Source organism: Schistocerca cancellata, chromosome 4 (assembly GCF_023864275.1).
Source record: "Schistocerca cancellata isolate TAMUIC-IGC-003103 chromosome 4, iqSchCanc2.1, whole genome shotgun sequence".
Lineage (NCBI taxonomy): Eukaryota > Metazoa > Arthropoda > Insecta > Orthoptera > Acrididae > Schistocerca > Schistocerca cancellata.
In genome coordinates, this window is record NC_064629.1 from 921,542,093 (window position 1) to 921,614,181 (window position 72,089).

At 35.0% G+C, this 72,089-nt stretch overlaps 1 protein-coding gene across 1 annotated transcript; it reads right to left on the bottom strand.

Annotated features, from left to right (window-relative positions):
• Nucleotides 1–8,250: 8,250 nt before the first annotated feature.
• On the bottom strand, nucleotides 8,251–15,347 carry LOC126184506 (uncharacterized). The gene is made up of 2 exons (XM_049926898.1): nucleotides 15,337–15,347; nucleotides 8,251–8,545 (listed from the first exon to the last, which is right to left on the bottom strand). The coding sequence occupies exons 1-2, from the start codon at nucleotides 15,345–15,347 to the stop codon at nucleotides 8,251–8,253; spliced, it is 306 nt and encodes a 101-aa protein (XP_049782855.1).
• Nucleotides 15,348–72,089: the final 56,742 nt, after the last annotated feature.

Sequence of the window (72,089 nt, forward strand, 5' to 3'; positions counted from 1 at the left end):
AGATAAAGATCTTAATCTTATAATATTTTAATTGTGTGTAGAAGAAGATAGTTATAATATTGTTGATCGTGAAAACAATATTTTCAGTAGTGCCATCTGTAGGCCAGCAACCAGATTATAAGAATAAAGCAGTTAAATCTCTGAATGATTTTGGTTACTTAGTTATCCAGATGGATGCAACAATATTTACTCAAGTGAATGTTGGTTTATTTCAATTGACACACAATCTTGAGATAATTGGTGAGTTAAGTGAAGAAACTAAATTTTATGACAGAACTAGCTGATTCCAAAAAGATTTTTTTCAGTAGTTTTAAAACTAGTATGTATAAATGGCATATGAAAAATGTAAAATGTAATTATAAAGGAGTAAACAAAAAATGTTATAAGTAACAGAGGCAGCATTTCGTTTATGGGAAAATATATTAACAATCAGTTTGCTCATGATATTAATAATCCTGATTTTTTATTATAAATAAAAGTACATATAAAATATCTGGTCAGTGGTATGCAAAGGAAGTAGATGGAAAAGGAAATGTGTTAGGTCACGCATTTTTTCCAAACAAGAATAATGAACCCTTTAGAAACACATATGGAGAACTATGAGAATTGGTATATGGAAACAGATAAAAATACACCAAAATATCAAACAAATTTATTTGAGGTCTTAGTTTATGAAATTCGACACTCATTAGGTTTATATCATTCAGATGTTTATGAATCAATGATGTATCCATTATATAATTGTTCACATTTAGAATTATTTCAAGATGATATTGATGGTATTCGAAGTTTACATGATAAAATAATATCAACACAACCAACTGTACCAAAATCTGCACCAGTTGTACCAACAGTTAATTTAAATGAATTAGTTAAAGCACTATGTGAAACTCATGATTTGGTCACTTTTTAATTATGAATGAAGTTCTGTATAATTTTTATCAGAAGTGGGTATGGATAGGTGGTGATATGAATCCACAGATAATAACTAATTGGTTACAATTTTTACCTCAAGATTTACAAGAAATAGATGGAATATATTATAGACCAAGTGGTTAAGTCTTATTATTTGTGGACAATACAATATAGAATGTATAGTCATAAACATTACAATTAATTCTAGGATATCCGAAGTCAATATCTAGTTCACGAGTACGCAAAAACATTTTATTAAATGGTGTTGTCAACCCTGATTCAGGTAGAACATTTTCATTCTTTAATAAACGTTTCTGTGTGGAATTAGATGAATGTAATTTGATATATAAATCATGAGAATCTGTAACTAGAGAATTTCCAGGGTTACCTACCAGAATGAATTCTGCATTCAGATACATTAATGGATTGTTGTATTTCTTCAAGGAAGTTACTTTTTATGAATATAATGAATTTACAAAAAAGTAGTTGGAGCTAATAGAGTTGATTTATCTTTAATTGGTATTAAATGTACATTAGTATTGCATAATGTAGTATATCTAGTAAAACGTACAATAGAAATTTTTTCTATATAAATAGAGCAGGTTCAGCAACCAGTCAAATCCAGATACTGTAAATGCTGTAATACTGAGAAGTCAATTGACAATTTTAGTTCACAGAAATTACAAAAGATGTATACAGAATGATGTGTAGACAATTTGTAAATGAATATCATGTAAAAAATTACAACAATAATCGAATTCCTTGTGTATGTGGAAAAAAATATTTCTAAATATTAATATGAAAATCATTTACAACGAATTCCGACTGAAGAACATCTGAAAATATTATTACCAATGGAAAATGCAGAAAAACAAGAAACGAATACAGTGGTAAAGAAATGCAAAGCTTGTCAAAAGATGAAAAATTTACATTGTTTCTATGTTAATACATCACATATACATACCCATAACACTAAATGTAAGAAATGTGTTTTAGAATATGCAAAAAATAAGAAAGGACAATCATCTCATACTTTATTTTAAATCTCTATTAAACAAGAATTATCACTGATTGAATTTTGAAAAATTAATTTTTAATAGTTGAATGAATTTTATTTCTCTACAAATAGTAAGGCCAAATGGAGCAATTCAAAGTTGTTCAACTACAAGACAATTGTAAAAGAAATAATTTTAAAGGCTATAATAAATATACAAAGGTGATCTAATTAGACTTATTAAAAGACATCAAGTCACAAATTTAAATCTACAAGGAGGAAGCCATTGGAAAAATTTCTTTATGGTAAAATAAAAAGATGATGATGTTTTCAAAACTAAAGAAGATAAAGGATTGAAAAAATATTTCCATTTCCTGATGACACCTTTGAGAAACAAAAAGCTAGGACTAATAATGAAGATAAACTGTTGAAAAAATATTTCCGTTTTCTACAGATGTGTTTGCATAACAAATAACAAGAACTTAAAAAGAAATATTATTTCCTTTTTATACTAACTTATTTCAGAAACCAAGGTACAGAAGAACAGTTAGAGATTATCTGGTTGATACTACATTTGAAAACTACAAACTATAAATTTTGAAAATAATATCAACTCAACTGCACCTAATCATGTCACAACTCTGGTAAAAAAGGAAATTATGAAAATTGTGAAAGATAATCTAAAAATACAACATGGATTGAAAATAGCTTTAAGACTTTTAGTGAGTACCAAATGCAGCAAGCAGAAATAATATGGAACATCAGATCCAGACAGAAAACTGTAGGATCAAAAATGAAAGAGAGATAATTCAAACGTTTATGATTGGTAAACAAAACAGTTTTTCAAGAATGGGTGATTTTCAAGAACATGGATCAGGATGGACATTAAACAGAGTTATTGGTTTAATATTAGGGATTAGCAGATATCGTCCATTGAGAAGAGCATCTTAGATCGAATTGTCAGATAAAATAAAAAAGAAAAAAGCATGTATTAATGTGAAAAATAAAGATCAAAAGTGTTTTCTGTGTGCTATAAGATCTGCTTTATATCCTGTAGATAAGAGATTAGAAAGAGTTACGAAATATGAAAATGTTGGTCTAGATCTTTATCAGAAAAAAATATTTTGAATTTCCTATAGTGGTTAATCATATTCCAGAAATTGAAAACAATAAAATGTATCTACCAACATTATTCATTTCATGAAAACTTGTCAGATAAAATAAAAAAGAAAAAAAGCACGTATTAATGTGAAAAATAAAGATCAAAAGTGTTTTCTGTGTGCTATAAGATCTGCTTTATATCCTGTAGATAAGAGATTAGAAAGAGTTACGAAATATGATAATGTTGGTCTAGATCTTTATCAGAAAAAAATATTTTGAATTTCCTATAGTGGTTAATCATATTCCAGAAATTGAAAACAATAAAATGTATCTACCAACATTATTCATTTGATGAAAACTATCCTTGGTATTCATTAAAAATTACGAAAAGTAAGAAAGAGAAATATGCAAATCTCCTTATTTCAATAATGGGAATAATGCACACTATTGCTGTATAAAAAAATTTATCAAATTAATAAACATGGAGAATTAAAATCTATTTGTGAAATTTTACCAGTGATTCATTCACCAGTAAAGAAAAATTAGGTAATCACACATCAAACTGTTTAGTTAACAAACCATTAAAAGTGGAAATACCAGAGAAAGGTTCCTATGTAAGTTTTAAAAATTTCCATTTGTTATTTATGCTGATTTTGAAAGTTTCCTATTGAAGATGAATAACTCTCAACCAAACCCAGAAAATTCATATAAAATGAAATATCAAAAACATAAACCAAGTGGATTCTGTTATATTAAATATGTAAATGGACACTACAAAGATCCTATTGTTTATAGAGGGCCAAATTGTCATAAAAATTTATTCAATGTATAAAAAAAGAGATTGAAGGAATTGGAAGAATGTATTCTTAAGTTAAAGAAGTAAAACCATTCACTCCTGAAGAACAATCAAGATATGAAGATCTACAAAATGTTCATTGTGTAACTGTCATTATTCACCAAAAATTAGAAGGTTCATCATCATGATCATTTGATTGGAAAATATATACATTCTCAATGTAATAAATGTAATTTACAGTTAAAACATCTGAGTTCTGTACAAATTTATTTACATAATTCTATCAGGATATCTCTCACATCTGTTTGTGGAAAAACTTGGTTATATTAAGAAGGAAATAGAGTTAATACTAAACAACAAAGACAGATACATTAATTTTGGTAAGAAGACAGTGAGTTTGAAAATGAGATTTATTGACATTTTAAAATTTATGGCTTCTCCACCTGATAAACTATCAGAAAATTTGAAGAGAGATCAAGTAAGAAAATCAGAATTTTTTTTCCAGAACAGTTATTCGACTTAGTGATCAGAAAAGGTGTTTATCCACATGATTAGGTGCGTTCTTGGAAAAAATTTGAATAGACACAATTACCAGTAAAACAAGATATCTATAATAAACTGAATGGCTGTGAAGTAAGTGATGAAAATTATAAACATGCAAAAATAGTTTGGAAAAATTTAATATTAAAGTTCTAGGTAAATCCATGACCCTTACTGTAAAATTCATATATTTTTACTGTCTCATATATTTGAAAATTTTAGAAAAACTTGTATAAAAGCATATGGCTTAGACCCAGCTTGGTATTCTACTGCACTAGGAGTATCTTGGTATGCAACGTTGAAAATGACTTAACAACCACTTGATTTATTTTAATGGTTGAAAAAGGAATAACAGAAGGAATATCACAGTGTTGTAAAAATGTTTTAAAGCAAACAATAAATATATGAACGATTTTGATAGTAAAAAGATATCAAATTGCCTAGCATATTTAAAGCCAAATAATTTATATGGATATGCTATGAGTCAGTATTTAGTAGATGGTGAATTTGAATAGGATACTCCAGATTCTTTTAATAGTACAAAAATTAGTGAAATTTCAGATACTGATAAAACTGAATATATTTTTGAAATAGATATAGAGTATCCAAAAGAATTACATGATTTACATAAAGATTTATCATTGCCTCCTGAAAATAAAATTTTTCCAGAAGTAAAGAAAGGAAGTTGTTGACTACTCTGAATGATAAAAATAAATACATAGTTCAGTATATAAATCATAAACAGTTTTTATCATTAGGATTTATCATTAGTATTCCAATTTAAACAATCAAATCGGTTGAGGAAGTATATAGATTTAAATACAGAAATGAGAACTAAAAAATGTTTTTGAAAAATATTTCTATAAACTTATGAATAATTCGGTCTTTGACAATACAATGGAAAATGTTAGAAATAGAGTGGATTTAAAATTAGGGTCAGATGGAGCAAATGTGATAAATTAATAGCAAAGTAAAACTTTAAAGCAAGAACTATTTTAAGAAAAATCTTTCTGCTACATTAAAAGCTTTTAATGATTCATAGTTGTCCACAGATTATAAATGTGTGCATGTTCACATTATAGAAGCTGAGTTTGACTTTAGGAAGTACACTATTAATGTCTAGTTTTTAAGTTTTTTACCAAATCTGCGTTATAATAGTTTAGAAAGAAGACTAATAACCATGCTGTTGACAACCAAACTACAAATAATTATCTAATATTCCATATGGCTAACCTGATCGAAAACGAAACGGTAAAATTGATCGTGTTTCCTAATGACTAGAGCTATTAGATCCTTCGCCTATGCATTTTGTTAATTTTGTTATTCAAGATGCTTATCATATATAAATGACTGATTCCGTTGGAATGCTTTGTATATGTACAGACGTTTTTCACGATTTGTGCAACAGTATTTCAAAAATTTCAGAAAAAGTGAAAAGAAAAATTCCATAAACGAGTGTTCTGATCCTTGTTGAGAGTTGTTCCTCGAATTATGCATACCGTTTATAAGACTAGCCTGCAAGTCGGCGCCAAATATAACGCTCTCCTCCACACTAGTGTTACCCTCTGGGAGGAATTTTGATGTTTTGACCATGCGTTTTCCTAATGAATAGAGGCTGTCGGACAGTAATTTCGTATCATTGGCAATTAATAGAATTAATAGAAAACTTAACAGGCTTTACTTTGGGGTTAATGAACATGAGTAGCTAAAGTAACTTCCATTAACACTCCCTTTGAAAAGTGGATATACATGAATACAGGACGAGCTAAGTTGTGGGTAGCAATAGTAACTATTAATGCACCAGCTAGTAATCATAGAAAGCAAGATATTGCCTCAGTCCTCATAATAATAGTTGTAATCGCAATCATTACATAACACAGTATTAAGATGAAACTGCATGGGACACCGAACTAAATTTGGGCATGGAGAGAGTTCTGGCTTAACTCGCCCAGAAATATTACAAATAAAACTAAATAATACCACATATACACTTTTTATATTCTCATTAATATGAGAATATCTGATTTCTTTAGTAAAGATAATATTCCAAATATCTTTTTGGTATGAGAAGAATATGATGTGGGATCCATATACTAATACTGTCTCATTCGGCAAACTCTATGATAATTTCAGCAGTTAAGTTCAATTCTATCATAATTAAATATTAGTTCTACTTGGAATAGTTTAAATTTCATCTTTCAAAGCAAATTACTAAACACTATACTCGATTAAGCTCAACAAAATCATTCATGATAGCAATCAAGGCTAAATTACTTTTCAAATAAGTTTCATTTTGTGTGCCTTTTCATCACCTGCGAAGCAGGTATTTTAGACAGTAACTTTTATACACTTTTCTGGTACCACGCACCGCAGAATTTGAATCCGCGCCAGACATCATGGACGTCGAAGACCCATAGAGGTCTCTACAAAATCGCGCCGTATGGGCCCTGCCGCACTGGGATGCCACAGTATCTCTGCTGGCAGAGTCGCCCGATACAAAACATTGGGCTCAATGGGGCCTCCCGCATCTGGCATCCACCTGATGCTGGCAGCGCTGCCAGCAGACCCGCCGCTTCAAGCCTCTGCTGGCAGCGCTGCCAGGCTGGCGGCGCTGCCAATGAAACACAAGGCGGCTTATGGGAGCTCCCGCACCTGGACGCCAGCAGACCTGCCACACGCTACCTGCCGCTCACCTGTGCTCAGTTTTGTTGCAGTTTTGCACGTGTTCCACCATGGATAGTTTCGATATGGAAGCTTTTATATGCGAAATTCAGGCGAGACCAGCAATTTGGGACACATCATCCGTGGATTATTCGAACCGCGAACTCAAGAAAATGTGTTGGGAACAAGTTGCTGATATTTTCGGAGAAAAAGAATCGTCTTTGGAAGTGAAGAAGAACTCGGTAAGTGCTTCAAAAACATTTTATTATTCATTACTAAAGTTTACTGAACGTAAGTACTTTGCCACTTGAGGGGATCATGATTAACAAAATACTCTGAGAATTTGTCTCTCACTGCAAGTGCAGATCGGCTGCTTCTGCCTGAATGGCCTTCACATTCATTGTTCTCAAAACCAATTACTTCAAGTGAGTCTTCGTAGACGAATCGATCTGTCGCACGTACAAAATCATGCAAAGCACAACAAGCTTTAACTATATCTTGCGCAAAATCAATGCCCACATTTAGTGGACGATGAAAGATTCTCCACTTGTTGGAGAGGATACCAAAGGCACATTGCACATAACACCTAGCCCTGGATAATCTGTAATTAAAGATCTTCTTCTCGTAACTAAGATTATTTGCACCGTATGGGCGCATCAAATTTTCACTCGTGCCAAAAGCCTCATCTCCTACCAACACATAAGGAAAAACAGCCGAATGTTTTTCTGTCAGTGGTGAAGCTTTAGGTATCTTCAGGGAATTGTTCATTAGTTTCTTGTAAAATGAACTGTCTTTGAAAATTGCCGAATCATTACTTTTTCCATAAGCTCCAACGTCTACGTAAGTAAAGTTATAGTTAGCATCGCACACAGCCAGCAAAACAATGGAAAAGTATGTGCCCGACCGAGACTCGAACTCGGGACATTTGCCTTTCATGGGCAAGTGCTCTACCAACTGAGCTACCAAAGCACGACTCACGCCCGGTACTCACAGCTTTACTTCTGCTAGTATCTCGTCTCCTACCTTCCAAACTTTACAGAAGTTCTCCTGCGAAGGTAGGAGACGAGATACTGGCAGAAGTAAAGCTGTGAGTACCAGGCGTGAGTTGTGCTTCGGTAGCTGAGTTGGTAGAGCACTTGCCCGTGAAAGGCAAAAGTCCCGAGTTCGAGTCTCGGTTGGGCACACAGTTTTAATCTGCCAGGAAGTTTCATATCAGCGCACACTCCACTGCAGAGTGAAAATCTCATTCTGGAATGGAAAAGTAATTTTTGTAGTTGTAGTGCAAGGAACCTGAGTGAGCAGGCTTAATCATTCGTACATGTTTGCCATCAATTGCTCCAATGCAGTGAGGAAAGTTGGCCTTCTTTTCGAAGGTATTTGCTATTTTTAACCATTCTTCTGTTGTCAGCATAGCTTTACTTGCATACACTTTCTGCCATAACAGGATATACACTTCTCGAACAATTTCTGTGATTGTTGTGTGCCCGAGACGGTATCCATAATGCAGTTCCATGAAAGAACAGCCAGTCGCCAGATACCTGTAATAAATTAGGCAACAATGAGTATGACAAGCGATTCATATGACTAGTTTTCTTTTTATATAAGGTAAAATGCCACATGAAAGTAAACGACTTTTCTGTGAAATATTAAAAGCTGTGCTACAATGGACTCAAAAACCAACAATACAAAGCCTCTTGCAAAAGTTAATTTTTCTGTATTCATCACTTTTCGATGTTTACTCGCGTCTACATTATCAAGTTTGCATGTTGTAACGGAACCTATTAAAGGCTTTACTTTCCTGAAGTATGCGATACCCTCCAAATTCAACCAGTTTAATGAGTTTTATGATTATAGAAAAGTTATTGTGTATGTTAACAATGATTGCATAACATGTCTCCATAAACAGTCAACCCATTAAATTATACTCAGTAACTGACCACACAAAAGTTAATATCACTTGATCACTGATACAGCAAATGTCATCATGTAAAAACACTAAGTTCATCTTAAATAATTAATATGAGGTACAAAAAATAGTGACCAACTTACGTATTTTAGATCTCCTTAAATAAAAATCACCCAGTGAAACCTATTTGTTCACTAGGACCGATTTCACTCAGTATTCACGTAAACTCTCCTATTTTAGACGAAAACCAATGTAATTCTTAATCATTCATGTTATTTACTTATTTATGCAAATTAGAGAAGTCAATTGACAAACTTCTAAAAAACGGCCTTTTTGTAACAAAGAATTATTCTGTCATGTCAACAAATCTTACTGTCATTTTAATAATCTGCTAAATTATGTCACTTGATATAAATTAATAACTTTTCTGCACAAATTACGATAACAGATGTACATGTGACTTATGAGATATATCTCTTTTTTAGTAGTTCTTTGACAAGGTTATAAATACAAGCAGCAAGAAGGATCAGGAGCGCACCTGGAATGTTACTTTGGTAAAGTGTGTTTGTGTGTTATTGTTCGAGGTGGATAAACAATGCAAAGAACATGTAAAAGAAGTACTACTTCGTGTTGTGTCATTGTCTTTGGTGGACAGTAGAATTAAGATGGCCACCAGAGTAATAAATATTTGAAGTTTATATATTTGTTTGTTTCACTCGTTATTTATCATCAAAAGCACATCAAAAACACAGGACCCCCATCTTTTTACCCCTAGACAAGCAGATTTAGAGCCAGCATCAGCATCGAGACACAGCAGCGATCCAGCAAGCAGCAGCGACTACCACAATGAATTTTAATGGCGCCAACCTAACATCAAGTGCTAATAAGCTCCGTAAATGGGAGTGAAATAGTGCGATTATAGCAATATCTACGACTAGGCGACCATTACAAAAGTGGGGGCTCAGCTGGGATCTTTAAGTGCATCGATGATAATAGTGCAGCGATAAATTTCGTAAGTGCTTAGCACTACAAAAAAGTTTATTTGTGCAGTGTGGCAACAGTGAAAATATTTCATAGTGAAAAAACGTGTGTATGTGCAACTACGAAATATTATTATCACACCACTCAGAAGATTAACATCTGGATTATGTCAATGGAATTCATCAATCAAGACTTCAGCTTCGATAAAACTGATTAAAAGTGAAGAAAGCCAAGAAGGAACACCGACCACGACATCATAGCATACCTACAGAAAAAAAGCAAGGTATTTCGTTGTTGTTGTCGTTTAAAAAATTAGTAGTTAACATGTCTCTACCCGAGAGTGATGAGATTGTAGGAAATGTAAAAATTGAACCAGGGGATGGTGAACAATTAAACTTAACAGAGAGGCTAACAGAGTTTGCATCTCAAATAAGCTCACAACATAAACAATCGAGTGAACAAGTAAGTTTGAAACTTAAAGAAAACACAGATAGACTGGATAAGTTAAGTTTGAATTTGGATCTGTTAAGTACTCATCTCAATGAGAAGTGTGAGGAAATTAAAACTACCCTCAGTAAGGACACTAGAGAACAATTGATAAACTCCAGAAAAGAATTTCAAGTTAAAGTTGAAAGTTTAAATGAAAACATACAAGCTAAAACAGGCAGCATTGCTGTCATCAGCAACAAAGTAGATACTGAAGTAGAAAGATTAGATCAGAGAATAGACAAAACATCAGAAAACCTTAAACAAGAATACAACCTGTATACCACTAATGTAGATACAGAAGTAGAAAATATACACACTAAATATACACAATTGGAAGATGCATTGATGTCAAAATAAATGTTTTACAATCAAAATACAATGTATGGGCACATCCAAGTGAAATGCTTTCCTGGTGAAAATCTGCACCCTATTGACTTTATTCACCAATCTAAGGATATGTTTGTTGAGGAATGTCAGATAACATAAAAATTAAGTTAGTAAAAAGGTTTCTAGAGGGGGAAGCCCTATCCTGGGCAAACAAGAATAATGATTCTTGGAATGCTTTTGAAGAATTTGAATCCAAATTTGTTTGTAAATTTTGGACACAATCCATACAAGCCAGATTAAAGTCAGAATTTCTAAATGGATCAGTGTATAGAGGGAAAGTAGGGGGAATGCAAAAATTTTGCAGAGATCAATTGAAAAAACTTGCTCACTTGAATAACTCTTTTGATATTATGACACAAATTGATGTTTAAAAAGAAGGTTACCAGAGAGACTGCAGTGGGAATTGGTCCATGGACCAGACAATTCAATGGAAGAGTTCCTGACATTTGTAGATAGATTAGATAGGGCCTTGGAAAGAGAAAATAACCAAAGTTTTGGTTCTGGCAACAACCAGAAAGGGGGGGGGGGTGGAACAGGAATGTAAATAGAGATTATTATGGGAGGAGAGACTTTGAAAATTCTGTAAATAATGCTCCAAATAAGGGAGATGGGAGATATGAAAATGATTTCAGAAACTATACACAGGAGGGAGGATGGAGGAGAGATAACAGGACTGATAGAAATAGGTATTGGGGAAAAGAACAAGATAGAAGGGGGTTTGTTGAAACTAGGGAACAAAACGACAAGTACAAACGGACAGACCGAGGGAACCAGCCGGGAAACGGTCAGCCCCACGGAATGTCCGTAGTTTTGGGGCTAGACAATATTATGACAGGACAACATATAACCGAAACTGGAAAAGGAGAGGATACAAGGTAAAGAGTAAGTACCATGAAAATATTGATGTTGTTAGAATGAATAAATTAGAATGTAATAAAAGGTTTTGGGATACTTTGAGTAAAGGTGATACAGTTAATAAAAACAGTGTTCAAGCACAGGTAGTTAGTGAAAGTGCAGAAGTTGAAGGTATTGCAGAGTTCCAAAGTTGAGCTGAAAAAGATACTGGTGTTAATAACAAGTCAGACACACCACAAATAGAATCTAATTGGGTGGGTTTATTTGATAAGAAGGGGGATGATGATGTGTCTAATGGAGCCAAAGACTCAATTGCTGAGATTCAGATACATATGGGGGGAAACTGAAGATGGGGTTGTTGTGGAGAAGGAGGAAGAAGTAATAGAGGGACATTTAAATAATGATCCTAAATCAAGTGATGTTATTGATCAGAGTGTGGAGGAAGAAATAAAAGTATTTGTAGAATTGAAAAGTGATGATGAGGTAAAGGTAAGTGATGTGACAAATATGGGTAATAATGGGGTTAATTTAAGTGAAATGTAGGCTAGGGAATGTGTATCTGATGACAAGCTGTTGTCCATTAGGAACTATGAAACACTAATCTATGAGAATGGCAATAATAATAATATTAATAAAAAAATAAAGGGACGGAATGTAAATGTGTGTTTTCAAGAAAAAGGGGAAAAGTTTTTTGAAGTTTTGTGGAACAACTATGGAAACTGTATAAACAAAGATGCCTTTTGCAAAGAATTAGCAAAGGTAAGTGCAACCTTGTATCCTACATGGTGGATAAGAATCCACAGTGGACTTCATAAAAAATGGGGTGAAAACAGTAGTTTGTTAAGTGGCAACACAGTGTTAAGAGGAACAGATGAAAACGAAGGTTTATATTTAAATGTCAATGCTTTGCAAACAGAGAGGGATGTGTCTAAGTTTAGGAACTGAAGAAATTGAAAATGATCTGTTGTTTGAAAATACTGAAATAGAGAAAGATGTTGAGCTAGGTTGTCCATATGTTAAAGTAAATATTGACAAGTGAGAAGGAAGAGTGTTAGTAGACACAGGAAGTCCTGTTTCTGCCATCACTTCTAGACTTAGATATAAGCTCAGAAATTCTCAACATTTTTCTGAGATGCCAGTTGTTGGATTAAAAGCGAAAGGAAAAGCTACACAGTTCAAACCAGGGGACCTTGTACTCGTCAAGACACAAGAGAAATCAAAATTATTGTCAGCTGAATGTAAAAAGTTTTTTGATATTTAAATTGGTCCATTTGAAATAAAAGAAAGCCCACATCCTAATGCGTATAGACTTATCTTTCCCAGATCAAGAAGTTTACTTGGATTAAGAAACATCACTGAATGGAAACCATATAAACATGATTAAGCACATTTCCCTTTTTGAATACAGTTACTTACCCATTTCCGTAAAGCATTTTACCAGTAAATATTTTTACTGGATGTGTCAAATAGCAACTACTGCTCATCCTATACACCCTGGAAAAGTTCTAGATCTCTGAGAGAATGTTTTTTATATTTCTTTCGTCACTATTGAATATTAAATTTTCAGACGTCTTCTTTACTTGCAATGGTCAAGTTTAACCATGCACCCATAGAGGTGACAAACATTTATTACTTTCTTTTTGTATCATTGAATATGGGACATACTTGCACCAAATATAAAAGACAATGTAAAAATTGTTGTGCAAGACCCATCATTTTGTTACTATTCTTTTCTTAGGCAAAAGATTTGTGTAGAACTTTCTACAGCTAATCAGATGTTCACCAAGTTTGATGTTTGTGTTATGATGTGACGAATATAAGTGTGCTATTTTGGTATTAATATGTTCTTGTACTATCTTGGCTATGTGTCTCAATGGGAGACAATATTTAAAAAAAACTTTTTTTTTCCAAATGCATATTATATTCACACATATGACTTGTCTAGTGTTTGTGTGTATATATCATGTCCATACTTATAATTATGTTCTTTGTTTTCATTTCTATTATGTGGCTCAAAAAGAGCAGACAGTTGAATATTTTCTTATGGAGATATGACCTGTCCACCTATGTAATATATTTAGGTTCGCTCTATTATCTTGAAGATTCTGTGACTCAATGAGAGCTGACTTTGAAATAATTTACATATATTTTTTTTATATCTTAACATCGCATGTGATATATTTCTGTCTGTTTTTGATCATTTTCATGTGGCTCACTGGGAGCAAAGATTATACAATTTTTTTTACTTTCATACATTACTAAATATTTTTATTATGCTGTCATACTGAGAGTCATAACACAAAGTACATTTGAATCAACACAACTAAAACCCTTGCAGAAAAAAGTCATTTTGGAATGGTGTAATGGTCGTTGTATACATACACATTATGCCTAGTAAAACAAAAAATTTATTAAAGTAGAACTTTTCCAAATTTTAGCCATTTCACACATTTGTCCTAGTTGGCTAATATCATTAACATTCTGTAAATGATATTACCCTAGGGGGGTATTGTAACGGAACCTAATAAAGGCTTTACTTTCCTGAAGTATCCGATACCCTCCAAATTCAACCAGTTTAATGAGTTTTATGGTTATAGAAAAGTTATTGTGTATGTTAACAATGATTGCATAACATGTCTCCATAAACAGTCAACCCATTAAATTATACTCAGTAACTGACCACACAAAAGTTAATATCACTTGATCACTGATACAGCAAATGTCATCATGTAAAAACACTAAGTTCATCTTAAATAATTAATATGAGGTACAAAAAATAGTGACCAACTTACGTATTTTAGATCTCCTTAAATAAAAATCACCCAGTGAAACCTATTTGTTCACTAGGACCGATTTCACTCAGTATTCACGTAAACTCTCCTATTTTAGACGAAAACCAATGTAATTCTTAATCATTCATGTTATTTACTTATTTATGCAAATTAGAGAAGTCAATTGACAAACTTCTAAAAAACGGCCTTTTTGTAACAAAGAATTATTCTGTCAAGTCAACAAATCTTACTGTCATTTTAATAACCTGTTAAATTATGTCACTTGATATAAATTAAAAACTTTACTGCACAAATTACGATAACAGATGTACATGTGACTTATAAACTATATCTCTTTTTAGTAGTTCTTTGACAATGTTATAAATACGAGCAGCAAGAATATTTGAAGTTTAAATACTTGTTGGTTTCGCTCATTATTTATCATCCAACGCACATAAAAAACACGGGACCTCATCTTTTTACCCCTAGACAACCAGATTTAGAGCCAACATCAGCATCGAGACACAGCAGCGATCCAGCAAGCAGCAGCGACTACCACGATGCATTTCAATTGCGCCAACCTAACATCAAGTGCTAACAAGGTCCGTAAATGGGAGTGAAATAGTGCGATTATAGCAATATCTACGTCTAGGCGAACATTACAATGTGAACATCAAAATTGAATAGGTATTCATCTTAGTGTCGCTTATCATAGAAAAGTACATACTGTACATCGTACTTATCGACTAACTCAAGACCAGTTTCTCCCCTTTTTTTAATTAATTATTAGTAATGTTTATCTTTAAGCGATAACACCAGTCTCTTGCGCTTTCGTGTATTTAAGAACTAACGCGACACGGCGCCACGATTGCCAACTGTCTAATCAAAGAATAATCAAAAACATGGGACAGGGATCGCACGAATTTGAGACGGGTAGTACCAGCGCGACATGTCCGTTACAATTCGGATAATCATGAATACGTATCACTGAGGTCCGTATAATGCATTCTCCACCGTATATTCAAATTTTTATAAAAATTATGGCACTATTTATGACAAATAACACGGATCGTGACAAGACGTGCATATATTTTGTTGCAGGCTTGGCGTTGCAGAAGAGGTGGAATAATCTCAGAGGCTCTTTTGCGCGTGAGCTATAACGCAGGAAATCTTTAAAGTCAGGATCGGGTGCCACAAGGAAGAGCCAATACATTTACTTTAACCAACTGTCGTTCCTTCACACCGTTGTCAGCATAAGGGAATCCGAACAAGCTGAGGACCCGCACGAAAATGAAGAAGAAGCTGCATCTCGTGCAGGTGCGGTTCCGTTAAGAAGAAATATAAAAAGGAGGAAAGAAGATGACGAAGACCAACTGATTAAGCTACTTAATGCGAGTATTCATCAAAGAGAATTACGGGAGTGGCAAGCAGAAGAGGGTGAAGACAGAATGTTTTTCTTGTCTCTGTTAAACCCCCTTCGTGGTATTCCCAAGGAAAGGAAAATGAAGACGAAAATTAAAATAATGAGTGTGATAAACGAAGCTCAGTACGGACCACGCTATTTACAGAGTAATGTTTATTCAGGACACTGGCCAATAGGAAATTATCGTCCTACAGTTTCCTGTCGCCCTGTACCTGATGCTCCACTGCAGTCGCAAACTACTAACACAGTAAATTACTATCCATAACATGCACCTCCAGAACAAAATTACACAGTTACGTCTCCAGCTGCAGCAAGTGATGTTAATGGGTCAGAGTCGTCAGACGTTGTTGATTTGTTTTAAGATTTTTTTTGTAATATTGTTTTGTCTCATTTGTAGTATTGCTTTAAGTTTAATTGTAATATTGTTTCAAGTTTCTTTTGTAATATTGAATATTATTTTGTAATAAAGTACTTTGTGGATTAAAACTGATAAAACGCTTCTATGTATATATTACAGTTACAACTCAAATTGCAAGTATCACTGCATAAAACAAATAATTAGACTGGTAGTTAGTTACCTTAATGTCACGAAAATCATTTCTTGCCGGTCTGTGTGGCCGAGCGTTTCTAGGCGCTTCAGTCTGGAACCGCGCGACCGCTACGGTCGCAGGTTCGAATCCTGCCTCGGGCATGGATGTGTGTGCTGTCCTTAGGTTAGTTAGGTTTAAGTAGTTCTAAGTTCTAGGGGACTGATGACCTCAGATGTTAAGTCCCATAGTGCTCAGAGCCATTTGAACCATTTTTTGAATCTTTTCTTCTGGTGAGATGGCTTTCCCTAAAACAGTGTCCTTTTTCTTCAGTTCATCTCTGCAGACCTCCACTAATTCGTCGAATGAATGTACTGACATTCTCACGTAATTAAAAAATTTATCACTGTAATTTCTTAAATCATTGTATAGCGTATGAAATAATCCGTTTACATCACGATCAGCAATGAAGGGGTGTACCCAGAAATTCTTCTATCTCTGCATTCTCTTTCTCTGTCGATGACGCACACAAAGCACAGCTACTAGCTCCTCTAAGTCCATTTCGACACTGAGCGCAGACTGAAGGAGTCCCCCATGTGGCGTCCCCGCTGGCAGCCGCACCGGCAGACCGCGTGCTGCCAGCAGAGATGCCGTGGCATCCCAGTGCGGCATGGCCCTTAGTGTGAGGGTGCCACAGTGGAACACGTGGTTCCAGCGGCCCATAGCGGCTCTCCCGATAGCGTACTTAAGCGCCTGCCTCTCGCTCAGCCAGTTATTTTACCTGTCTGCTTCGTATTTATTTTATTAGCATCATCACTCATTTGTTCTGTTTTAAGTGCCACGATTTTTTTGCCATGTTACTATTTAAGTCTCCGATTATATCGCCTGTTTTTATTATTTATTCTTTTCATCTTATTAAAACAAAGTCTGTAGGCTGAAGAGCGGCATACTAAGCTGCTGCCAGCCCGCCCCCTTTGGGGGGAATCGAAATTCAACAAAGGAAAAAAAAAAAGCACAATGCAACTCCCACTCCCTGTCGTGTATGCCCAGCACCCCCCACTCCTCTTATGGGTCCTCATCCTCCATCGGCTCCTTTCACCCCTCCCCCCTCCCCCCTTCGTTTTTCCTCTCCTTCCACCCTTTTTTCATTTTCCCATCATCTATCCAGTCTCCCCCCCCCCCCCCCCCCCCACCTTTTCTCGGCTGTGGCATGTCACATTTGCCAGCAAAATGGTTCAAATGGCTCTGAGCACTATGGGACTTAACTTCTGAGGTCATCAGTCCCCTAGAACTTAGAACTACTTAAACCTAACTAACCTAAGGACATCACACACATCCATGCCCGAGGCAGGATTCGAACCTGCGACCGTAGCGGTCACGCGGTTCCAAACTGAAGTGCTTAGAACCGCACGGCCACATCGGCCGGCCATTTGCCAGCTTTTTAGTGCAGTGTTCGGATGAATGTTCAGTGTTGTTCGTCTTTCTAGTGTTGCGAACAGAAACCATGCTGATGCTGGGTGTGAATTTTATGTCTTTTGTGAACAGAAACCAGACTGTCGCCGTGTTTTTTTAATTGTCTGTCTATTATTTTACCTGTCTGCTTTGTATGTATTTTATTAGCATCATCATCCGTTTGTTCTATATTTTAAGTTCCACTATTTTTTCGCCATGTTACTATTTAAGTCTCCGATTTTATCACTTGTTTTTATTATTTATTCTCTTCATCTTTTTAAAACAAGGTCTGTAGGCTGAAGAGCGGCATACTAAGCTGCTGCCAGCCCGCCCGTGTCCGTCCTCTCCCGTTGTGGTGTTGTTCGCGGGCCTCTGCGCCGGTCCCGCCGCGCTTTCCGTCATTGCTACCCCGCGACCGTCCTGGTCGCAGTTACAACAACTTTGGCACGGAATTATTGCACATTTAACACACAGAAACAAATCATCCTTTTGTTAGACACAGGATACTCGGTTTTCTGCACACTTAGGAAAGGATCCTGCATCGGTTCATGACCTGGATAAAGTTAGGGTTCAAAACACGAGTTTATAGAACTTCGATTATTATTGCGAACACTCACACTAATATACTGGTCCATGCTATAATACACATATGTGTTCCTGAAGTTGGCGGAGTAATGGCGCAAAAGTGGTTGTAAGCAATGTGGCGGGTAATTGGTCCCACGCACTTGAAGTTGAATGCTCTATACAAATTCTTCTACTGCATACTGCAGGAAATAAAAATCAGAGATTATGGCAAATATGGGAGAATATAAACGCTTTTTCAGCGTAATATCTTAGGATACATTTCGAAAATCGACAAGTGATGCTAGTAGCAGGCATTAACCGTCGTAAATTGTGCAGTGACTTTCACGGTATTGATGTAGATATGGCAACGACTCAGCAGATTTATAAACATGTGGGATATTCACAGTTGGTGATAACTGTTAAAATGTTTAGGAACGTTGATAAAAGAAGACAATCTGTTGGTTAAAGAAACAGAAGAGCAAATTCAAGTGTCGGACGTCAAAGACAAGAATTTATAATAGAATGTTTAGACCAGTGTTAACATACTGGGCAGGAACAGGGTAAGTAGTAACAAGGGAGGTAAAACGGCTGCACAGATGTATGAAGAAAATATTACTGAAACACAATGGACCAGTATATGAAAACGAAGAATGGGCATGTAGAAGGTATGAACGATTGAAACATCTTATGGAGAACTAGGAATACTACTAGAGTATAAAAAAGTGCATTTAAAGTGGGCAGGGTACGTCCAAACAAGAGAGAGAAGTAAGAGTAGCATAGAAAGTAATCCAGAGAAAACCAGTAAGAAGAAGCTCAAGAGAAAGGTCTAATAAATGATGGGTGGAAAATTTAAAATGACTAGAGATCTGTAAATGGGGCCGGATAGATGAGAATAGAGAATACTAGAAGAATGTTGTATTGGATACCAGAGTGTTTCGTTGGCTGTCTCGCCCAGGCGCCTGTAAGGAGTGAAAAATGGGGCAGACACGGGAATAACTACTACTCGGTCCAACACATGATACTTAAGGCAAGGATTATTTACACAAATGTCGCCATAATTTCCTGATGAAGCGAGAGATGAAGAGACAGTACTACAATACGAGTAGACTCACAAGAGGCTGTAGTGTTCCGCTCACATACACATGAAACCTATTTTGAACAGTGTTTTTGCTTCTGTGGCATTAACGTTCTACTCCCTGCTCATTTGTAAGATCTGCCGTCTGTTGTGCTGCACTGCTTCAATGGAGCTAGGGTACGAAGCAGATAGATTTTCAGACACGGTTGTCAAAATGTACCGTGGGAATGGACAAGTTTAACGTGACGCCCACTTAACGGTCATTAATGACGGTACAGTACCTCAGTTAGACAAAATGAGGGTGGTAAATCTTCCTTAATTCTGTTCTATATAACACAATGTTATTCGCCTGAACCAATTTAGGAAAACCTAATTCTGAAAGAAGGAGACCCGAATACGTGTTTGGTGTTAATGACCACACAGTCGTAAACCATGTCTCAAAACAAAACCGCTATCAAAGAAAAGTGCAGTATGATGCTCACTGCACAATAACGCTCAGCATCTGCTAGTTGTCATAAAACAGTGAATTAAAAAAAAATTAGAAAAGCCCCGAGTAGCAATGTCACTGCGAGAATTCGAAAAATTGAACTCACACTACACATGATTCTTATCCAATTCAGGATATTGCGTCCTTTTTTTCTCCTTCTAAGAATCCTTCTCTTAGAGCTACAGGAAGAATTAGGCGAAAAGTTGAACAGCTAACAAAGTTTTTCCCAGCTCTACTGATAACAACGAACCCAGATAAGCCACTGTTCGTAAACATTGTTTTAGATATCAATAGCATCTCCGTTTAGCACTCAGTTTGAGGTCGCTAAGTGTACACACTCTTCTCTAGTTATCTACTTTTACGTACCAGCTGCTATGAATAATACGTATCTGTATTCTGCGTTTCTGTTCGGGAGTTGGATGTCGCCAGGGAAAACAGAGAAAACGTAGGAGACAGTGATACTGAACAGAATAAATAAAAAGCATCCACTGGTTTTTAAGACTCAGGTGAATGGAAAACAACTGAAATTTCCTAGCCAGTTTTGATCGCAGGTTAAAGCGTACCGGTAACTGACAGTTGCCGTCACTGTCTTTTCCCATATGAAAAGCTACAGGTCAAGTTGCTTGAAAGTTGAAGATGCGGAAAATATTCTGAGACTGTTTAACGTAGTCCTATAACGTCATGAGTGTTAGATATCTGGCATTGATTATAGGAAAACCGATAAAGAGAATAAGGGAGGAACTAGAGAGGCAAAGAGAGTAACGTTAAATAGAACGAACAGGGAATGTGTCTGACACTATTGAAAAAATTCCTATTTCCAATCGGCTGCATAAAAAGAGAATCAGAAATCGTGGTTAACTACGTTACAACGATATTTTTCCCAAACTGCTGATGATATGATTTGCTGGTCACGTTGGGAATCTATTCATTTCTAGTGTTTCGTCAGATCTTATTTTATAAGTCTACATCTACAGCTTTAGTCCGCAAATCACTGTACGGCCTGTGACAGAGTATTTGCTGTGCCAGCTTCAGTTTCGCACCTTTCTACTCCATTCTCGGATGGTAGACAGCTGGAATCTGTCTATATGAGCCCAAAATTCTCTGCTTTTAGCATCAAATTTATTATGTATGTTGAATCGTTTTGGAACTGTATTGTCTGGGAACAGTCTAAAGGGGTTACTCACGTACTGCATATTCCAAAACACTAGAAAAAATCTACTCAGTGAGATAGCTCTACAATGTTGTGCATCGGTCTTCCGACTCTTACTACAGACCGGAACGACCTGCGTATTTTGCAGTCACGTGGCACGCCAGATGTTCCACGTGTTTAATATAGTATTCAAGGAGAGCATTGGCGGGTCCGGTGGCATTCACTCTATCGAGCAAATTAAAGTGTTTTACAATTCCGAATTCATTTGTTTCGATGTATTTCATCTGTGCAAGCAGGGGTCGAAAGTAGCAGCTGTTCTATGACCTTCGTTGAAGCAATTTCGGGAAGCCAGATTCAGTATTTCGGCATTTATTTTATCGTCAGTTTCGCGCCACAATGATCAACGGCCATTTGGAAAAACTACATTTCTTTCAATGATTTTATGTGGTACCAAAACTACTGTTCTTTTTTATTATTTTAGTAAAGAATATCTCACATCGCTGTCATTACGCTGGTTTTGACGTCGTTTGGCCTTTGTCAGCAAGCGTTCGATCTCTCTCTCCTTTCATGTAGTTCCCTAATGTCGTCATCGAACCATGGTAGATCCTTTGCGTTCCATAATATCTCTCAGAGCATTAATGTGTGTTGAACTGACTGCTGAGATACCTTCCAATCATTTTTCTGTCTCAGATGTTAGGCGGAAAGATCTCTCTGTCTTTCTAAACTGTTAGATAACGCTAGTGATGATAGAACCCTGACAATCGCTGATTTCTAGCTCCATCCAGACTGTCTCAACAACTGTTCTCGTTCGGAAAATAGTGCAGCGTCACAAGATGCGTTGTCCCGGAATTCCTTCCTATACGTGTTCTCATCATAGTCCCTAGAGTGAAGACAGAAATTTGCTCCTATCATCGTTGTAGGAACGGGAAAATTTGGTGTGAAACATTCTAAGCGTTCGCAGAAATGTTATACCACTTCAATACTTGATGTGGGTAGACGACAGAAAAACTTCATTAGTACTGTAGACAAGTCTTTAGCTCTTACATTCACCCAGAATTTATCGCATTCTAAATCTGTATTTATGTCATTTATCGATAGGAGTTCTTTATGGCAATAAGCACACTGCGTCATTTGTGTCCGACCTGTCCTTTCGGTATGTATTTTCTATTCTGAGTTTAATATTTAACGGTTTTTTAACGGTTTCAACCAATTACACGTCTTAAACGACATCTATAGTCAGCAAACAACTGAAGCGCTCGGGAGAGAGTACTTCCAACTGGACCACTCTCACGGCTTCTTCCCGTCCCACTCGCTCTTAGAGCGCGGAAAGAGTGATTGTTTAACTGCTTCTGTGGCGCTGTAATTAGCTTAACCTTGTCTTCGCGGCCCCTCCGGAAGCAATGCATCCGGATATCCGAGAGTCCTCACTTAATTCTATTCCCTGAAAATTTTAAGTAGGCTTTTGCGGGATAGTTGGTGTCTGCCTTCAAGCTCATGTCGGTTCATACTACTCAGCATCTCCGTGACGCTCTATCATGAATCAAACAAACCTGTGACCAAGCGTGCTACCCTTCTTTGTACACTGCTCTCCAAAACGTAAGGACGAGTTAGATAGAGTAACATAACACATTAACTACTCGATGAAAATGAATGAAAGTACAGCATCATGATGCCAGAGGTATCCCAGTCGTGCAAAGAACTTTACGTGGTGTGAGGTCAGACTATAGCGCCAAATGGGGCTGGCAGTTGAAATACGAGAAAAGAAAGTTGCTTCGTGGAGAGCGATCTTTCATTGGTGAATAAGAAACTCTTCTACATCTACATCTACACCCATACTCCGCAAGCCACCTGACGGTGTGTGGCGGAGGGTACTTTGATTACCTCTATCGGTTCTTCCTTCTATTCCAGTCTCGTATTGTTTCGTGGAAAGAAAGATTGTCGGTATGCCTCCGTGTGGGCTCTAATCTCTCTGATTCTTTCCTCATGGCCTCTTCGCGAGATATACGTAGGAGGGAGCAATATACTGCTTGACTCCTCGGTGAAGGTATGTTCTCGAAACTTCAACAAAAGCCCGTACCGAGCTACTGAGCGTCTCTCCTGCAGAGTCTTCCACTGGAGTTTATCTGTCATCTCCGTAACGCTTTCGCGATACCTACATGATCCTGTAACGTAGGGCGCTGCTCTCCGGTGGATCTTCTCTATCTCTTCTATCTATCTGGTACGGATCCCACACTGCTGAGCAGTATTCAAGCAGTGGGTGAACAAGCGTACTGTAACCTACTTCATTCGTTTTCGGATTGCATTTCCTTGGGATTCTTCCAATGAATCTGTCTGGCATCTGCTTTACCGACGTCAACTTTACATGATCATTCCATTTTAAACCACTCCTAATGCCTACTCCCAGATAATTTATGGAATTAACTGCTTCCAGTTACTGACCTGCTATATTGTAGCTAAATGATAAAGGGTCTTTCTTTCTATGTATTCGCAGCACATTACACTTGTCTACATTGAGATTCAATTGCCATTCCCTGCACCATGCGTCAATTCGTTGCAGATCCTCGTGCATTTCAGTACAATCTTTCATTGTTACAACCTCTCGATATACTACAGTATCATCCGCAAAAAGCCTCAGTGAACTTCCGATATTATCCACAAGGTCATTTATGTATATTGTGAATAGCAACGGTCCTACTACACTCCCCTGCGGCAAACCTGAAATCACTCTTACTTCGGAAGACTTCTCTCCATTGAGAATGACATGCTGCGTTCTGTTATCTAGGAACTCTTCAATCCAGTCACACAATTGGTCTGATAGTCCATATGCTCTTACTTTGTTAATTAGACGAGTGTGCGGAACTGTATCGAATGTCTAGAGGTTGGAGAAGAACATGGAAACCTAGCGAGAAATGCATGCTTGAACATAAATGCAGGCGCTTGTCAAGCCTGCAGATGGCGCAGTTGCATATGACGACGAATGGCACCTCTGCAATGTTCACAACGCGTTGCAAGTGTCAGTCGCGGTCAGAAGAGTGTTCATTGAAGTTGTGAGTGCACCATGTCGGAGCTATGTGAATTCGAAAGTGGAAAAGTTGCTGGTGCTCGTATGTTGCGTGCTTTCGTAAGCGAAGGAGCAAAAGTGTTCGGTGTTTCAAAAGGCACCGGACTGGAGATATTTACTGCATACAGGGAGCCAGGAGTGATGGCCAGGGTTGCCATTTCACTTCGTAACAGGAGCTCTTTGGTTGTCATCCACAACAACCTTAAGGAACAGCGGTGCGTCGACGATATTCTATGCCCCGTTTTGTTGCCCTTCATGGCTTGCCATCGTGGGCTTACATTTCGGCAAGATAACGCCAACCCGCACACGGCAGTTTTCTACTGCTTGTCTTCGTGCTTGCCAGACCCTGCCCTGGACAGCAACGTCGCGGAATCTCTCCCCAACTGAGAACGTTTGGAGCATTATGGGCCGTACTTTGCAGTCATTACCTACTAACTGATGACTCTGTGATATTCACGCCAGTCGGCACCTGCCTTCTTTTTGAATAGAACTTACCATCTTGCTGTTGAAGCCTTAGAATGCTTCCCCTGTCATATATCTTGTGTACAAGGTGGAATAGTTTTATGCTGCCTGGCTTTCCGAAGATTCTCAGTAACACTTAGCGAATGTCTTCTACATAAGTGACCTCGTTTCAACTTTGGCTTTTCAGTACTGTGTCAAATTCTTCTCCCATTGTCGTATTTCCTGTCGCATCTTCATCTACTTACTCTTTTCATTGTATAACTTGTCTTAAAGTACGTTACTGCTATGTTCGCACTCTATACACCTTTCCCTTTCCAATCCTCCCTTCTTTGTTTAGTACGGACTTGCCATCTAAGCTCTTAATCTTCATACAACTACATCTCTTTTCTCCAGACGTCTCTAACTTTTTTATAGATAGCGTTTATCTCACCCTCTAGTCATACATGTTTCTACAGTTTTACAGTGCTTGTCCAATAATTTAGTACACTCTGCCAAACCCATTTGTTAAACGTCTATATCTCCTTTTTGTCTACTTCACTCCCCTATCTGTTCCCTATCAACTCTTGTTTCTTCTTCTATCTCGTCATCAGATAAGACCTCCACTTCAGAGAAACTCACAATGAACTCTTTCCAACTATCCGCTCTCTCGTCTGCATTTAACAGTGGAATTCCTGATGTACTAGTAATATTACCTGTCTTGCTTTCACCACAGTATAGCCGCCACCGCACTCAGAACACGACAGTCTTTACTTTTCTATATGCTCAGTAGGTCTTCCGACAGTCATTTCTTTTTCCATTTCTTCCCATTTTTCATGTAGCCATTTTAACTTAGGTTCCTTGCACTTAAAGAGCTAGAAATCATCTAGGTCTGGTTCAGTCCAAGTGGTCTAAGATCTGCCCTCTGCTGTAAATACTGCCGTGTTGTGAGCGCGGCGGCGGCCATACTGCAGTAAAAGCACTCATGTGCGGTACCCAGTGAGGCCTCGTTTTTTAACAGACACCGCTTCGGCTCGTCTTGTTACAGCGAGGCAGTTTTCCCTTTCTCGTATTTGTGGGACATTCGCTGCCCACATTTCCATTTTTTATTTTCTTCAACATGTCACGGAGGGTGATTTGGGGGTTGGCGGGTGGGGGAAGGCGTGTCGGAACGCGACGGCTGGGACGCAATCACGTGACAAAAGTTCAGCGCGTTGTCCTTCGCCGTCAGAACTTGCTGCGGCACGAAATGAAACTGTCAGAAAGTAAACTGCTCCATTATACAAGAATCGGAACGAGCGATGCTCTGTGGATCTGTTGCCGTGATACAAAAATTCTGCGACCAAGATCGGTTAGCGTAACGTTGCCTGAGGTCTCTCAGTCGTATATAGAACTTTACATTATGTGAAATCAGCGTGACTATAGCGCTAAAGGTGCTGGCCCCATAACACGAGGCAATTGAAGATACGGGAAAATAAAGCTGCACATATTGGTTGGGAGCGATCTGTCATTGGTGAATAGGAAAGTCTTGTATAGCCAAGATCGGTTGGTATTTTAATTTCATTTCACAATGACTGGTCTCGACAGAATCTTGCTGTCATCATTGGATCTACAATGTATCAAATGTGAAACAATTACAGAAAGATTTGATCACTGTTTAAGAAGCCATGTATCAGTGATAATAAGTACATGAACATTAGTTTACATACTTTCGGAAAATCCTTAATATCATGCATACAAGCCACCAGTACAAGGAGAACACTTTCCGCTCATAGGGCACATCAAGTTGACTTGTCAAACACAGGAAAAAGAACATACAAAATATCCATTCCACAAACTGCGTGCGTGGAAGTGGAGGTAAACAAACAAACTGTGTAGCTGTAGCCCAAGCACATCACAGGACCAACTGAAAGGGCTAGAATCCTACAGCAGTGCGAGCCCTTACATGAATAGTAATCAGGTGGTGTATCTGTGCACATATCGGTACTTGACATTCTTGCAGAAATTCACTGGAGAATCGTTAAACCACATTCTTACAAAAATAATGCTGGAGAATCATTGCATCATGCTACCCAAAATGTACTATGTGATACACCGAGTATTTGACACCGACATGGATACTAACTTTAGGCAAATACAGCGAGGTCTGGTGTGAACAGGTGGAAAACGCACCATTTGCTAGTACAGTATACCATGAGTCGCACACCATGGCGTAGACAACATAAACTAAGTATGACATCACGCATCAGAAATCCATGTATGCAGCAAGATCCTTCCTTACAGCCGAAACAACCAAATCACCAGAGAATAGTCTGGCTCATAACAACCAGCGTGCTGCTTACACAAGTACATGCCCACACACATCTCATTCATTAAAATTTACAATTACAAAAACATTTTTAGTACAATAACGAAAATTTTTTCAGCTTTTACAAACTTTTTTGTAAAAAAAAATATTTCAGATATTTTCCATAAACTTTTGAAAATTCCAAAAATTTAAAACCCATCTTATTTGCATATCAGGTCATGCAGATGTACAAAGAAACTTCTTGTAAATATAGTGTAACAAACCTTAAAGTGACAGGCCGAATCTTTACTATACATCATCAAATCAGACACCCAAGAGTATCAAGTATTAGAACATGACACCTTGATGCTGTCACACAAGTTTACAGGCTGTAATAACCAGTAACCAATGAGAATGAAATGACAGACAAGAACTACTGCATTTATAAATATATCAGTAAGCAACAGCAGATATTAACCAACAATAAGCGGTCTAAGGCGCTGGGCCAGTACAGCGGGTCCCGGCAGAGTTTCGAGTCCTCCCTAGGGCATGGGTGTGTGTGTTTGTCCTTAGGATAATTTAGGTTAAGTAGTGTGTAAGCTTAGGGACTGATGACACACATTTGAACATTTTTAACCAACTACAACTTGGTACATTAACAGGCGAGGATATTTGGACCCTTGCACCCAATAGTAGACAAACATGGAGACACAAAGTTATATGGTAATCAAATACATGATCAGAGACAGGGAAACTTCGAATCCACAGGAACAAAAGTAAGCTACAACAAGCCTTCTTGGTGATCCATAAATTAACCTGAGTACCTAGAGCACAAATACTTGTACCACAATTAGGCTGAAAACCAGTATTACTGACCTACGTTTATCAAGGAAAAACGTAAACAATTGAAACAACATGACACCAGGTATATAAAAGGAAAGCAGTTACACCGTTCTGAGTCAGTAGAGACTGCAGTATATAAAACGAACCAAACTCAGGCGTGTTCCACATCCTTATGATGCTATAATATGGATAGAACGCGTATAATAATAAATCTTTGCACCTTGAGATAAAATCATGGAATTTCTTGTGACTAGACATTACTTGTGATTAGACATTACTTTGATTAGACATATGCCATAAGAGTAAAGGGCACCAAAGTGGAAATAATATCAGAAAATACTGACATATACAGGGTGAAGAAAAAACGCCACACTTGGCAGTCAGCATGTGATTCCTCATCCCAAATCGAGACAAAAGTGTGTTTAACAAAACCCAGTCCCACTAATAAGTTCAATAGAAATACGATTAAAAGAAACAATGCTTTGGCAACACTATAACTGCAGACAACAAGGCCAACAACAGATAACATGAACTCTGCCCTGTGCCAGGACTCTCCCATTAGCTGATGCCGGCACAATAGCTCAGCGTGTTCGGTCAGAGGGTAGGCTGCCCTCTGTAATAAAAAACCTGAGTTAATGGACCAACGATGCACTTGAACAAGCGTCATGGAACGTCCGCCCCGAACAAATACAACGAACATTAAGGGACATAATGAGATCAACAAAAAACAAAACAAAAAACGTGAGACGAGGCAGGGGCGTGAGGAATACATACACAGACTCGTCAAGGTTCGAGTCACGTTTCCGCTAAACTTTTAGTATTATTGTTAAGGAAAAGCTTCAAATTGATTAAAATTTATACCTCCACAGTTCAGTATCTTGTGTATTCCATTCTGTTATTGTTAGCGTTATTTAAACATTGAGACATAATACGAACTTTTTACAGATGTAAGCGACCACTTTGCATGACACGAACAAAGCCAATAGAAAACGGTAGTGGATATTGTAACATCGTCTACATCCAATGAGGTACAAAAAACCCAATACGTAGGCTACACTAGATTGCACATTATGCTACGCACAATAATTCTATTCTATACGTTTGACATCAAAGCTTACATTCACACAGCTGGTACAAACTCGTACAAGCAACTTTCACTTTAGAGAAGATGTTCAAAGCGACTACTGTGTAATTGCAAACACTTCGCCACTCGTTGGATCATATTTTGCTGGACACTATGCAACACACCGCCATCCACCATCGCCAAAGTGGCATGCATGTGGGCTATTAGGTCTCGTACATCCATATGTAAAGTACTATAAACTTGTTTCTTTAAGTGTCTGTATATATAAAAATCTAGTGTCTTAAGGTCGGGGAACGTGAAGGCTAGATTACTGGACTTCGTCGACCAATAAATTTTCCTGGAAACGCTTCTGTTAACGGATATGAGCATTCATTCCAATGTGTGGTGGTGCACCATTATGTTGAAACCATAGCTCTTGCCGAAACCAACTGGAGCGTTTTCTAATTCGTCAGGGAAAGTAATACAAATAAACCTATGATACAGGGGTGCATGCAACTTATCCAGCAATGGTAAGGGCCCAAAAGCACTCCTCCCACCATTCCAGCCCACACATCTACGCAAAAACATGCCTGAAAGCTGTGTTCCAAGGTGTTGAGTTAATGTGTAATGATCCGGATACAGTTCTTCATTGTGCAACACTTCAACAGCAATCAGTCTTTGAGATATCTGGAACTGCCTTGAAATATCATAGCTACTTCGCCGAGGTGAGTGGTGAATGGTTTAAATAATGGCGTCTTCTTTTTCTAACTATGTCTAGTCTTTGGACGACCTCTGTCCATCACTTGTGTACGAAGATCGCCGGTTTGCCAATGGAGTTCCCCCAAGTGAGGAAAAACATTCTTAATGGGATGGCGCCATTGAGGATACCTTGCAGCATATGCATGAGAAGCAGCAGCAGCTTGTCTATCTGACACACTCAGCATAAAATGCATATCAACATATTCGTCATTTGTGTACTCCATCGGCAAACTGCCCTACATGAACTTCACATGACCAGTTATGATTGTGCACTGCAATGTTAGTAGGCACATTCATGCAATTTAATGGGTCCCACTATCATGTGATTGGCTATTGTCATATGACAAAATGATATCCTGGTTATATACGACGAGAACTATGGAATCGAAATCCAAAAATGTTAAAGAAAAAGCCTGGCAAAGATTCGAACGATTGCTCCACAGTGCATGTGGGTTTGACAGCCCAGCAATCGAAAAACTCAGCTACAACAGTGGGTGCACTAAAATGGGCTGATACACAGTTCTATATACATTACGATGCACTGCATGTTGTGTGTGTGTGGTGTTTGATCCTCGTTTACATACAAGTGTTTTCAAAATATACCCAATTTGATTTTGCTAGATAAATGTTTGTCTAGAGTCTTGATGAGGAACCGCATGCCGACCTCCAAGTGAGGCATTATTTTGTTTCCCTGTATGTAGACTATGTGAGTCTAGGTTACAAAACAACAAATTAAAAATGAGACTTTCTAGCTACGCTATCTAAAAACATTTTTGTGTCTATTACCTCAATGACGCTAACATGTGACTTTTACCCATGATTTAAGCACAGCATGTGCTGTGGAGATCATTACCAGTCAGCTGATGTAGTGGACTAGTATAATCTATGCATACCGGAAACACATTGATCTGAGCATAGCACATGCTGAGGAGATCATTGACAATTGGGTAATGCAGTAAAAAGAGAAATCTATGCAAAGTGGAAGGCCATTGCCACAGGTAACATGCATATAAAACCAGAGAGAACACAGCCAATTACTATGATGACAAAAATATCTGCCCTCACCTGAAGAAGGACGAAGTGTGACAAGCCCATGAATTTGTTATTGTTCACAGCATTCTTTACGTGCATGGGTAGCGTTCCAAGCCACTGCTGCCTGAAGGAGACAAGGTGGTCGACCATAGTCAACAACATCAGCAGATAACGACTACATTGTGCAACACACAAGAAGCGACTCAGGTCAAACAATGGGTGCAATCACAGTCACATTGAGAGGCACCCGCATGCCTTGCTCATACTGTGGCATCAAGCAGTCAGGCCTGCAAGATGAGTGGTCTGCCAAGCGAGTGGATTCATTTTTTATTTATCAAGTAACATGAACTCTAGTACTCACAATTAAGTTAAAAGTTATTCTCCTGCTTGGATATTACGCAACGGAAACGCACATCTGACTATTAGTAATTTACACAACTCTGACTGTTCACTATGCACTGGCAATACCACACTTCCGTTCTTACTCAACAGCTTCGATCAACACTTGGCCATCGCACTGCGTATGAATAGCGCACACATTATAAATTCTGGGTATCATGGCAACACAGTATTCGAAGGAAAAGGCCACCAATCTTTTTCTTTTCACTATCTTATTTATTCCGATAAATTCTATAACCTAAACACACAAATTCTATAACCTACAACAATAACACATGAGAAATTCTGCCCAGTGGGCATGGCTTTACATTGGTGATTCTCTATCTTATGGTCTCATAATTATTTAACGCTACAGTGCACTTTCTGGATAGCATGGTGGATCTTTTGCTATATCTCACACTTCGACTCTCACAACCATCATCACGAAACTTTCCTCCAGACCGGGTGGTACAAAAGGAACATGCATAACCCACTACCTCTGAAACTACCTTGCTACTCTCCCATGCAAACCACACATATTTAAATTACGTGACATACACCACACTGCAACATGGAATACAACACAAGGAATAGTCACACCATTATCACTTTCAGCTTTCCCACTTCAATTAGTATTTATCCCAGTTTCACACGACACTGCCCCACTTCATAATTTTTCTTTCCTACTATGAACTCTGGAGGATATATGCACGTCTTCCTGTGCAATGCAAGCCAAGTGGCGTTGCTGGATAGACAGCTGACTCACATTGCTTCTCTCTCAGCAAGCGTCACACGTCTCTCAGCAAGCGTCACACGGAAACATAACACGCAAAGTAATATTAAGAACATATTCATCACACACGCGAGTCCTCAACTGATACCGTGGATGAGTACTTCTCTTTAGCCTTTGTCTCATACACAGATTGAGACTCACACGGTACTCGCCACGTGGAAGTACTCGTCTCTAATTTCAAGTCCTGCACACGCCATTTCTTAAATATTTCCAACTTATAGTAGACACGCTAGTAATTCACCTTAACTTAAGCACTCGGAAGTATTTCAACTTATTGCTACACGTGGTTTCATTGTGACCGTTGGTCACTTCCGAAGATTACTATGATCCCCTTAATATTACCTGCCTGACATTTAATTCTCCCCACAAAAGTTCCTGAAATAGAGAAATTATTATTCCAAACTACTCTTAAGTTTTTCACATGCATACCATTTCTCCACTCTTTTGTCTTTACGGAGCACACCTAAGACAGGTCTTACCATCACTAGAGCCAGCGGCAGAGTGCTGAAACATGGTTGTTCTTCAGGTCCTCTCACACCTCTGCCGAAGTGGGGGAGCACCTTGCTACCGTATTGGTCAGCCACATTTCAGGCGCTCAAAGCTCCGGTAAATTTCATCTCTTTGGTTCCACCAAAGGTGGCCAAAGGATCGTCTCAAAGATGATCATATATTCACATTCACTATCTGCAGTTAGCAGACGACCATACATGCATTCATTTCACAGATCTCACCAAACTGGATGTAGGGATTTATTTTGTGGGAGTGCACATGTGATCAATTAAATAAATAAATTGTCATTCTTTCCCACACTGGTATCTGGCTTCGCTGTATTAATTGAAATTGAGTTATTATTAGAAAAAAATATGTTGTACTGACAAGAATAACGAAGAATGTTGTGCCTATTTTCAATGTTGGGCGGTACTGTACCCTTTCACCATTTAAGATGACTGCTAGGCATGCAAATTCATGCTCCAGAGTGGCACGGTGACTGCATTGGGGTGGCCCTTTGCCCAACGACCAATTAAGTGTGTTCTGTTGACACCCACATGCACTTTGCCGACACTGTGCCAAGAGCATAGATACTGGAGCAACAAGGTGTGATGTCACATGCTCTTCTCCGATGAGAACAGATTCAATCGGAGTAGTGATTCTGGATGTACCCTTACTTGGCGGACTTGGGAACATGTAATTGACCATGGAAAATTATCAGACATCATTGTTTTAAGGGACCGAGTGTTATGGTGTGGCGAGGCATAATGTTGCATGTACATACTGATCACGGTACACTTACCGGTCAAGGTTATTTTGACAATGTACTCCTCTCCCACGTGCGTCGTTTCAGGGGTGCATTCAGCAATGACAACATTTTCGTGGGTGACAGTGTGCGACCGCATCGAACAACAAAGCTTGTGGACTCTTTCCAAGGAGAGGACAGTCGGTCAATAGACTTGCAGGCTGTTCCACTGACTTAAAACTCATCGAGAACTTGAAGGATACGTCAAGCAGCTGTCAACCACGCTGCAGGAGGAATTGTGGGCCCTACCACAAGAACGTCTTACCATTATTGTGGCCAGCATTCTAGCACACTCTGCAAAGAATCTAATGCTGTCCGTGGTGATCCCAAACCCTATCACAAACCATGTCTCACCTTTTGTAATGACCAGTGGACCATCACAAATTGCGGTGACTTCAGCATAATTATTGTGACAAAATAAAATTGTAATATCTGTTCATTTCACTGCATTTTCCTTTCAATTACCTTCTGTCCTGTGCTGTATTGTACTGTAATGTATAGTACTAAGTTATACTAATTCTTTCTATGTATATTTCCAGTTTCATTGAGCTATGTTACTTGGCAGTGACACAGCATGTGAAAGTTATATTACGCCACTGTATAAACCTGGTGAGGTAGAGCAGTGGAAAGCACGCTGGCCTTGCATTATGGAGGATGATGGTTCAAATCCGCATGTGGCCTCCTCATTTAGGTTTTCCATATTTTCCGTAAACTGCCTAGTGTAAATGCCGTGATGGTTTCTTAGAAAAGGCACAGCTAATTTCCTTCCCCATCCTTCCTCAATCCGAGCTTGTGATCGATTCCTAATGATATCATTGTCGATAGGACGTCAAACACTAATCTTCCTTCCTTTATTCTTGTTTTTGTAAGTTCAACATCTGCTTCTAGACACTTGAGCAACAGTAGAATGCGTCCTAACTGCCTCAGTTTCTACACACTTAAGCAATATTCCAGGGTGGCTCACATGAGTGTTTTCTGACTTATCTCCTTTGCAGACTGGCTATATTTTCCTGGCCTCCTATTAGTGCACTGAAGCCTGTCATCTGGTTTACCTGCGACTGAGCCTATGCAACCATTCCATTTTGTATCCCTACAAATTGTTACAGACTGACAAATTGTTACATTTCTGAACATTTAAAGCGAGTTTCAAAGCTTATATTTGTGCAGTTATTCTCTGGCAGCATTTCGGATAGGGCCCTTCTCTGTTGCTAAATGGACAGTGTGTCTGGCTGCTATGCAAAGTATCTGGGTTATTTTCCCTGTGCTGTCAGGCATTGTTCCTTGGTAGGTTAAGGAATGGGGTAGTCTCAGCCTAGTGATGCAAACTGAGGAGCTACTTTAATGAGAGGTAGTGGCTCCCAGTTCAAGAAGGCTGACAATGGATGGGATTGCGACATACTGACTCCACACCACTCTTACCAATCTAAGATTAGTTTGAGCCAAGTGACGTATTATCTTGCAGAAGGATCAGTATAATCATAAGAGTGAGGTGCTTATGACTAAGAGGTAGATGTACTAGCAAATGTGTATGTCTGGTTACTTGATGGAAACAACACACAAGAAACAGATTCCTTGTCCATTTACAAGCTACTGTGAATGTTAGTGGGGAAGCTGAAACACATAGTGATTGTACAACGATTGGTACTGGTTGTACACAAGAGAGTCCACAAAATTCTAATTTCTCACATATGTAAATGTGTGAGAACAAAAAATAATCCTTGGTAATTATCAGGCTAGAGTGGTTCCTAGACTCCTTTAGCAAACTAAGCGGGGAAATGCATAAACAAAGCCAAGATTTAAGTGGTAAAATAGAAAAACAAAGGCAAGAATTAGATTGACAAATTGAGAAGTTAAACCAAACAAATACATGAAGAAACCAAATATGAAGATGGAAATACGAAATGACATTAGTGCATTTGCTAGAAAGAGGCAGTACAGTGGGTAACAAAGTTATTAATAAAACTGAAGAGATCTGCAAGTATATATAAAAGCAAGTTATGCACACATTTTTGTGTGGACCGATTTTCTGTCTACAATTAACTGATTTCTGAATAAATTTCAATCAAATCATTTTTATTTTGACAAAAATTAAATTGAAAAGGAAATAAATAAACAACAATAAAAATAAAAATATTAGCTAACTATAAAAAGTAGAAAATTAGAAAATGAAAAATTAGAAAAAGTATTAAATTAATGAAAATGTATTAATCACGAATTTTTAAATAAATTAAAAACCGCGCATATGAAAAAATTTAATTAATTTGTGAATAATTTTAAAAATTCAGCACAATTGTCAGTTTATTTCTTCCGATAATTTTTTTGTATAAATGTAGGATTTAGCAAAATAAAAGTATTAAAGTACAGAGCAAAAGATTTAAAAATAAAAGGATGTTCTAAAGTTAATAAATACAATCATATTCAAAAAATCGTTAATCATTATAATTTCATTTTATTCAATTTTAATAACGACCTTATACATTAAAATATATATAAAAATTTAGAATTTCAGCATTTAAATAATTCTTATGTAAAACATTAAATATTTCTTATTTCTATTGTTGATTATATTCTAAAAAAATTTGCATTAGAATGAACTACTATTTGTTTGGCCTATAAAATATCTGAAAACTCTATAAAAGTACTGAAAGATCAAGTAAATTGAATTTATATTTCACAATATCAAACACTGTCAAGATTTTATTAAAGAATTTAATGATAACGTATATTGGCTTATTATTTCTTTGACTCAACAATTATCAGAAAATTGCATTAATGAATTGAAAACTATGTATATTGGCATCATGTCTCAAAATATAAAAAATTATCAGAATATTATGTGAGAACTATTATGATACGATTATGGAGATTGGAGAATGATATATACATACATATAAATCAAAATTTAACCAGAAATTTTAAAAAAGGAATTTGAGGACTGAATTTTTATAGAACACAGATGTTCATTATTTTGTAAATATGAAGAATTTGAAAATTGAATTCATACAGAACATAGATTTCTATTATGTTCTGAAAATGAAGAGACTGATTCTGATTGAAACATACAAAAATTAAAAGTTTTCAATTGGTGTTCTATTTTGAGTATCATAGGTTAAACTGTTTTTTTTCATAAAAATTGCATGCGCTAAAGAATCATAGTGAATTTCGTCAGTAAATGAGCACACAATTTCATAATCGTTTTTTGTGTCAATCAATATTTTTTCTACAAGTCGTATTCATAATAAAAAGAGAATAATTGTAAATAAATTTATGGATTTATATCAGTATCTCCTTTTAATTGTGTTACCCATTTAAAAGCACAAAATGAGTCAAAGGTTTTCAAATAATTATTTGGTGGTTCTAAACTCCACATTTCTTGGGAAAAATTCTATTCTTGCATTTTCTTAAATAAAAATTCTGTAATTCAACATTATCAAATAATGAAGAATCCACTAGTTGTTTACCTTTTAAAAAACAACAAAAATAATACAAGGCCTATCAATTTCTCCTGGATAGCAATAATTTGTTATTTAAGTTGCAAAATTACTTATATCACTCAATCGAACGACTTCTATATTTTGAAATTCAAACAAAAATATTGGCATTTTAGGATTTAATTTAATCTGTCATTCAGATTCAGAAGGATGTAGGTTGTAGTAGGTACTGGGAGATGAAGAAGCTTGCACAGGATAGAGTAGCATGGAGAGCTGCATCAAACCAGTCTCAGGACTGAAGACCACAACAACAACAACTGTCATTCTGTAATTGAAGTTCACAATTGCTATCATATTTAACAATAGGTACTCTAATTTCCATATTTCCAATAACAATTTTTCCTTTGCTGGTAATGTATCTTTTATTTAGACTCCAACATCATTTTTATCTCACCATTTAAAAATAGTATCATTTCAACTTGAACTAGAAGTGAAAATAACAGTTATACCTCCTTACCACATTCCTTATTTGTAATGTTTAAAAAGCTATTTAATATTTGTAACAGATAAAGTACTAAAGTATCTTTCCTTATTATTTTATCATTGTAAAGTTTGTTTCTTTCATACAAATTTCATCAGAAAGGGACTAAGGGAAAGTTAATAAACATAGGATCTTCCATTGTTGACAAAATATTATTTCCGTCTTTGATGTTACAAAATTACATAATTTTGCATTTTGATGATCAATAAATTGTTTATTAAATCTTCTGTAACATTTAGGATAATTTTAACCATCAGTTGAATAGTTTTAAAATCATATATAGATGAGCATGATTATGATAAACAAAACCGTCACCAATTTTATTGATGATTTCTATACTTCTGTCTGTAACTGGAGAAGAATAAAATTTATAACCTTTAATTTTGTTCATTTATAAAAATTAAAATTTATTAAAAATTATATTACAATATTTTTGATGAGGAACTAATATGAGGATTATCAAAGAAGCTCTCAAGAAAAACTTCACCGTCTCTCATTTTATGACATTTTCGACAATATGGAAATCTAGATAATTTGTTTTTTGTAGCTCTTGATCATAAACATTCCCTTGTACTTCTTCTCCATCCAAGGTTTTGAATTAATAAATCATCGAGCTGAAATAAACAATTTTTTTCAATTTCAAAAATTTCTGCTGAACAGTTGTGCAGCACTTTTAAAAATTTCTTTTAATTTAGATATGCTTACCTATTTTACATATGTTTACCTATTTAGACTTAGTATCATAAATTTCTTTTGCATAGATACTTTGCAATAAAGTTTCTTAATTTTCTGTGGTTAGACCTTTTGGCTTCATTTTTAATGTTGATGTTTTCTATTATGATATTCATCAATTAAATTAGAAACTAAATCAATCCATTTATAAGTCCCAGTAAGTTAAATTTTCACACACTTTTACTTTTGATGTTCTATTAAGCCTTTCAACAACAGATTCTTTTAATTCAGTAAAAGTTGCATAATGGTTCTCTATATTTTTTGGTAAGATCTTGAAGATCTTTGCTATAGAATCCATTACCATTATGTAAGTTTTTTACATTTTTCCATTAAAATTTTTTATCTACTTTTATCTTAATTGGAAAAGCCCGGACATGTTCTGAAAAACACCAACTGTTATATTCTTCACTAATATTTGAAATTCCTTTTAAGCTACCAGAATTCGTTTTGGCTAAAACTGCTTGCCATAAATCATCAATACCAAAAGGAATAACATTTCTTCTTATAGAATTGTTTCCAATCAGTTTATGTAAGTCATTAACTATTTCCTCACGAATATTATAACCACCAATTTTTTAAGAAATTTACTCTCATTAGATTTACGGATTTAACAAATTCTTTCCATTGTCTGTCTTCTATTTTTTGTTGTTGTTCTGCTGATGCATGCCAACAAATCTTTTACATTTCAGACAACAATTAAGTTTGTCTGACAGGTGGCTAAAGTTATTCATTTCTATAAGAGAAAATTTAACAAACAAAATTATTTTCAAACCTACTGGTACAGTTTTAAAATTATATTTTATTTTACACATAGAATATTTGAATTCTATATTGTATTAAGAAAATTAGTAAGATTGAATTAATTTTTTACATCATACTACTATCTGCCAATATTTAAATGCTAGATATAATAAAATATTTGTTTAGAGCTATTAACGAATTAAAAATTATTTTGCCAAAAAGATGTAATAAACAAATTTATGAATCCATGTTTCAGTTTCTCAAAGGTGTGAGTGTTAAACTACAATTGAAACGAATTAAACATAATAAGAATTTCGATCTTGGTTTCACAAATATCACAAATGCAACTGAATCTCGTAACTTCCTTAAAAGGAACAAAACTGTAAATGAGATTTGTGATTTTCATAAATTAAGAAATTTGAAGCTATATTATCAATTACATAAACATAATTTAATTATATTTAGAATTAGACATTTAATAAGACTGGAAACTCAGCAAACCATTATCTTATATAATATTGAAAAAAAACGATGAAATTTTTCAAACAAACTGTCTACAGTGACAGTTAATTACTATGTAGATGAAAAAGTATTAAAATAAAGATTTCAAACAATCAACTGAGCCTAATCACTTCTTACGTGCAGTGACACTTAAAGTAATGAATTTGGTTAGGGGAAATTTTATAATTATTTGAAGGTTTAAAAATGAATTTTTTATTTATCTTATGAATACAAAAAAATTGGGGTGTACATGATTATGTACATCACAGTCAAAATTTTAAGATTTATACAGAGAAAGATATAAATAAAAGATGTTATGACTGTGAAGCAAAAAATTTTCACAAAAATAACTTTTTCTCATGGTCATCGTTCTGGTTAGACATTAAACACTAATAATTGAATACAATCAACAATAAGCAGTTTTGTTCCATTAAGAGGTACATCCTACAACGAAAAACCAGAAAAAATGAAAGAAAAGTGTATTGTCGTTAAAAATAATGATCAAAATTATTTTCTGTGGGATCGGAGTGTGCACTATACCCCATACATAAAAATCCACATTTATTAAGTATAAAAACCTTAGACTCAATACTGTCCGAAAACTTAAAGATTTTTAATTATCAATTAAGATTGATGATATTTCGTATGTAAGACCAAAATTTATCTGGCTATAAATGCTTTTTCTTTTGATAAAAATGTCTATTATATCCATAATATACAAGAAAATTTAAAGAAGGCAGAAATCAAATTGCTTTATTATTTTTCATACAAGTAAAGAATTTGCACTACTGTTGGATAAAAGAATTATTTAGACTTGTTTCCCTTTTAACCTTAAAATGTAAGAATGGAAATTTGTTTGTCATATATAATCATTACACTTTTATAATAAAGAAAAATCACACATATAATATGTTAGTTAATAAGCCAGTAAAAGTAGAAGTACCTGAAAAAGGTGAATAAATAGTATTTAAAAATTATACATTTAGTCAAAAATTTCCATTTGTTATTAATGCTGATTGTGAGTGTTATTCAACTGAAATTAGAAAATAGCTGATTCTTCAACATTACGAAAGATATGTCTTAGGACAGCAAAGAGATACATTACTATATGACCATTATGCAATTTCTAATTCATTGTATTTTTTATATTTTAATTTTTTAAAATTCACATCCAGTATCTTTATATTTTTCATTATAAAACTAAATCAGTTATATGTTCTTTGATTCCAAAGATGTTTCCCCTACCTTCATAATCTTCTTTGAAACTCACAACATCAATAAAATTAAAGAAATATTTTGTATCATAACTCTCAATGTTACAGAGATTACAGAGTACGCGAAGGAACTTGCCCCCCTTCTTGCAGCGGTGTACCGTAGGTCTCTAGAAGAGCGTAGCGTTCCAAAGGATTGGAAAAGGGCACAGGTCATCCCCGTTTTCAAGAAGGGACGTCGAACAGATGTGCAGAACTATAGACCTATATCTCTAACGTCGATCAGTTGTAGAATTTTGGAACACGTATTGTGTTCGAGTATAATGACTTTTCTGGAGACTAGAAATCTACTCTGTAGGAATCAGCATGGGTTTCGAAAAAGACGGTCATGTGAAACCCAGCTCGCGCTATTCGTCCACGAGACTCAGAGGGCCATAGACACGGGTTCACAGGTAGATGCCGTGTTTCTTGACTTCCGCAAGGCGTTCGATACAGTTCCCCACAGTCGTTTATTGAACAAAGTAAGAGCATATGGATTATCAGACCAATTGTGTGATTGGATTGAGGAGTTCCTAGATAACAGGACGCAGCATGTTATTCTCAATGGAGAGAAGTCTTCCGAAGTAAGAGTAATTTCAGGTGTGCCGCAGGGGAGTGTCATAGGACCGTTGCTGTTCACAATATACATAAATGACCTGGTGGATGACATCGGAAGTTCACTGAGGCTTTTTGCAGATGATGCTGTGGTGTATCGAGAGGTTGTAACAATGGAAAATTGTACTGAAATGCAGGAGGATCTGCAGCGAATTGACGCATGGTGCAGGGAATGGCAACTGAATCTCAATGTAGACAAGTGTAATGTGCTGCGGATACACAGAAAGATAGATCCTTTATCATTTAGCTACAAAATAGCAGGTCAGCAACTGGAAGCAGTTAATACCATAAATTATCTGGGAGTACGCATTAGGAGTGATTTAAAATGGAATGATCATATAATGTTGATTGTCGGTAAAGCAGATGCCAGACTGAGATTCATTGGAAGAATCCTAAGGAAATGCAATCCGAAAACAAAGGAAGTAGGTTACAGTACGCTTGTTCGCCCACTGCTTGAATACTGCTCAGCAGTGTGGGATCCGTACCAGATAGGGTTGATACAAGACATAGAGAAGATCCAACGGAGAGCAGCGCGCTTCATTACAGGATCATTTAGTAATCGCGAAAGCGTTACGGAGATGATAGATAAACTCCAGTGGAAGACTCTGCAGGAGAGACGCTCAGTAGCTCGGTACGGGCTTTTGTCAAAGTTTCGAGAACATACCTTCACCGAAGAGTCAAGCAGTATATTGCTCCCTCCTACGTATATCTCGCGAAGAGACCATGAGGATAAAATCAGAGAGATTAGAGCCCACACAGAGGCATACCGACAGTCCTTCTTTCCACGAACAATACGAGACTGGAATAGAAGGGAGAACCGATAGAGGTACTGAAGGTACCCTCCGCCACACACCGTCAGGTGGCTTGCGGAGTATGGATGTAGATGTAGATGTAGATGTAGAATGTAAAATGTATATGTGAGAATTAACATTTTCGTAGGTTTATCAAAAACACTTATGATGTTTCTTTCAAAATATATTGAAAATTACAGTTTTGTAATTCTCCTAAAGCATTAAAAACAACCAGTTGTGTAGAAGCAAGTTTCTTGTTTATGTCGTATCCTAGGATAGATTTTTCACATTTATTTGTCTAACTGTTAACAGTTGTTGGAGTCTTATAAAAACTATTAAAATCTTTAATTTCATAACAATTTATACGTTTTTAAATTTATGTCAGCTAAATAGGACTCAACATATTTAATTTATCCCACTGATAATAATATTTATGAATGTTCTTCACTTCGAATTCATCTTAAACGTTCTGTATAATGATATTTAGAAACATGTTTTCCACTTACACAAAAAGCCTTACTTTTATTACATATTTTTATGATATTTGTTTGAACATGTTCTTACTTTGTTCAATAAGTGCATTTTGTATTATTCTGTGCTATAAATTAACCAAATGATTTCTCAGTCTTATAATTTTAACATATCTTACATTTGTCAGCTTTCATTTCTTTAGAAAAAATTGTATAGGAAAACTGAAAAAAGTGAAAACCATGTTTAAATTTAATGTGAACAGTTTAAATTTTTTTCTTGTGTGTGGTTTTTTTAACACAGTTAAAAATTTTTGATATACTGATATCGATACATCAATAATTATCAGGTTTTTAAAATTTCTTTCTCTATTCAGCTCAAATTTTGATTTTTTATGAGTTTTATTGTCAGTTGCTCATGAAATTTAGTTTCCTATTTTATCTTTGTCGAAATAAACAAGGTGTGCTTGAAACTGGTTTGGAACTCAATTGGTTATATATAGAAAATCGTCCACAAATAAATGTAAAAAGAGAAAAGAAACAAATGATAAATGTTAAAATGAAAAAGTAAATATGAAAAACCTGTATGTATTATTTTCCATGTTGGGGTTGTTCATTCACTTGCAGTTTATGTTTAACTGAGTTTTGATCATTTTCATATTCAGTTGAACTTACTGATTTTTAATATTTTTTAATTTTTTTATATTTGGTTAATATTAATATTTTTTGACCTATTTTGTGTATGAAAATTAGATTTTTATCTTGTGCGTATCAAAATAAAAATGAGACTGACATAATTCAGTTAACTGTGCACAGAAAGGGGCACACATAAAATGTGTGCTGGTATGAACTATTTTCTATCTACTTCTGTAATGATCTGGATGAGTGGTTCCAAATTCTTGGCTTTCAGTAGCCAAACTGAACAAGACGCAAAATTTACAAGGATCAAGAAAAGCATTGAACCATAGATGTAGAACAGATTACATTGTGAGGAAAGGATAAAGTGCATGTGCAGACAGTGCAGCAAGATATTGGAGCAGTAGTAGTGCAATATACACTCCTGGAAATTGAAATAAGAACACTGTGAATTCATTGTCCCAGGAAGGGGAAACTTTATTGACACATTCCTGGGGTCAGATACATCACATGATCACACTGACAGAACCACAGGCACATAGACACAGGCAACAGAGCATGCACAGTGTCGGCACTAGTACAGTGTATATCCACCTTTCGCAGCAATGCAGGCTGCTATTCTCCCATGGAGACGATCGTAGAGATGCTGGATGTAGTCCTGTGAAACGGCTTGCCATGCCATTTCCACCTGGCGCCTCAGTTGGACCAGCGTTCGTGCTGGACGTGCAGACCGTGTGAGACGACGCTTCATCCAGTCCCAAACATGCTCAATGGGGGACAGATCCGGAGATCTTGCTGGCCAGGGTAGTTGACTTACACCTTCTAGAGCACGTTGGGTGGCACGGGATACATGCGGACGTGCATTGTCCTGCTGGAACAGCAAGTTCCCTTGCCGGTCTAGGAATGGTAGAACGATGGGTTCGATGACGGTTTGGATGTACCGTGCACTATTCAGTGTCCCCTCGACGATCACCAGTGGTGTACGGCCAGTGTAGGAGATCGCTCCCCACACCATGATGCCGGGTGTTGGCCCTGTGTGCCTCGGTCGTATGCAGTCCTGATTGTGGCGCTCACCTGCACGGCGCCAAACACGCATACGACCATCATTGGCACCAAGGCAGAAGCGACTCTCATCGCTGAAGACGACACGTCTCCATTCGTCCCTCCATTCACGCCTGTCGCGACACCACTGGAGGCGGGCTGCACGATGTTGGGGCGTGAGCGGAAGACGGCCTAACGGTGTGCGGGACCGTAGCCCAGCTTCATGGAGACGGTTGCGAATGGTCCTCGCCGATACCCCAGGAACAACAGTGTCCCTAATTTGCTGGGAAGTGGCGGTGCGGTCCCCTACGGCACTGCGTAGGATCCTATGGTCTTGGCGTGCATCTGTGCGTCGCTGCGGTCCGGTCCCAGGTCGATGGGCACGTGCACCTTCCGCCGACCACTGGCGACAACATCGATGTACTGTGGAGACCTCACGCCCCACATGTTGAGCAAATCGGCGGTACGTCCACCCGGCTTCCCGCATGCCCACTATACGCCCTCGCTCAAAGTCCGTCAACTGCACATATGGTTCACGTCCACGCTGTCGCGGCATGCTACCAGTGTTAAAGACTGCGATGGAGCTCCGTATGCCACGGCAAACTGGCTGACACTGACGGCGGCGGTGCACAAATGCTGCGCAGCTAGCGCCATTCGACGGCCAACACCGCGGTTCCTGGTGTGTCCGCTGTGCCGTGCGTGTGATCATTGCTTGTACAGCCCTCTCGCAGTGTCCGGAGCAAGTATGGTGGGTCTGACACACCGGTGTCAATGTGTTCTTTTTTCCATTTCCAGGAGTTTATAACAGATAAGGCACAAATTACAGTCCACAGTACTTCCAAAAAGGATGTGGTAAATAAATTAGAATACTTCACATTTAGAACCAGTGCGAACAATTTAACTCTAAAAGTGGAGGTAGATAAGTTAGCCGAGAGTGTGAAGGCAGGAAAGTAATGGCACATTTGGCAGTATCCAATACTACTGAGGTACACTCCTTGTTACATTTTAAAGAAGAGTAACACGAAATTAATTGGTGGCCACTCTGGATGACAAGTGAAATTCTTGATCATGTGACAGAAGTGGAAATAAGATTAGACACAGCCAAGCAAGCTACTACTGCAGGCAAATGAAAGTGTCATTAGGTAGATACAGTGACAAGGAATAGACAACCATGATTAAAAGCATTTCTAGGCGATATGGAAGTTCAATGTTTTCCATAATTCCTCAGATGTTATCCTTCCCAGAGCATAGTCAGAGCAATTCCATTATTCGCTGCCTCCCATCTGGCCTATTCTGTACAGAACCATATCTGTATGCAGTAATTTGAAGCAAGAACTGGCACATCGAATGGGACCAATTGTGTGGATATGTAGTACACACCGCACTAAACATGACATCATCACGTTACTGAATTACCACCAGTCAAGATTCTCGAGTCCAGCAAGATTCTTTGAGCACATGGTTCAGAAGAATCAGTTTCCTCACAATCCATACAGTCCCACTGAGCTAATCAGGATTTGCATCACCAAACTACATGTATGTCTCAGGTATATTATTTTAAATAGGAGACGTAAAGATGATGTTGAACCATTCCAGGAACTAGATTACGACACAGGAGGAAACATAGTGTGAAAAGACCAACATGGTCTGAACTGTTATAGCGAAGTGCTGCTATGTATTGAAGGATACAGTTGGACACCATGCAACAGGCTCAAAGGACACGTAGATATGATGGACTTGATAGGTGACCCCAATCCTGTTGTTCGAATGTGTGAAGTCCACATAGTGATAAGATTGTAGGATGTATCAGTGCTATAATCGACTGTATAAAAATTACCTGGACATCACAGATTGTGAGGTGTCTACTTTCTTCAATGATGTGCTTTGATTTATATATCAGATTAATCGAGGTCAAGGTGAACATGTCATATATAAGTACAGAACCATGTATCCAATCCATGGTACAATACGACTAGTTTCACATTGTAGTCTGTATAGAATACGTGACTCCATACCTATGCAAGATGTGTTCCGCTTAACCTCGGTCAATCTGATGTATAAATCGAAACACATCATTAAAGAGAGCAGTCATCACACAACCTGTGACATCCCACGCATTTTTTCAGCGTCGATTATGGCAGAGGTACGAGCTTCAAATTACATGAAAATGGGTTCATACCTTGGCAAAACAAACGCTGTATCATTGTGAGAGATACAGAGGTAAGCAAGTGTGTTGGGTCTTAACCCAGTTCACGTCTACTAGCGCCATGTCATCGTAATGCGACTGTTAGTAGCACACAAAGTATTGCACCATAACCTAAGAATGAAATTAACTATTCAAAGCTTTGTCAGGGTATGCTTCAGTATATTACTGTTAAAGTTGTTAAATCTTAGAATGATATCATGAATAAGTTTTAGTAAATATATTACTTTAAGAAAAAATAAGTGGGGCTAAATAACTAAGCTAGAAAGGCAATAATTGTTCAGAATGTGCAAATGTGTGTCACAATTAAAAGTTACAAGTCTCAACTTGGACAGCTCATTATTTTCGTCAAAGTCGGCGTCAAAAATGGTTCAAATGGCTCTGAGTACTACAGGACTTAACATCTGTGGTCATCAGTCCCCTAGAACTGAGAACTTCTTAAACCTAACTAACCTAGGGAAATCACACACATCCATGCCCGAGGCGGGATTCGAACCTGCGACCGTAGCGGTCACGCGGTTCCAGACTGAAGCGCCTAGAACTGCACGGCCACACAGGAGGGCAAAGTCGGCGTCATTACATAAACTTGAAGGTACTGAAAATTAAACTCGGAAAGATTAAAATTTTTATGTAGCCTCAGTTTGATACAGAAACATTAAATGCATGACCCCACTAAGGTAACTATTTTATTGTTGTGGTCTTCAGTCCAGAAATTGGTTTGATGCAGCTCTCGATGCAACATCCTGTGGAAGCTTCTTTATCTCCGAGTAATTACTGCAATCTACATCCTTCTGAATCTGTTTAGTGTATTCATGTCTTGGTCTCCCTCTAGGAATTTTAGACCCCGCACTTCCCTCCAATGCTAAACTGGTGATCTCTTGATGCCTCAGAACGTATCCCAGCAACTGATCCGTTTTTCTTTGTGCCATAAATTTCTCTTCTCCACAATTCTATTCAGTAGCACCTCATTAGTTAGTGCTCTACCCATCTAATATTCAGAATTCTTCTGTAGTATCATATTTCAAAAGCTTCTATTCTCTTCCTGTCTAAACTAGTTATCATCCATGTTTCACTTCCACACATGGCTACACTCCAGAAGTCTACAAATGCTAGGAACTTAGGTTTGCCTTTCGTTACCCTATCTTCTAAGATAAATCGAAGAGTCAGTAATTCCTCGCGTGTTGCAACATGTCTATGTTAACGGACTCCTAACTGATCTTCCCTGAGATCAGTTACTACAGTTTTTCCATTCGTCTGTAAAGAATTCCTATTAGTATCTTGCAACCACGACTTACTAAACCGATAGTTCGGTATCTTTCACATCTGTCGGCACCTGCTTTCTTTGGGATTGGAATTATTGTATTCTTCTTGAAGTCTGTCTGTCTCATACATGTTGCTCACCAGATAGAAGAGTTTTGTCATAGCTGGCTCTCCCAAGGCTACCAGTAGTTCTATTGGAATTTTGTCTACTCACAGGGCTTGTTTAGATTTAGGTATTTCAGTGATCTATCAAATTTTCCTCGAAGTATCATACCGCCCATTTCATCTTCATCTACATCTCCTTCCATTTCCATAATATTGCCGTCAAGTACATCGCCCTTGTATGGACCCTCTGCATACTCCTTCCACCTTTCTGCTTTCCTGTCTTTGCTTAGACATGGTTTTCCATCTGATCTCTTGATATTCATACAAGTAGTTCTCTTTTCCCCAAAGGTCTCTTTAATTTTCCTGTAGGCAGTATCTATTTTACCCCTAGTGATATGTGCCTATACATCCTTACATTTGTCCTCTAGCCATTGCTTAGCCACATTGCACTTCCTGTCGATCTAGTTTTTGAGATGTTTGTATTCCTTTTTGCCTGTTTCATTTACTGCGTTTTGATATTTTCTCCTTTAATCAATTAAATACAATATTTCTTCTGTTACCCAAGGATTTCTACTAGCCCTCGTATTTTTATCTGCTTGATCTGGTGCTATCTACACTATTTCAACTATGAAAGCTACCCATTCTTCTTCTACTGTATTTCTTTCCCCCGTTTTTGTCAATTGTTCAATAATGCTCCCTCTGAAACTCTCTACAACCTCTTGTTCTCTCAGTTTGTTCAAATCCCATCTCCTTAAATTCCCACCTTTTTGCTGTTTCTTCAGTTCTAATCTACAGTTCATAAACAATTGATTGTGTTCAGAGTCCACATCTGCCCCTGGAAATGTCTTACAATTTAAAACCTGGTTCCTATATCTCTGTCTGACCATTATATAATCTATCTGAAACCTTCCATGTATACAACCTTCTTTCATGATTCTTAAACCAAGTGTTAGCTACGTTTAAGTTATTCTCTGTGCAGAATTCTACCAGCTGGCTTCCTCTTTCATTCCAAACCCCTATTCCATACTCACCTACTACTTTTCCTTCTCTTCCTTTGACTATTATCGAATTCCACTTCCCCATGACTATTAAATTTTTATCTCCCTTCACTGGCTGAATAATTTCTTTTATCTCATGATACATTTCTTGAATCTCTTCGTCATCTGCGGAGATAGTTGACATATAAACATATACTACTGTGGTAGACATGGGCTTCTTGTCAATCTTGGCTACAATAATTCGTTCACTGTGCTGTTCGTCGTTGCTTGGCAGCACTCCTATATTTTTAATTCGCTATTAAACCTACTCCTACATTACCACAGTTTGATTTTGTATTTATAACCTTGTATTCACCTGACCAGAAGCCTTGTTCTTCCTGCCACCAAACTTCACTAATTCCCACTATATCTAACTTCAGCCCATCCATTTACCTTTTTAAATTTTCTAAACTACCTGCCCAATTAAAGGACCTGACATTCCACACTCCGATCTAAAGAACGCCACTTTTCTTTTTCGTGCTAACGACGTCCTTCTGCGTAATCCCCACCCAGAGACCCGAATGAGGGACTATTTTATTTCCAGAATATTTTACCCAAGAGGACGTCATCATCATTTAACCAAACAGTAAAGCTGCATATCCTCAGGAAAAATTACCACTGTAGTATCCCCTTGCTTTCAGCCATTCGCAATACCAGCACAGCTGGGCCGTTTTGGTTAATGTTACAAAGCAGATCAGTCAATCGTCCAGATTTTGCCTCTGCCTCTTCAGGAACCACACGCTTGCCTGGCCTCTCAACAGACACCCCTCCGTTGTGGTTGCAATTACGGTACTGCTATGTGTATCGCTAAGGCATGCATGCCTCCTCACCAATGGTAAGGTCCATGGTTCATGGGAGTAGGAAGCTACCTCTAATAGTTTTTAAGTTTCTTACGAAAACCTTAAGCTGGAACGAAATCGTTCCTATTCATAATAGAGTAAGTATATTTGTATCTGCTATAAAAAGTTCTAATTACAGCTCTCTATTAAACTGATGAAATAACATAGGTGTACGAAGTTTCAAGAATTTAGTGTAAATAACAATCATTACAAGGAAGCTTAAAGAGGCAGTTCAGAGGTAATATTCTACTGTTGATACCGCTCTAAAAATTCTAGCCGCGTGGGATTAGCCGAGCGGTCTGAGTTGCTGCAGTCATGCGCTGTGCGTCTGGTCCCGGTGGAGGTTCGAGTCCTCCCTTGGTCATGGGTGTGTGTGTTTGTCCTTAGGATAATTTAAGTTAAAGTAGTGTGTAAGCTTAGGGACTGATGACCTTAGCAGTTAAGTCCCATAAGATTTCACACACATTTGAACATTTTAAAAAATTCTATGTGGCTTAGTTTAAATGCAGTAAAGCTAAGACTTTTTCAGTAACTAAAGCCAACTTCACTCCATTCCAATAAAAGTGAAGAAGATTGTAAACTGGTATACAACAGAGATATTAATTAATCCAGAAAGTAAGTTCCGATCGGTCGCGAAATGGAAACCACTGGGAAAATCCGGTAAAGTTTTACTCAGATGTGTTGGGCAGTGTCTCTAGTATCACGCCGCGTCGTCGTTGTTTTCAGTTTTGAGTGAACAGTGAGCATATAAAGATGCGTAGGGAAGAGCGTCTCCCACCAAGTACGAGGGCCTGGTTAGAGATTTCGCCTCTGTGATGCAGCTCACATAATACAACTGTCGAACAGTTCCTCCTTCATGCCAATTCTCGGCCGCAATGAAGACGCTCCTGCAGTCTTTCCGATGAGAAGTGTTTGATCACCCACAATACAGTCCGTAATTTGCTCCCCCTGAGCCTCATCTCTGCTCAAAAAACCGCTGGCTACGAAGACAAAATTTTTCCACAGACAACGAGCTGCAGACCAGTGTAGATAACTGGCCGAAAGCACAGGTGGCTGCTTTCTATGACGAGGATACTGGATAGTTGATAGAACACTACGACTAAACTCGAAGCTGGAGCGGCGACTATGTAGAGAAGTAGGTCAAAGGTGTACCTAATTGTTGCAAATAAAACATTTCTGGTTTTCACTATTGTTTCCATTTCGCGACTGATCAGAATTTACTTTCTGGACAACCCTCGTATTATGTGTGACAAAGAGGCCATTTACATGCTGCTATCTGTGGCAAGAGCGGTTGATAGCAAATGTTCCATTCAGCGGTATGCTGGGCCCATATATAGAGGGTGACAATTATTAAACGATGTGAAATAAAGTCGTCGTAACTTCTGATCGGTTTGTGCTAGGATGTTCAAACTGAGCGTTTGGCCACGGGGCACGATGGGTTTTAGTATGGTTTGGTTTAGCGATGAATCCCACTTTCATTTGTATGCGATCGTGAATAAACAACATTGGCTCATTTGGCCGACAGAGAATCCGCATTTCGCGATCGAGAAGTATCTTCGTCCTCGATAGGTGACTGAGTGGTGTGCAATAGCCAGTCACGGAATAATCGGTGCGATATTCCTTGATGGCACGGTGACTACCGAACGGTACATGAAGGTTTTGAAAGATGATTTCATCCCCATTACCCAAAGTGATCCTGCTTTCTACAAAATGTGGTTCATGCAAGACGGAGCTCGACCCCATCGAAGCAGGAGAGCACTTTGGGGTCTGCATTCTGGCTCTGGGCTACCCAGAGGCCACTGGCATGGACCTCGACTGGCCGCCATGTTCTCCTGATATAAACGCATGCGATTCGTTTTCGTGGGGCTATATTAAAGACAAGGTCTACAGCAGTAACACCAAAATTATTGCTGAGCTGAAAACACCCATTCAGGAGGTCATCGACAGCATCGATATTTCGATACTTCAGCGGGTTAATCAGAATTTCGCTCTTCGTCTGCGCCACATCATCGCCAATGATGGCGAGCATAGCCAACACATCATGTCCTAACTTAAATCCGAATATCCCTAGTGACGTTTACATGTTGAATAAAGTGTGTGCACGCTGCAGTTTTAACTAATTTACGTTTTTTTTTCATATAGTTCAATAATTCCCACTCTGTAAACACAGCCAGTGAGGCAGTAAGAGGGGATTCTTTGCACCCAGCTACCGATCTGTGCACCTCAGTCAAACGTCGGCATACACCGTGCCTCGGATGACGTCAGAGCTATGCATTTACCTAAAGCGTTTCCGAAGAAAGTAGGAAGTGAACTCGCGAGTACTGTACACCATCCTGGATCGCTTAGATTTTGCGGAAGTAACTGTTTATGTGCCGCCCGTAATGTTGACAAAATCGCGTGGCAAGTGGCGAGATTATTTTCCACTTTTAAGGCGAGCAATTAACTTTGGTGCTAGATCATTTTACTTGAAACTTATCGTATAGGTCGCCTCTGAACTGCTAATAGTGCTGTTTCCGGTAGGGACATTATTATTATTATCATGAATATAATTATGTTTGTGGATGTGGACTTTTACTGAATATATCTAACCATTAGAACTTAAATTTTTACTTGTGGTTGCCCATCGCTTTCTGGCTGACCACAAAAACAGTATTCAGGCTCTTGTACGACGGGGAAGGCTTATAGATGCCTGTTAACCCGCCGCCCCACATACGGTTTTAATCGGCAGGGAAACTGAACTGTGAAAGTGATCGGTACAAAACAGGGAACTAGGTAGGCACTAACAGGACACCGAAGTGAAATATGCCGAAACCAGCGCGAGGACAGTGTTTCTCGCGAGTGTGGAATCTAAATTCGGAATGTTAGCCACAGTAACTCTCAACGTGACAGAACGAGGTAAGAAGATGGCACTACACAAAATGTGTGGTTGTAGCCCTGTTTTCTATCTACTTCTGCAATGATCTGGATGAGTGGTTCCAAATTCTTATCCTTCCTGAAGAAGATGCAAAATTTACAAGGATCAAGGAAAGCGTTAAAACCCATAGAAGTGGAACAGATTACATTTTGAGGAAAGGTTAAAGAGCATGAGGAGACATTGCAGCAAGATATTGGAGCACTAGGAGTGCAATATATAAAAGATAAGGCACAGATTACAGTCTGTAGTACTTCCAAATAGGGTGTGGTAAATAAATTAGAATTCTTAACATTAAGAACCAATGGGAACAATATAACTCTAAAAGATGAGGTAGATAAGTTAGCCGAGAGTGTGAAGGCGTTAGTAGTTGACGAAAAAAGGTGGTGTGGTATGGCACATTTTGCGGTGGCCGATAGTACTGAAGTAGACTCCTTGTTACCTTTCAAAGATCAGCAACGCGAAGTTAATTGGTGGCTACTCTGGCTGACAAGTGAAATTCGTGATCATGTGACAGAGGCAGAAATAAGATTAGACCACAGCCATGGAAGCTACTAATGCAGGGAAATCGATAGTGGTTTGGGGTAGATCCAATGATTCCAGACAAGAAAACAAATGGGAGCGTGGACCAGAAATGTACACACTCATAAAGAGCACAAAAAGCAGCAGCAATATGCAAGGAATTTCGCAGCGACAAGAAATAGACAACTTCGATTATAAGCATCGCTCGGCGATATGGAAGTTCAAAGTTTTCCATAATTCCTCAGATGTTATCCTTTCCAGAGCATAGTCAGAGCAATTCCATTATTCGTTGCCTCCAATCTGGCATATTCCGTACAGAACCGAATCTGTATGCAGTTAATTAAAACAAGAACTGGCATATCAAATGGTACCAATTGTGTGGACATGCAGTATGTACCGCACTAAACACGACATCATCACGTTACTGAATTACCAACCGTCAAGATTCTCGAGTCCAGCAAGATTCTTTGAACATATTGTTCAGAAGAATCAGTTTCTGTACAGCCCATACAGCCCCACTGAGCTAATCAGGGTTTGTATCAATGTACTACATGTACGTCTAAGGTATATTATTTTAAATAGGAGATGGAAAGATGATGCGAAATGGTGCAAAATGACCAACATGGTCTGAACCGTTATTACAAACTGATGCTATGTAGTGAAGGATACAGTAGGAGCCCATACAATAGGCTCAAAGGACATGCAGATATGATAGATTTGATGGGTGACACCAACGCTATTATTTGGGTGTGTGAATTCGACATAATGACGACCTTGCAAGGTTGTATCTGTGCAATAATCGACAGCATAAAAATTACATGGACATCACAGGTTGTGAGGTGCCTACTTTCTTTAATGATGTGTCTTGATCTGTCCATCGGATTAATGCAGGTTAAGGTTAACATGTGTAATGTAAGTACAGAACAATGTATCCAATCCGTGATACAATGCAACTAGTTTCTCATTGTCTTCTGTATAAGATACATGACCCCATACCTAGGTATGATGTGTTCACCTTAACCTTGGTTAAGGGGGGTAGGACATCAAACAGGCCGACTTGGAGCAGGAGAGGCACCATAGGACATTTTAAATTCCACTGTCTATACTTTTGCAAGTAAATTAATAAAACTTTCTCAGCATGACCAGGAAGGATTCAGGATTCACACTCGTTGCAGCGGAGGTTCAAAAACATAACAAAATAATTTTTTACATGCGAAATTTCATCATTTTTTCACTTACTATTGGCTGCATTTGTTGCTATAGCTACACTTTTCTTCATAAGTAAGAGAGACTGTTCGATGAATTTTAACAGCATACAAATCATACTTACAGGTGTCTGAAACTCTAGAATCTATTTAATTTATGAAAAAATGAATGAGCTGTTACGTTTCAAACTTTATGTTTAGAAAATAATCCAATTTTGTAGGTAATTATCTCAATTTTTACCACAGTTTTTAATAGATTTGGAAAATTCTAGAGTTTCATACACCTGTAAGTATGGTTTGTACGCTGTGCAAAATTCATCAAAGAATCTCTCTTACTTGTGAAGAAAAATGTACCTATAGCAACAAATGCAGGCAACAGTAAGTGAAAACATGATGAGATTTCATATCTAAAAAAATTTATTTTGTTACGTTTTTGCACCTATGAGTGTGAATCCTGAATCCTTCCTGGTCATGCTGAAAAAGTTTTATGAATTTATTTGTAAAAGTATAGACAGAAGAAAATAAAATGTCCTGTGGTGCCTCTCCTGCTCCAAGTCGGCTCGTTTGACATCCTACCCCCCTTAATCTGATGTATAAATCTAAACACGTCATTAAAGAAAGTAATCATCACACAACCTGTGACATCCCATGCATTTTTTCGGCGTTGGTTATGGCACAGATACGAGTTACAAATTACATGAAAATGGGTTTGTACTATGGCGAAACAAGTGCTGTATCATTGTGAGAGATACAGAGACAAGCAAGTGGCTGAGTCTTAACCCAGTTCACTGTTACTAGCGCCACGTCATCGTAACTCGTCTGTGAATAGCACACAAAGTATTGCACAATAATCTAAGAATGAAACTAAAAATTAAATAAACTTTTCCAAACTTTGTCACGGTATGCTTCAGTATATTACACGAGACTCTTGTTAAATTGGCCATTCCTCGCACTATGGGTGTCAGATTAGCGGAAGTGCTATATAGTTGAGAGTGTCTAAAATTTAGTGTTAACACTTTATCAAATCAAAAGATTCATTCATTTTTACAGAAAATTTAGTTCTTGAGTCTGTACATTCATATTAGTATCACTCGACGTTCTCTATGAAACATGTCCCAATGTTTTAGTTGTCACCATGACGATACATAGTATGCTTTATCACACAACAGCTTTACAAGTGTTTCATAGGTCCTGCCATGATTCTGATTGTTGCATAATGTACTCCAGGAAGACGTCTCCAGCTTCAGTACCAGAAGTTTGGGATATACTTAAGTTCTCTCCTCCTACGTTCTCTTCATCAGTTTCATCGTAACTTTCCTGTGAGCTTATGATTACCTCTTTTCTGCTAAAGTTTGGTCATAAATAGATGCTTGTCCGACGCTGTTGCCAGTAAGAACCTCAGATCAGTTTATATCTAATTTCGAGTTTCTGCTTGAGGTCTAGCATAGCGTGTTTCCCTTTAGCAACCATGATAATGATCCGCAAGGAAAATCACAATTTCAAAGTGTACAGGAATGCTGAACATTATAATTAAGTAACAACATTGTTGCAAGCGAAATTTCATTATTGTATGCATCATTTCAGGTTGAACGACCAGATGCTGGAAGTGTGCCGGATTACTTAGGGGCCAGACTACTGAGGGGCATATTAGCGAGAGTTTAGTGTAATGCCAAAATTGTTAAATCTTAGAATGGTCACATGAATAAGTTTCACTATATATATTACTATAAGAAAAAATAAGTGGAGCTAAATGATTAAGTTAGAAAGCCAAATTTGTACAGAATGGAAAAATGTATGTCACAATTAAAAGTTAGAAGTCTCAACTTCGACGGTGCATTATTTTGGTCAAAATCGGCGTCTTTACAAAAACGTGAAGGTACTAAAAATGAAACTCAAAAAGATGAAAATCTGTATATAGCCGCAGTTTGATACTGAAACATGAACTACGTGACTCCACTAAGCTAACTCATTTGTTGTGGTCCTCAGTCCAGAGACTGGTTTGATGCAGCTCTCCATGCTACAGTATTCTGTGCAAGCTTCTTTATCTCCAAGTAATTACTGCAACCTACATCCTTCCCAAACTGTTTCGTATATACATGCCTTGGTCTCCCGCTACGATTTTTGCCAGAAGTGAAATATGCCGAAACCAGTTCGAGGACAGTGTTGCTCCAGAGTGTGGAAGCTAAATTCGGATTGTTAGCCACAGTATCACTTAACGTGACGGAACGAGGTAAGAAAATGGCTTTACAGTGCAATCACATAGCTGTGTGGACCTGCAAGTTACCTGGAAGCTACTGCACTTGCTCACCGCTATCCTCCTTCCCCCCCCCTCTCCACAAGGAGCCAAAGCGGTAGGTGTTGCCCATCGCCATCCACACCGCCATAACTGCTGATGTCTGTATTACATTGCAATGCGTCGCATCACGTTTGCTGGTATTCTGCAACGGCATCACTCATTGAGGTCAAGCAACTAAATCAAGAATATTTAAAGTATTTGTTAATTGCTTCTAACAGGCTATTAAAATGGACCTAATGATAAGAATTATGGAAACATAAGATGCAATCAGTCTCTGATAATGAATCCTCAGAATTAGAAAGTGAAATTAAGGGAAATGGGTCAGTCAAAGTAATAAATCCAAAATCTGAGGATGATTGGTCTCGAGTAGAATCAGAGGTAAATTTCAATGTTACTGCAAAGTTAGAATCAATTTCTGATGATGAGGTAATTGAAGTTGAGGTCATAAAGGAAAAAGTAGAATTAATAGAGTTATCAAATAATGAAACTGAGTTCAATATTTCTGAAATTCAGCCAAGTCAGGAAGTGCTAGAAACTCCTTTAAAAACGGAAGGAAATGTCAAGTGGCAAGGTAGAGGCACCAAATAGGATGCAATTACTGTTTTCTAAACTTGTATTGCATCATAAAGAACTGAACAATAAGATGGAATAAAAAGTGAAGTAGTAACTACTAGACAGTAAGAATGAATGTAGTAGTAAGGAACTGAAGGATCAAATGATTCCAGAACTGAATAGCTTAAACTTCAAAATTAATTCTAACCACCGTGATCTACGAGTCAAAGTAGGACAACAGCTAATTAAATTGCATAGTATTTTCAAAACTGAAACTGATGAAGTTTGCAAGGATCTCAAAGTCACAGACAAACTTGTGGAAGGGATGTTGTCTGAAAGTATAGGCAATAAATCCAAACTTTGCTCTAATCGATACGCGCAAGTAAATAATAAATTAAATGCTTGCCAAAAGAATATTAAGAAAGTGAAATCTGACTGTGTGAAACTATGCGAGGATGATGCTAAAAATTTTTCTGGCAGAGTAGAAGCAGTAGAACTACACGTAGAGGAACTAAATACTGGTATTACTAACATAGAAAGTAGAGTAACGTCTGGTAGCTCTTGTAATACTACTATACAGCATGTTGCTTCAGTTGACGTCATTTTCATTGGATGTCGTCAATTTTTATGTTTGTATCCAGACAAACAAAATCTCCCATTACAGTTCTGGAATGATTTTGAGGATGTTTTACCAAATGCATGGTCAGAGCGAGAGAAAATTTGTTTCATAAGAAGTCATTTGTCGCGAAATGTTTTGCGATGGTCAGCTGACGTAATGATTGGATGCAAAACTCTTTCTTAATTTAAAACTGCATTTCTTACTGAGTTCTGTTCACATAACAAATATGAATAAAACGCTGTTTTGAGAGAGTTATGGAGTGCTGAAAAGTTTTCTCCAAGTCGTGAATCAGTTAAAGAGTTCTTTAGAAAGAAACTTTATAAGCATACATTTTTGCTCTTAAACCACAAAAATCTTCCATTATTTTTCTATTACATTCATCTTTCATTTTACCAACAACTTTCTTGTTTACTTGTGGAATACCATATGTCTGTTGGATAATCACTCGTATCAAAATTATCAATCATCGATTTCATATCTTCATTGAAATCTTCTGTTTTAATATTGTAAATATAACTATCTGTGTCTTGATAACATAATTCAATATTTTCTCCATATTTAGGTTTCATAACTCTGTAGTGAAAATCATACATTAGTTCTTTAGATAAATCAATTATACTTAATCCAACAAAAATAGGTTTATTAAATATTATTTTACTTTTATTCATAACAATAGCAGCTAGATTTTCAACAAATATAGTTCTATGTTTAAAGTCTGGTTTAGCTACAAGTTTATGACATACTTTTATTTGAAACTAATTTTACATTTTCTCTGTTTCTTATATTCTCCATTGTTGTACCAAATACAGAATTATTCATTTATTTACAGAAATCTTTTTCAAAGTTATCTGTAGCTTTAGTTCTTAACTGTGTGTTTAGGTCTATATCCTTCTTTAATCAACCAGATCGTTAAAATTTTAAAATTTTATGTAAGTTTCATTCCTAAAGATAAATATTATTTAATATTTCTATAATGTACTACATAATTACACTTTTTATCTAAAGTAGTTATTCATTTACTTTCATTTGTACCTGGAACAAGTTTTGATTCAGGAGCTCGAGGTAAATCTTTATGTAAATCATGTAATTTTTTTGGATATTCTACTTCATATATATGTCCATCTTGACTATTGTTTGAGATTTTACTTATTTTTGTGCAAATAAAATTATTTGGTTCTTCCCATTTAAATCCGTCATATGAAAAATATTGATTCATAGCATAGCCATATAAATTATTTGCATCTAGATACATTATATGACTTGATATTTCTTTATTATTATAATCTTTTAAATATTTATTATTTGCTTTTACATATCTTTTTCAACATTGTGAAATTTCAACTCTTATTCCTTTTTCAACCGTTAGAAGAATATCATAATCATATAATAATTCAAGTTTTTGGATAGTGATTTTTAACATTGCATCCCAAGATAAAGCTGGTACAGTAAAATACCAAGAAAGATCTAAATTATATGTTTGTATACATATTTTTCTAAAATTTTCAAAAAAAATCACTTAACAATAATACTTCAAATTAAGATATAAATCATAATATTCACCAAGATTTTTAATATTGAACTTTTCCCAAACTAATTTTGCATGTTCATAATATTCATCACTTATGTCACAATCATTTAACTCACTATAAAATTTACCTTTTGTTGGTAAATGTGATTCTTCAAATTTTTTCCTAGAATCCATGTAATCATATGGATAAACACCTTTTCTAATTACCACATTAAATAATTCTGGAGAAACATACTTTTTAATATTTTTTAACTGAGTTTTCTTTAAATTTGATGAAAGTTTATCAAGTGAGGAAGCCATAAATCTGAATGTATCAACTCATTTTTAAAGTTTTTGTATGTTTACTGAAAGTAATTTTTTTTATTTTCATTTTTCGGTATTAATTATATGTCTATAGTATCATGACCAAGTTCTCTTACAAAAAGATGTGAATCATAACCAGATATATTATGTAAATAAATTGGTACAAAATCAGGTTGTTGTAGTTATAAATTACACATATTACATAATGGAGAAATGATCATGATGACATACGTTTTTATTCTTTTTTGTATAAGAACATTTACATAGTGTACAAACTGTAGATATAAGATACATTTTATATTCATCAAGATCAAGTGGTTTCATTTGTTCAATTACAGAATATTTCTTCCAATTTCTTCAACTTCTTGTTTTATACATTCTATAAATTCTGTATGACAATTTGCTCCTCTACAAAACTTTATAATTTCCATAGATATATTTAATATAATAACAAAATCCACTTGGTTCATGTTTTTGATATTTCATTGTATATGGTGTTTCAGGGTTTGCTTCACAATTCTTCGTTCTTAGAAGTAAACTTTCAAAACCGACATCAATAACAAATGGAACTTTTCGTGTAAATCCATAATTTTGAAAATATGTAAATTCTCCTTCACCTGGCATTTCAACTTTGAATGGTTTATTTGTTAAACAATTTTTTGTGTGTTCATCTAATTATTCATTACTATTAAAATGCAGCAACCATATGTTGCAAATAAATTTTACTGTTTCATGTTTAGTAATTTGACTTGATACAAGTCTAGATAAATTTTTTTACACAATAATGTGAATTATTATCTTTCTTGAAATAAAGTAGATTTACTAGTTTTTCCTTTTTAGCTTTTGTTATTTTTAATGGATACACTTAATAACTTTCATCTTCATCGTCAAATGAATAAAAATTAATAGATACATTAATTATATTTTCTATTTTTGGAATATAATAACTAATACAGGAAATTCAATATTTTCAAGTTTTTTTAATCAGGATCAAGACCAACATGGTTATATTTAGTTATTCTTTCTGGATGTTCATCTACAGGAAACAAACCTGCCATTATAGACCATAAAAAATACTTCTGATCATTATTTTTTACATTAACACATGCTTTTCTTATTTTTAATATTATCTGGTAAATCAATATAAGATGATCACTTTAGTCCAACATATTTGTTAAGTGCTAGCTGTAAACCAAACATCCTATTTAATGACAAACCTGAGCATTGTGCTCGAAAATTAGATATTTTCTTCTAAAATATGTCTTTTACCATATTTGAATTTTTATTAAAATATTTTTCTCTTAAAATAGTATAGTTTGATGATTGTTCTCCAAATTCTTGAACTTTTTCATTTGTTTCATCTGTTTGTTGATTATATTCACAGTATAAATTAACATTTATCCTTACACAATGATGTTCTTTCAAATAGTACTTAACAATGTTAAAAATTTTTGTTTTTACTTCTTTTAACAAATGTTTAGGATCAATTATATCCATATTATTTCATAAATTTATAATTTGTAATCTGTTTCCAAACGCCGTTTCTACTAAGTAATATGTAAATGTTTTTCTCTCTCTTGGTTTCTGAATGATATTTGTAGAAAATGGAAATATTCATTTTAATGGTTTATCTTCTTTAGTTATAAAAACATCATAAATATCATAAAATGGTAACTTTTTCCAAAGATTTTCGCCATGTTCAGCTTTATTATTTTTAACATTATGTGTTTGATTATCACTGACTTCTTCAGGTCTATAAATATTAATGATGTTTTTATTTTTTTTTAATTCAGATAATAATTTTTATGATTTTCACTTACTTCAGATGTATTATTATTTTTAACAATATTTGTATTATTTTCACTTACTACAGGCATATTACTTCTAACATTATTTGGATGATTACTATTAATAATTGAGCGATTACTAATAATAAATCTATTTAAATCAGCTTTACCTAAACTTGAACATCCTTGTAAATTATTCTACAAAATTCACGAAGTCTTACAACAGTATATTTCTGCAGTTGATAAGCATTTCATTCTAGTTGAACAGCAGTGTATCTTTGCACTTTGCTCTTATATTTATTACAAATAAAATTATTAGATTTATCAGAAATTTTTTGTAACTAAATTATAAATATTTAATAGATGGACAAGGATTATTATTTAAAAAATAATTAATCAAGAAGAGAATTAGTTTAACAAACAACTACTTTTTAAAGAATTAGTTTACTTTTTATTTTACTACTTAGTTTCACAAACAGTTAGTTTGCTCTTATATTTCTTACAACAAAATTTATTAGATTTTTAAAAAAGTGTTTTTAATAAAATAATAATTATTTAATAGATGGACAAGGATTATTATTTTTATATATAAAATGATAATTATTTAATAGATGGATTGATGATTAATCATAGAGGATTATTATTTAAAGTTAAAGCTTTCTTAATCTTAATATATTCTAAAGTACATTTCTTTTTTTATTATTATGTTTATCATTATGTGATGGATTTTTGTAAAAACAATAAAATCTTTAACTTATTGACAAATTTTTCAGTTCTTGTTTGCTTCAGTTATAACTTCTTCATTAATTGTTATTGATTCATTTTCCATTTTCATATGTTCTTGTAATTTTCTGCATATAGTTCTATAACCATGTTTTGCATACTGCTGTAAAGTGAAATTAACAATTGATTTTTCTGTATTACAATATTTATAAAACTTAGTTTTCACAGAATAAACTTGTTGAACATGAATGTGCTTCATTTATATAAAAAAAAATATTAGATTTATAAAAAATAAAATTTTAATAATTTTCATAATTTTTTTAAATTTAAATAATTTTTATAATTTTTTAAATTTTAATTTTAAGTTATCCATAAATTATTTTAAAAATAAGAATCGTAAGAATCATCAAAAGATTCATAGTCCTGATTTCTAAAATGTCGATTTCTATGAAGTAAAGAATCAAAAGGTCTTGTAATTATAGATAAAGAATCAAAAGATTGATCAAAAGATATAATTATATTTACTGGTAAAGAATCAAGTGTTGCTATTGTGTCAACTGTTGTTGGTTCTTATTTTTAATAATAGTTCTACAAACTGGACAATTTTCTTTTTCTTTTAACAATTCATCTACACATATTTTACGAAGAAATATTTGCAATTAGTTTTAACCAATTGATTATTATTTTCATCACATAAGGAAATAGAACAATCAACATCTTTTTCACATACCTCAATTAGTACATAAGTTTCTTATAGTTTAGTTTGCATTTCGTTTTGGTTTATAAGAAATAATTTTATTAGATTTACTAAAAAGTTAAATCCTTTAATTTAATTTAACCATAAAAACAAACTACAAATTTCACATAATATATATTTTTGCAAAACTAATAAAAATATTTCTCTTAAACGCAATTGATAGTAGATCTGTTTAACAAAAAGCTTTCTTACAACAATAACCAAGTTTTCATGATTATTGAAGAAGAAAATAATCCATGGCGTAAAGGATCACACATAGCTAGGATTTTAGAATGTAAAAGACCTAGAGATGCAATTTATGATAACATAGACAAAAAAGACACAAAAGTATATACTGAATTAAACTTCAATCACCAATGGTTAATATTATGAAACCAAACACTGTTTTTATTAATGAATCAGCTCTATACCAAACTATATTAAGATAAAAAATGCCTGCAACCGGAAAATTTACTGATTGCGTAACTAAAGAAGTCTTACCATCAATTAGAAAACATGGTGAATATAAGATTAGAAAAGAGATGATTGGTGCTTATTAATATCAAATAAAACAGAAAGATAATTGTATACAACAACTACAAGAAATTGAATAAATTAAACACAGAAATAATTCAATTAAAAGATGATAGAATTACAATGAAAGATGATAGAATTAAAATGAAAGATGATCATATTCAAAATTTGAGAGAAACAGTAAATATTGCTTCAGAAATAATAGGTAACAGAAATGAAGAAATAAATAGTTTCTTACCACATGTAGTTCCTAAAACGATTGTTGACAGTTTAAGACCAACATTTATTCCTTTAAAATTATTTGATGATGAATGTGAATATAACTATTATGTCATTAGAACATGAAACAACTACATAAAAACGAAGATAGACATCCAAATTGTGAAGAAATGTTAAGATTCCATTTTAATCCTAATTCAAAAAATCTGTATCAAAGAATGAAGGAAAATTTAAGGAACTATTTCAATATTTAGAATAAATATACACAAACTGAACTATTATCAAATTACTTCATCTTTATTCTCCCAACTGTTATGTGAATTATGAAACCCTAACCATTTAACATAAATGTTATTATCTTTCTTTTTTAAAACTTTTTAACTAAGTATACATCTGGATATTTTGTTTCCAGTAGTTTGTGTTCATAAAAAGTTCCTTTTATATCTTTTAATTTATATGTAATTCGACTGGAATAAAGAACATCTTCAATTTCCAATATTCATGTTGACCAATTAGCAGTATACCCGTTTTCAAAAAACATTTAAGTTTACTATTTCTAACTTTATCAGCTTTTTAAATTTAGCTCGCTCATTAGCGTCAGCTGAAGCAGACTTCAGTCTGTGACTAGATATAATGTTACTTATTTTTATTTTTTTTTTTCATTAACTTCCATTGGTTTCATTTTTTATTGTAGTATCTTTTGTGTTATTATATTCATCAATTAGATCTTTAACAAAATTTATCGATTTATAATTTCCTTGTAAATCAAATTTCTTCAACATTTTTCTTTAAGTGTTCTGTAAAAATCGTTCAACAACAGATGCTTTTAATCCTGAAAAAGTTGAATTATGATTAATGTTATATTTTTTCATTAATTCTGTACATTATTTCTTATATAATTTTTTACCATTATCTGTTTGTAAATTATTTGGCTTACTATCCAAAAAATTCAACTATCAACTAAATCAGTTTGCCATAAATCTTCTATGCTAAAAGAAACAACATTTCTTCTTTTAAAATTCTTCTCATTGGCTTATGTAACTCATTAATTATATTTTCATGAACATTATTTTTATTGAAACTTTCACTAGCAGTTACAAATTTTGTTTAATAAATTTACTCATTTTGTTTTTACATATTGTACAAAGACCTTCAATTCTTTGTCTATCATTTTTAGTTGTTACACTATGTGGGTTATGTGTATAAGTAAACTTTAATCACTTTAATCAATAAATATGATAATCATGTGAAGTATGATTTTCCATTTATATAGATAAAAACTTTTTAAATTTTAAATTATTTCACCAAATATAATTAACTTTACATCAATTGGAACAGTTTTAACAGAACCTTTCAATATTAGAGTTAGAAAATTTGTTTTATGTACCATTATTGATTGACTATTATCATTTATTTACGTATCTTATCAGCTACACTTACTGTTATATCAAAATCATCAGATTTTAAATCTCTGTTTATATTTTTACCAACTACAATAATCCTTGTAAGTATGAAACCACATTCAAAATTGTAAATTTTTTGTTCACCACCTGTCATAAAAGTAAATTCAATTATCTGTTTATCATATACTTTATCTTTAAGATTACTTAACTGTTCTAAGTATGGTGTGAAATCTGTTTTTGAGAAAAAAATCTGAAAAAGCTTTTTCAACTTCCTTTTTTGTAAAGAAATTCTTGAAAGTGTTGTAGTTATGTTCATGAAACTCATTAATTTGTTCATTAAGTTGTTTATTGGTGACATAGTTATTAAACTGCATTAGAACGTTCATGTATTCTGGTTTTGTAACATTTTTTTTCTAAGTATTGTTTGTTAACTACAGCTTTTGCATCAATTGGATCATTTACATTAGCAAGTCTTCTACCTTTAAATCTAATATATCCTTTGGTTACTTTAAATCTAGCATTAAATTCGTTTCGAAATTGTTTAATTGCATTAGTTATCTTTCGATCTATTGATGATTGTAGTTATTTAATACTATTTCAGTATTTCATACATTTAATGTAGATGTTCAGTTTGTTTAAATAAATGTATCTTATTTCAAAAAATGTCCATTTATTAAAACTAAAATATCATTAAAATTATAATTGTCACAAACAGACATAAATGACCAAATATTACTGCATGAAAGTTCTGTATTCTTTCTGTATTGTAATATAATTGATCTTTTCCTAAATAATTAACTAATTGTTTTTGGTATATTACCACCAAATGAATCAAAAATAACTTTTTTATTTTTATAATAACAAATACAGTGTTTACCAGGATTGTAAGATCTATCTTAATATACTATACCACATTCAATTTGAAATGGCTTATTTGGTAACTCATCCATCATGAACACACCACGAAAGTGTTTTATTTTTTACTTTTTAGTAAGTTCTTCTATATCAAATTTTTTAGTGCATTAGGATGTTTATTAATTACTTTTTCCGAATTTTTTTTCTTTATTCCAGTTCCTTATTTCTTTTCCATTTCTAAGTTATGTCTTTTTTGTTCCTCTAATTCTTTATCAGCTTTCTTGTTATTTATAACTGCATTTGCAATTGCTGCAGGTCCACCAGCTAAAGAACCAATTGTTGCTATATAAGGTAATGCAGGTAATAATAATGGTAAAAATCCGCCTTCGTGTTGTGTTAATCCTTCACCATCCTTCTTTTTTGTTAAATATTAAATAATTTTTTTAATAATGGGGATACCTAATGTAATAAGTAAATTTCCACCAACTTCCTATTCCTTTTTCCTTTTCTGAACATCTGTTAAAAATGGTTCAATTGTATTTAATTTACTTTGGTTTTGTTTTGCACTAGGTAACAAAGTATAATCAGTTGTAAAGTTATTCATTTATATAGTTAAAAGTTTATTAAAGATTTTTTAAGTTTATAATCCCCAACCTTTTTCATCAACATTAATTCCCATACTTAATTTTCGTTTTTCATACATTATTCCTCTGACTGCTGTAGCTGTAACTTTTTTACCAAATGAAGCATCATCTACATACATTCTGACTTTTGCAGCTAACTGGAGTTCTTTATCAGCTGTATTTCTTTTTTCTAACTCTTTATTGACTCTATAAGCAATATCATGTTTCTACATGCTTCATCTAATGGATTTATACTTTCATCACCTTTAGCTAATCTTTCTTCTAATTTTGTATGTGGACCACAATAATTATAAGCTGGAATATGCATTTCAAATAGTAATTTATTAATTAAAGTATTTACTAATCCTTTTCCATATTTATCAGTTTTCCAAAATGTATGTGGAATATTATTCAAAAATCTAATGAAATATAGAATTCCTTCTGGATTATCAATTATAAAATCACTAAATTTATTTGTTAACATTTGTTCAAATGGTTCAAATGGCACTATGGGACTTAACATCTATGGTCATCAGTCCACTGGAACTTAGAACTACTTAAACCTAACTAACCTAAGTACATCACACATATCCATGCCCGAGGCAGGATTCGAACCTGCGACCTTAGCGGTCGCGCGGTAGCAGACTGAAGCGCCTAGAACCGCTCGGCCACCAGCGGCTGGCGTTAACATTTGTGCTACACTTACTTTTTCATTATGATAATTCCTATTTACAGCTAGTTGTTCACTATGAATTACTGCTAATCTATCAATTAATTGTCTAATATCATTAATCCAAACATATTCAATTACTTTATCTGTATATTTTTTTAATTAAACCTTCTCCAATTTTTTGTTGTTTTTCAGGAGAACTTGGTTCTGAAGAATCCATAGTTTGTCTTCTAAAATTTGGAAAATAAAGATCAAAAATTTCTTTTATAAAGTAATTATATTTATTACCGTTACTTGATCTTATTTTATTTGGATTCTTATCAGAATATAATGTTCCGAAATTAAATAACATATCTGCATAGTTTGATATATCTACAGCATCAAATTTTTATTTAAATCTTAAATAGTAATTTGTTTTTCAGTTATAAGTTGCATTAATCCATCTGTACATTCATATGTTTTATCACCAATTTCTATATTATCACCATTAAATTTAACAGATAATTTACCAATATATTTAAAAAACCAACAGGTTACAAACCAAATACCTTATCTTCACTATGATTAATATACTGTAACATTCTTTCACTAAAATTTATCATTTTAGTTTCATTTGTCTTTTTACTTTCATTTTCTTTTTATTTTCATTAATCTTTTTAATTTCATTTTCTTCTTGGTATTTATTTAATACATCTTGAATTTCTGATTCACTTAATGTATAATCATATTTTCCAGGAACATCATCAGACCAATCTGTTAATGGTTTAATTGGTGATAAGTCTCCAAAATCTTCTATATGATGACGACATGGAATCACATATTTTTCAACTTTTCTGTTTTCTTCAATTGCTTTTAAAACATTATCACCTAATCCTTTGATAACTTGTTTAACTTGTTTTTGCTTCAATAACAAGTAGATCTTACTTTTTATATTTCTCATATTCTGTTCTTGGTTGTTTCTTCCAAAGCTTAAATTGTTCTTTTAATTGTCCAGCTTTCTTTCTATTTTGTTTAGCTTTTCTAACAACTTTTTCATCATAAGTTGCTTACATTTATTAAGGAAGAAAACACATTAATTATGTTTATGTTTATGTTTAACATTTATGTTACCATTTATTTTTAACGTTATATTTATGTTTAACATTTATCTTTAGTGTTAATGTTTAGGTTTATGTTTTTTGTTTAATGTTAATGTTATTGTTTTTTTATTTTATGTTTATGTTTTTAAGAAATGTTGTATTTTATTTCTAAACTTACCTGCATTTAGTTTTCTAGTCATATCTATTGTGAAAATCCAAATTCATCATTCCAACATTTACTACACATTTCTTTAAAATTATGAAACTTTAAATATCCTTTAACAAACTCATGATAAATATGATTTAAATTTATATCACCTTGTCTAACTATATTTAAAAAATTTAAATTATCTCTAACAAACTATTTTGCTATTTTTGAATAACTTTGAGCTAAGTAAAAACAATCTATACCTTTGTGTCTTCCTCTAGTAAAATATTCTCTTACAACATCTTGATTTTCTAAAATGAAATCATCAAATACCCCACCGAATTATTTTCACATTCATCTAATGGAATTACTACTTGATTATTTTCAATTAAACTAACAATTATTTATTAATTTAATCTTCCATTCTTACATTGTTTTATAAATTCTTGATATTTTTGTTGATCTACGCTTTTTGAATAAATATATAAATTTTTAATTTTATTCCGATTTAACCAACCTGGAGCTAAAATATAATTATCAGACATTAATGTTGTTTTAGGACATCCACTTGGTCCAATTATAGCACATCTTATAGAATTTGGTAAAAGATTACCATGATTGTTTTTTTACTTATTTTCTGGAATTCTTACTTTAGGTTCCCAATCTGTTTTATTCACATATTAATAATTTTTTCAGTAATAAATGAGCCGCCTTTATCAAGTTAGTGATAAATCTAGTATACTTAGAAAGAGATTAACTGTTCAAATACATGATAGTTACACTAATGTTTCACTAGTTGGTATTTATTCAACTTTTTTAACGCCAAATATTATAACAAAAAATAATAAACTTTATTGTGATGGTGAAACAATGGAAATTCCTATTGGTCAATATTTATTAAAAAGTTTAAAAACTTCATTCATTCGAAAAAGCCACATGTACATATTAAAGCAGATGAAATTTTTTAACAGAATTGTTATTGAAAGTGATGTAAATTTATATGGATATAAAAGATAGAGTTGGAAGTTTAGTTGGTCTTGTTGATGGAATGTATGTAATACATATAGTCATTTTCATAAAGAAACTAATATTATTGCTTCATTTAAACATAATGCAGAGTTTGGTGGACAAATAATTTATGAACCAAAAATCCTGTAAATGTTCCTATTTGTAATACAATTCAAGATTTAGAAGTTACTATAACTGATAAAACTGATAATTTAATTGACTTTAATGGTGCTGCCATAACAGTTATTTTAGAAATATCGTAATAAATTTTTTCCTTTATAAATCAGCGATAGCTAAAGCAATCTTAGACTGTGTCATGAATAAAATTGAAAGTTATCAGTTTTACTCACTTCCTGTGAATGAGAAAACTAAAAATAATTTAAATGTTCCTAACAAAGTTACAGAAATTAAAACAAACATTGGTGATGGTTGGCTTAATCCAAATCGTGCACAATTGTATATGAATTTTAGTAGTACTGGAAATGACAGAACAAATTATCCAACTTATGATGGAAAATCAAAAAAAAAATTAATTGATAATTATGTAGCAAAATTGTTTGACTTTGTAACGATAAAGAAAGGACATAACACTTTACCTAGAATTGAACATCCTTTTATTTCTTCATCTGTTTTACTACATCTAACTTCATGTGTTACTGACAAAATAAGTTTAGAAGGGCATATAATTTATACATGAAAAATAATTAGTAAAAGAAATGAAGTTCTTTATCCATTATCATTACTTGGTGGATTTTTTAAAGATTATAAAGAAATTATGTGGGAAGGAGATTTAACTATAATTTTACACGTAGTTCATCTTCTTGAGACAAATTCTTCGTTGGGTTGATAAAAGAGATGCTGGAATTGAAATAAAAGATACATTACCTAAAGAAGGTAAAATTATTTGGAATCTGTGGAAATTCGAGTACTTATTGTTAAATATGAACCAAATTACGAACTTGAACAACGTGAAAATATTATTAAAAATCCTAAAATTCCTATTTCTTCTTATAAACTTCAACCAGAAGAAGTTGCTGGATTATCTGGTAAAAACAATTTTGAACTATATATTACAAATTGCTGTAACTCTACAGAATTTGATATGACATATTTTGTTTATGTTGTATTTCAGACAAATCGTAAAATAATCAGTTAGTTGATTCATCATTATTTGTTCATGTTAAACTACAGAATATTTAATTTAAAAAAGGTAGAAATGATGTTTACCTCAAGAAATGTGGAATATTAATCCGCCAAATAATTTTCTAAAAGCATATGATGCATTTTTAGATTTTAAACGAATTACTTTATTAAAATCTGATACTCATATTAGTCCATTTAGTTTTGTAAATAATTATCCAATTTATGTAATTAATATGACACGTAGAAAGATAGTTGTAACTACACAGAAAACAACTATGAAACAGTGTGCAACTTTTAATGATAAATTCCGAATGATACACTTGCTTATGTCATTATGTATGGTAAAAGGAGTCTTACATATGATGCACGACATAAAATACTTACTGAAAATTTTTAATTATTAATATTTGCTGCTATATAAACGAACAAAAAACTTAAAAAATTTATAAAAGTGTTAACTTCACGTTTATATACATTTCTGAAACATTTTAAGAAGGATAGAAAAAATACAAACTAAAAATTTTAATATGATTTCCTTTTGTAAAATAATATATTTTAATTATTTACTTATGTTCACAATTTAAAATTATTTTTTCTAATCAATTTTATTTTATTTAAATGGACAACACTAAGCGACAGCTAAAGCAGTCTTTAGGCTGTGCCAAGTAGTAAATGTATGATTAAAAAAAGTATTGATGAATTTCATTAAGATAAATATCGAACAGGTGGACGTTTTTATGCATATAAAGAATGTAAGAAAATAAAGTTCCTTGTGAATGTGGTAAAACTGTAAATAAGTGTTATCTCAAAAACCATTTACAAACAACAACTCATAATAATCTTATGGCTGCTAAAGCAGAAAGTAAATATTTGTATATAGTTATTCTTTAACATAATTTTAAGAAACACGTTTTTCACAGAAATCAAAAATAGGACTATTTTTGGGGCTAAGAAAATGATGTAAATAATGCCTTTTTTAAAAATCGTTTTTCAAAATAATAGATAAATATCTAATTTATTTAATTACATTACATTCACCTATGTATGTAAAATAAATAATTTTTTATTATAGTTATTATATTATTTTACTATATTATATTATTATTATTATGTAAAACGGATAGTAGATTGTTTTCGTCGGCTCTGGGAGATAAGGACAATTTTGTGAAAAATAAGAAAATCGTGAGTGATGCAGTCATGAGAGATTCTTTTATTTTTTATAAAATTGTCCTAGTGTCCCAAAACCTACAAAAACAATCTACTGACTATGTTGTGTTCTTGATAGTGGCAGTGAAGCAAGTGCTTTGTTCCAAGCATTCTTTGATTCTATTTCTAATGAGAATGAGGTAACTGTCATGAACATAAGTGGTTTAATAATAATAGGTGCTACTGGAAAAGTTTCTAATCCAGTACAGTACGAAACTTTGATGCCAATTGGTGTAGGTAAAATAACAATACATCATCCTTGTTTAATCTTGCTCAGTTGGAGTATTGAGACGTTAATTGCCACAGATCTTTTAACGAAATGTCAAGGGAAGTTTGACTTTAAGCAGGGCCACTTAATATTAACTTAAGCAGATCCTCAAGTGATTGCAGAATGTGTCATTGGAAAGTATGTAGGCAGTAATAATGAAGTATCGCAACTACCTTTTAGAACAATGAGGAATAACGTATATTTTCAGGAAGATACTGAATTCAGGAATTGTGAGCAAGATGCTAATGCTTAAAGAAAATGTTAGCAAATGTGCATGAATTCCTAAGGGACCAAACTGCTGAGGTCATCACTGACAAGAGTGGCCAAGTGGTTCTAGGCACTACAGTCTGAAACCGCGTGACCGCTATGGTTGTTGTTGTTGTTGTGGTCTTCAGTCCTGAGACTGGTTTGATGCAGCTCTCCGTGCTACTCTATCCTGTGCAAGCTTCTTCATCTCCCAGTACCTACTGCAACCTACATCCTTCTGAATCTGCTTAGTGTATTCATCTCTTGGTCTCCCCCTACGATTTTTACCCTCC